We start from the raw sequence: 72,089 nt of genomic DNA, 5'->3' as shown, positions 1-72,089 counted from the left end.
TTTAGACAAGTGCATTCGTTTTTGTCCGAATTTCTGGGATTTTCACGCTTGTTTTAACAAATGATAACGAATGCGCAGAATCTGAAATCTGAAAGATCCGACATAAAAAATGCTTTATTATCGTTTTGTTGTGACAACAGTTCGATATAGATAGAAGATTCGACATGACGGTGACAATAGCGATCTGTGTCCATCAAACCTGCTGTTAAATGTGCCTAACCTAACTCTATTAGTCCAAGATTATTCGACATAGAGAGAAAAGATTCAACATTATAGAGACATGAAGATCTGACGAAGCAGCTATAAAACATATGATCGCGGCGAGCGGACATTTAAGGTCAAATGCTCCGCCCATAGGCTATAGAAGAATTCTAATGTTGGTTGACTAGTAATAATAAATAATAAATATAATTATTACTAGTCATACAACATTAGAATTCTACTATAGCTTGTGGGTGGAGCATTCGACCGTAAATGTGCGATTGTAGCTGCTTCGTCTAATATTCTTAGAACAGTCGACAGACACCATAAACAAAAAATATTTCAACCCTGAGTGATTGAAAACAAGAGGGACTATATAACCACACTGACTATTCTAGTTATCAAAAATATAAATATTTTATTATATAGAATGATCAAAAAACATGGTAGGTGAACAGATATTAATAGGAAGCTAAAAAAAAACAGTAAAGTGGAACCTGAACCAAGAGCAGGTTCCAGGTCTACACAATAACATACACATCAAGGACAAATAAAATGACAAAAAACACTTAGGCCTTGTACACACGGCCGAACATGTCCGATGAAAACGGTCCGCGGACCGTTTTCTGTATGGCACTTGAGTATGGGTGCTTCCATTGCTGATAGCTTTTAAAGCGGTGGTTCACCCTTATTGACAACTTTCCATCATTAAATTAGGCATACTAGCGCGAGCTACAGTAAGCCTGTATTTATTTTTTAAAGAGCCATACTTGGGGTATTCATCATTCCTTTTGATTCAACACATAATAGACGTTTTTTTTTTATTTTTTATAAAAAGTTGACCAGGCTAGTACATAAAGTGACTGTCTCAAGCTTTCGGGGGTTAAAGCGGGCATATTTACGTGTTCATCTTGTGATCTCTAAAGAGATGCATCCAGCGCCTAATTGATTTCACCTCAACACACTAGACTTAGTTCTGGTCGTTTCGTTATGATATTGAATTAATAATGTGGTTTAGAAATCATTAGGTTTATGCAGCGTCTCCAATGTACAGACGTCAGAAGGAAATAGGTCATTCCTCAGTATGTTCTGCCATTCGCGTGGAAGAAAAAAAAAGATAAAAAGTTACACCTGGATAAGGGCCATATCTGCTGGATGGTTATGGAGGAATAAAATGTGTTATAATTACTTACATTATCCAGCATCTGGATGGGATAACAAGCTTTCCAGGCTGCAGCTTTTCACACCATTGTGCACTGGTGAATGTAGGATATGAATAAAAGCCAACTGTTCCTCTATAGATCTCGGAAACCTTAATGGAATGTGACTAACCCAAATGTAAATATTCACAGTGTATTTTATGGAATGTGAGACATATAACATTTAAAAAAAAATATCTATTCTTATGGAAATATTAAGGCTAAACATTGCAATACACTACCCTCTCTATTCTCGTGTAAACATTCTGCAGAAGAAAAAAAGAAGCTCTCATCAGTGTTCTGTAGTTCACAAGTGTTTGACTGTATCCTCCCGATAACTGAACAAGCAAGAAAAGTTAAAATTATAGCAGGGGAAAACTATTGAAGAAACAGCTAAATAAGCTACTTACAATTGCATAGAACCAGACTTTAAAGGGAATAGAATAAATTAACAACTTATTTTAGCTTCACAACCAGTCTAGTAATGACAGTGACTTATGAAAGTATAGAAACCACTGCTGGACAAAGGAGTAGTTGAGCAGCATTCTGTAATTATTGGAATTTTGCATTATATAATGATATAAAATGCCACAATAATCAACTTAAGACACCAGCCCCCTTTGCCCCAAGTTAACATTTCTTCTCCATAAATATATACCTGCAGGTGCCAAGCATCAAACCGTACCTCCTCCCCCCCCCCCCCCCACAAGTAATACATAATTAATTATATAACTGAAAAAAAATCACTCATACAAAATGTTTTGTGTTTAGCGTGCTGCTGGCACTACAAGTTCCTCTATCATTGATCTAGAAGTCTAGATGGAAGCCGCAGGCATTGTAAGATAAAATTAACTGTCCTGAGTTTCTAACAGAGCTGACAATGGGATTTGAGTTGAGTTAATGCGCAAGTATTGTATCGGTGCTACCATGTTTTTCCTCAGTGTGGATTCTTATAACTTGTCTGAACAAAGCTATGTGCTGGTTGCTTTTTGCCCAAAAACACCATTACTGAATGTAACGGGTAAAACCGGAAAGGAATTTTTGGAAGTAGAAATCACCATTTATTTTCCCTGTCTGCGCTTTTCTTTTTATCAGCTACACTCCTAGAATTATAAAGTTTTGTCGTAAACATGAGATAACTGTTGTCCAACTGGTCATATTGAGCTAGAGTGGATAATGTCACGGCCATCTTAGTACACCCCACACTCAGCCACATTAAGCTTACAATCTGAAGTCGCTAAGCGAACATCTATTTACACCCACGAAATCTTGCATTTCACACTTATTTTTACCACTAAACTGAGCTTAGATCGTGAAATACAGCATTAAGAGGTCTGTGACACTGTTCTGATGTTAAATTGCGAAAGCAGCGGCAAGCCTGCTGATCTCACACGTTTGATAATCTGACAGAAGACCGTTGCTTTTAAAATTCAACATCAAAACAGTGTCACAAGATTTCGGTGGGTGTAAAAAGATGTCCGCTTGGTGACTTCAGACTGTAGGCTTAGTGCGACAGAGTCCGGGGTGTACCAAGATGGCCACAACGTAATGTGACTTCAGTTACAAGTTTTAAGGGGTCGCCTAATATGACGGAACATGGGCCCATACACACGATCTCATATTCCGACAACAATTCCGACGTGTTGTGTCAGATAATCCAACCATCTTTTTGCTCCAGATTCCACCCCCCCCCATGTGAAATAAGGGTCTGGTATGGATTTTTTTGGGGGAACCCCATGTCATTTTTTTTTTAAATTATGCGGGGTCTCCCTTAATATCCATACCAGACCTGAAGGGCCTGATATGGAATTTGGGGGGACCCCCCACACATTTTTTTTTTTCATTTTGGTTCCCTGCACAAAATGTCATTACTGAAAGAAAAAAAAAAGTCATTTAAAACTACTTGCCCTATTAAGGAATTTTCGTGTCCCGGCAATACAGATAAAAGTCATTGAAAAAAATGGCAGGGGTTCCCCTTAATATCCATACCAGACCCAAAGGGCCTGGTAATGGACTGGGGGGGGACCCCTGTCATTTTTTTCAATTATATTTCTCGGTATTGCCGGGACCGACAATTCATGAAAAGCCGCTAGTAGTTTTAAATGACACTTTGTGCAGGGACAATTCTAAGCACGAGAAACATGCGCTACTTTACATGCATACTATAGACACCCCCCCCAGGTACGAAATTTAAAGGAATATTTCACTTTTATTGTTTCACTTTAAGCATTATTAAAATCATTGCTCCTGAAAAAACGGCTGATTTAAAAAAAAAATTGCATTGATACATGTCCCCTGGGGTAGGACCCAGGTCCCCAAACACTTTTTAGGACAATAACTTGCATATTAACCTTTAAAATTAGCACTTTTGATTTTTCATGTTCGCGTCCCATAGACTTTAACGGTGTCCGCATGTTCGAACAAATGTTTTGCCCGTTTGCATGTTTTGGTGCGAACCGAACTGGGGGGTGCTCGGCTCATCCCTATTGGTAAGCTGCAATATATAACAGTTTTGGTTTTGAGTTTAATATCGCTTTAACCTACTACATAATACATTTATGGTTATCCAGATACCTGTTCACTCTTGCTTTCCAACAGATATTAGATCTACTAATCACAAGCACATTTTCTAGCTGGTGGTCTAAAATCTCTCACAAACAAGTATTTTATAGTTTTGGAACAGGTTATGAGATAAAGTTTGGTAGAATTTGTTGATACTATAATATACAAAGCGTAATATTAACCCATCTGACTGATAAATATTTAAGTTTTTCATTTAGACTATATGCATGGTATCTGTTAACACATGAAGGCATTCTGCCAATCACCGAGACCTGCAGTTATCTCTCTGTAGTAAGGAAAGCAGGCTTCTCTGTGGAATTACATTTTGTTTAAAGGAGTTATCTCATGTTTTCAGGTTGTGAAGATGCCGAATCTCTTCCTAAGGTTTCCAGGGAGATGAGCTATTCAAAACTCATTAGTCTATTAGCATTTTAATGAATAGAAACCAAAGACATTTTGCTACAATCGTTGCTGTGTATATATGATTTTTCAGCAACAAAGCCTCATTGAAGGTAATAAAAAGGTGTCTACACACAGATGATGATGATCCCTGACCGATCCGGACTGTACTTCCCCACCTCTTCATACATCCTGCAGTTGACCCCTCTTAGAGGGAGGAATTGATCAGATTTTCTTGGCCAATCATCACTTTTTTTTCTGAGATAATCCAGTGTACTGTCAGTAGTCAGAACATGCCTGCACATTCAACTGTCACTGGATGTCCATTGATAATTTAACCCTTTCACTGCCAGAGCCATTTTTTCGAGGGTTTTTTGCACCAAAATAAATTCTAAAAAAATAATTTTAGCCCTGAAGGTTACAGAACATTATATATATTGTCACATTATATATATATATATATATATATATACACACACAGTACAGACCAAAAGTTTGGACACACCTTCTCATTCGAAGAGTTTTCTTTATTTTCATGCCTATGAAAATTGTAGATTCACACTGAAGGCATCAAAACTATGAATGAACAAATGTGTAATTATACATAACAAAAAAGTGTGAAACAACTGAAAATATATTTAATATTCTAGGTTCTTCAAAGTAGCCACCTTTTGCTTTGATTACTGCTTGGCACACTCTTGGCATTCTCTTGATGAGCTTCAAGAGGAAGTCACCTGGAGCAGCACCCCATCACTCTCCTTCTTGGTCAAATAGCCCTTACACAGCCTGGAGGTGTGTTTGGGGTCATTGTCCTGTTGAAAAATAAATGATGGTCCAACTAAACGCAAACCGGGTTGGAATAGCATGCCGCTGCAAGATGCTGTGGTAGCCATGCTGGTTCAGTATGCCTTCAATTTTGATTAAATCCCCAACAGTGTCACCAGCAAAGCACCCCCACACCATCACACCTCCTCCTCCATGCTTCACGGTGGGAACCAGGCATGTAGAGTCCATCCGTTCACCTTTTCTGCGTCGCACAAAGACACGGGGGTTGGAACCAAAGATCTCAAGTTTGGACTCATCAGACCAAAGCACAGATTTCCACTGGTCTAATGTCCATTCCTTGTGTTCTTTAGCCCAAAAGAGTCTCTTCTGCTTGTTGCCTTTCTTTAGCAGTGGTTTCCTAGCAGATATTCTACCATGAAGGCCTGATTCACACAGTCTCCCTCTTAACAGTTCTAGAGATGTGTCTGCTGCAAAAGGTGGCTACTTTGAAGAACCTAGAATAGGAAATATATTTTCAGTTGTTTCACACTTTTTTGTTATGTATAATTCCACATGTGTTACTTCATAGTTTTGATGTCTTCAGTGTGAATCTACAATTTTCATAGTCAAATAAAAGAAAACTCTTTGAGAAGGTGTGTCCAAACGTTTGGTCTGTACTGTATGTATATATATATATATATATATATATATATATATATACACACACACATACACATACATATACACACACACACACACACACACACACATATATATATATATATATATATATATATATATACACATACATACACATATATACATACACATATATACATACACACACACACACACACACACACACACACACTCACATAAACACATATACATACACATGAACCGGCGCACAGCTGCCGCCCTACAGCAGTAAAACTGCTATAGGACGGTCAGCAAGTGGTTTATGAAAATGTCCCCGTCTGGGAGATTTCACCTCACTTTCTGATAAATTGAGTTGCAGACCGAAAGGAAAGTAAGGAGGAATCTCCACACTTTTTATCCATTTGATGGATGTCATTCAGAAAGGCATGTCCCCTAAAAGTGATAGCAATTAAAAAAAAAAAAAAAAAAACATTTTCTATTTGAGTAGCAGGATTTATTGTTGTCCATGCCCCCAGTATCTAGAAGTGAAGGGAGTCAGACAGAACAAGAAATGAGAGAAAATCTCTTTAACAGGGACACAGAAAGCATTTAAATGATATCCCTCATTTCTTTTCAAAACAGCCAAAAATACATTTTGGCTACGGTTGGTCTTCAAATGAAGAATACCCTTTAGTTTTCCAATGGATAACGGAAGTGATGACACAAACACCTTCTCCTTTAAGAAAGCAGCTCTGTGCTTCATTCTTCTCCAATGCCTCAATGAAACATCTGCTTTAAACTACAGTAGTTGATTTGATCCACCGAAAAAGGCTTATAGAAAATATGAGTCTCCTTGGCAAATCATATAGACTGGAACTAGTATATCCTGACAGCTCTTGCTTTGTACCTTTCTCGCTATCAAACCAGTTCATTGCAAGACAAAAAGCCAAAAGGCCACCAACAATATGATTCTCTAGAAGCATTTTCCTGTTGCTAGACTAAAAGCAGCCGCCTCCTCAATGCAATGGAAAAAATAGACTGGTGGGTGGTAAGGAATTGTAAGAAAGGATGACTAGTTAAAAATAGCTTTATACACCACATACGCAATCCACATATAAGAAAACCAAGAGTATCACAAAGATAAGTCTAATAAAGTCAGATAATATTGCAGGATAGCATACGATTTAGAACCCTAAAAACGTCAGCAAAGAATACTGTACATACGCTACTGAATTCATACGATTAGGATCTTCCCAACTTCTACTCCAAAGATGTATCACGATGACTCGAAGGAACCAAACAACAGCGGGCCTTATACCGCAAAGTAACCTTTCTAGATAGACGCAAGCAAAACACCCAGGCAGTGAAGGACCAGAAAAAGACCCCCCCCCCCCCGGAAGTAAACAGAGAGGAGAAGGACCTAGAACTGGATGATGCATAACTGTGGATTAAGGTAAGTAAAAAAGGGGTATTTAAAGAGGTTTATTTATTTTTTAACCCAAGGATTAAATAGAGGGGATAGGGAAGCAGTTACCTAATGTTGGGCTTTAAACTTCAGCACTGGTCCCTGGCTTGTGGGTCTACTTGAGAGAAATGTGGGAGAAATATGACTAATATCACCACTGGGAAACTCTTTAATCTAGTTAAATTTTTGAATGGATCTGATTAAAATGTAGGAGATCATTCTCTACGCACAATTTACGCTTAAAGGGGTTGAAAACCCTCCTATTTTTTCACCTTAATGCATCCTATGCATTAAAGCAGTGGCCATCAGCCCAGTCCTCAGGGCCCACCAAGGCTGGATTTAAACCTATGCAGTTTTAGTGCTTTTTTCAGATTTTCACTACAGTCCATTTAAGATGGTTTCCTATGGAACACGTTCTGTAGTGCAAAATGCGAAAAGCACTAAAACTGCATAGGTGTGAATACAGGCTAAGGGCTCTTTCACACGGAGCAGATCCGTAATCGATCCGCTCCGTTAGCCCGTTTGGCTCAGTGGGGATTCCTCCGTAATCCCCGCTGAGCTGTCGGCGGACAGGGCGGTCCCCGCACACAGTGCAGAGACCGCCCTGTCTCTCCTCCGCTCTCCCCTATGGGGAATCGGATGAATACGGACCGCGTGTCCGTATTCATCCGATCCGTTCCGCCGGACAAAAGAAAAATAGGGTTTTCTTCTGTCCGCAAAAGCGGATCTTTGCGGACGCGGATGGTTGCGGACGTTAGTGGATGCATCATCCGCTAACGTCTGCAATCCCATAGGGAACCATTACAAGTCCGTAAACGGACTTGTAATAAACGGACCGTTTGTCCGTACGTGTGAAAGGGCCCTAACAGGCCAGGTTTGCAAGATAACAAATACATCACAGGTGAAATCATTTGCCACTCTGTGCTTGCAGTATTCTCTTCTGGATCTCCCCAAGGTAATACATAAAACCTGGCCGGGTTACTGGTCACTGAGGACAGGGTGGATGACCACTGCATTAAGGTGAAAAACTTCTGGCAGTCACCGGCCCCACAGCCCCCCCGTTTTACTCACCTGAGCCCTGGAATGTCCCACGCCGAGGACGTGCCTGGGGTTCTCGGCTCTTCATTGGATAGACTGATATCGGCTCAGCGATTGGCTACCGATGCTGTAAATCAAATCCAATGATGCAGGCGCCGGGGGGGGCGGGGCTGAGTCCTGCATTCGGCGGCTATAGACACCAAATGCTGGACTCGGGAGCACGCCCGCAAGCTAACCCCCACGAATAGCGCTTCTCCTAGGGCGTTATCTAATGCAGGGAGGATCTGCGAGAGCCGGCAAGGAACCCCAGAAGAGGACGATCGGGGCCACACTGTGCAAAACGAACTGCACGGTGGAGGCAAGTTTGACATGTTTGTTATTTAAAAATAAACAAACAAATCGAACCTTTAGTATCACTTTAATAATTTTTGATCCATTATTTTTCACATGAGTACACACTGTAGGGGTATCAAAGGGAGGAGGTGATACAAACTACAGGCAACAAGTTTGCTCCTCTTTCAGATAAAATTTACATGTATGCTGTAAGGCAGAATATTTCCACTGGTCAAACTGAATGAGCAATAAACCTCTCTCAGGTAATAGAAGTATGAATAACATTTTCATTGAAGAAAGAAACATTGAACAAACAAGACGAGACATCTCATAAGAATGGGTAGTTGGGAGAGACTGTGAAGGCCTATAGCTCATCTTATATGTTTAACTAAAGCACAATATTGTATTATTGCCACTGCTATTTATGTGCATTTAATTTTTCATTCCGGATATTCACCTCATTGCCAAGATGAAAAGCAGACGGTCCCAGCTCATATTTTATTCATGTCTCCGAGGCAGAGGCGGCAGCGTATCAGTGCCGAGGGTTTATGTAATACCAGGCGCATTTGTAAAGCAAAATCATTTTACAATTCTACTGTTTCATTTGAATATTGAACACTTCACACAACTGCCAGCTTTCAAATATAGACAATAATTGTGGTCAGAGGCTGAGTTACATGAGAGCCGATATCAGACAAAACAAATGAAGAATCATATAATTAAAAATATATATTTATATATTATTATACAGTATATAAAAGCACAAAGGGTTGTGGCATCAACATCAAGGACTTTAACCACTTAAGGACCGCCTCCTGCACATATACGTCGGCAGAATGGCACGGCTGGGCACATGCACGTACAGGTACGTGCTGTGCCATTGTCCAGCCGTGGGTCCGAAGCTCCGTGACCGCTGACCCGATCGCCGCTGGAGTCCCGTGATCGGTCCCCGGAGCTGAAGAACAGGGACAGCTGTGTGTAAACACAGCTTCCCCGTTCTTCACTGTGGCTCCGTCATTGATTGTGTGATCCCCTTTATAAGGGGACACAATCGATGACGTCACACATACAGCCACACCCCCCTACAGTTGTAAACAGACATGAGGTCACACATAACCCCATCAGCGCCCCCTTTGTGGTTAACTCCCAAACTGCAATTGTAATTTTCACAATAAACAATGCATTTTAAATGCATTTTTTGCTGTGAAAATGACAATGGTCCCAAAAATGTGTCAAAATTGTCCGATGTGTCCGCCATAATGTCGCAGTCACGAAAAAAATCGCTGATCGCCGCCATTAGTAGTAAAAAAAAAAAATTATAAAAATGAAATAAAACTATACCTTATTTTGTAAACGCCATAAATTTTGCGCAAACCAACCGATAAACGCTTTTTGCGATTTTTTTACCAAAAATAGGTAGAAGAATACGTATCAGCCTTAACTGAGGAAAAAAATGTTTTTTAAATATTTTTTGGGGATACTTATAGCAAAAAATAAAAAATATTGCAATTGTCGCTCTATTTTTGTTTATAGCGCAACAAATAAAAACCGCAGAGGTGATCAAATACCACCAAAAGAAAGCTCTATTTGTGGGAAAAAAAGGACGCCAATTTTGTTTGGAAACCACGTCGCACGACCGTGTAATTGTCAGTTAAAGCAACGCAGTGCCGAATCGCAAAAAGGGGCAAGGTCCTTTAGCTGCATTTTGGCTCGGGTCTTAAGTGGTTAAATAACTCTCAGTGCTGCAACTCTATGGGGTTGATTTATTAAAACTGGAGCACTCAGAATCTGGTGCAGCTGTGCACGGTAGCCAATCAGCTTCCAACTTCAGCTTGTTCAATTAAGTTTGGAAGTGATGTAATGTGTTGAATTGTTTTGTAATGTATTCTTTTGTTTCTGAGCACGTGTGGCTCCGTCATCGATCGTGTCATCCCTTTTATAGGGGGACACAATCAATGACGTTACACCTACAGCCACACCCCCCTACAGTTGTTAACACACTTGAGGTCACACATAACCCCATCAGCGCCCCCTTGTGGTTAACCCCTTGTGGTTAACTCCCAAACTTACAATTTTTTTCAGATGAAAACTGTACTAATTAAAAAAAAAAAAAAAAACGGACGTTGCGTTCACGTATGATACATTTTTTATAGCCGGAACCTTCACATTTTGTTGTTCGGAATCGGCTGTCGAAAGCCCTATACCAACAATCAGATAATCGTCCGATCGCTTGTCGTACAAAGTTTTACTTCAGATTTTCTTATCGTGTGTACAAGCCTTTAGGCTTCATGAACAAAAACGTTTTTTAAAAGCTCCTAGAAGCCATTAGCATTTTTTTTCTGTCCCTTAAAAGAGAAATAGTGTTATCCTATGTGTCCATGTACACTACACGTTAGGCTTTTAACCTCTTTTGAGCTTTAGCGTCTAAGAGCAGAAACTTTTAGGTAGATTCAGGTACATGGGTGCAAACTTGCGGCGGCGTAGCTTAGCCTGTTTAGGCTACGCCGCCGTAAGTTAGCTAGGCAAGTACATGATTCTCAATGTACTTGCCTGCTAATAAACGGCGGCGTAGCCTAAAGCGGGCGGGCGTAAGGGCGCCAAATTCAAATGTCTTGGAGGGGGGCGTGTTTTATGGTAATGAGGCTTGACCTCACGTTTTTTACATATTTTTTTTTAATGCGCATGCGCCGGGCACCTACATTTCCCAGGGTGCATTGCGGCTAAGTACGCCGCATGGGCCTATTGATTTCGACGTGGTCGTAAACGACGTAAATCCCGATTCGCGGACAACTTACGCAAACGACGTAGAAAGTTTGAATCTCGCGGCGGGAACAGCGGCCATACTTTAACATTGTTATTCCACCCAATAGATGGAATAACTTTAGGCCTGCTAATGCCTTACGGAAACGGCGTAAAACTACTGCGGCGGCCGGGCGTACGTTCGTGAATCGGCATATCAACTCATTTACATATTCTACGTCGACCGCAATGGAAGCGCCACCTAGCGGCCATCCGAAAAATTGCAATCTAAGATATGTTTAAGCGTATCTCTGTTTGAGCATACGCTTAAACATAGGTCAGCGTCGATTCTGAGTTAGGTTGGCTTATCTACTGATAAGCCGGCCTAACTCTTTCTGAATCTACCTATTTGTTTTTTGTAGAGTTATTTTAGAGCATTTTTCCAGCAGAAAAAAAATGCAAAATGCTACTAAAACACTCCTAACCACTTTTTTTTTCTGTACTGTAAAAACGCTAATAAAATGCTAATGCTCCTAAAATGCTACAACAAGCCGGCAATTTTTTTTTTATTATTGGCATTTTTCATCCAGAATTTTTTGAGCTTATAAAAGAACTCTAGTGTGCATTAGTGTTGGGCCAGCACTTCAGTTTTTTCAATATGAAACCAAAATCAAGGATGCGGGGACATGACCTTAAAGAGGTTGTAAAGGTTAATGTTTTATTTTCTAAATAGGTTCCTTTAAGCTAGTGCATTGTTGAGATAAAGATATGTGATCCAAGTATAAAGTGAAAACAAACTCCGGCTCCTTAAGGGCAACCAAACAGTTGATCGCTATCTAGGGCAGCAAAACCAAAAACAAAATTTTTAATGACAACCACTTATCCAGTTGCTCAAATGACTGTGTACAGAGTATAGAGACATAATAGTTAACCGATTCTTTTTAAAAACAATTAAAAATAGATAAAAATCAATCATATAATGTACCTGTAGTTTCAGTTTCGTTTTTGCATGTTATCCTGACTCTGTGCTGTATAGAGCCATAGAGAAGTGATGGATTGGAAAATGAAACTAGAAGCTCCCTGCACTGTGGTCCTCAGGAAACAACCAGGAATTGTCCAGAACAGAGCAGATTTACAGCAACATCAGAGCAAAAACGAACAATGAGGACATGAAACCAGGACTGCAGTATGGTAAAGAAAGCTATTTAGCTAAAAAAATAAATTCCTTTAGTGACCCTTTAAAGCGGAGGGTCACCGCTAAATTGCTATTTTTACCCTTAGATGGATGCTCATTTAGTCTAGGGGAATCGGCTAGTTGTTTTAAAATCAAAGCTGTACTTACCTTTTTAGAGAGCGATCTTCTCCGCCACTTCCGGGTATGGGCTGCGGGACTGGGCGTTCCTTCTTGATTGACAGTCTTCTGACAGGCTTCCGAAAGGCTTCCAACGGTCGCATCCATCGCGTCTCGATTTTCCGAAAGTAGCCGAACGTCAGTGCGCAGGCGCAGTATAGAGCCGCACCGACGTTCGGCTTCTTTCGGCTACTCGTGACGCGATGGATGCGACCGTCGGAAGCCTGTCGGAAGCCTGTCAATCAGAAAGGAACGCCCAGTCCCGAAGACCCATACCCGGAAGTGGCGGAGAAGATCGCCCTCTACAACGGTAAGTACTGCTCGGATTTTAAAACAACTAGCCCATTCCCCTAGACTAAATGAGCATCCATCTAAGGGTATCTAAGGGTAAAAAAACATTTATGGGAGAACCCCCTCTTTAAGTGAGCTCCAACCTCTGAAATGCGACTTAGTTCGGAGATTGTGTAATAAAGTGCAAATATTAATGTGTGCATATAAGTGAATCCTATGTGGTAAAGCTCCTAACCACTATGTAAACTCCTATGTGGAGGAGACAGAGTGGGTGGGGTATTGTGTTGAAGCAAAGTGATGTAAAAAAAAAATAATAAAAAATAATAAAATGTATAAATTGCCGCTCCCTTGCGGACTAGGTAACATACAATGTGTTCATTCCCCCTCAATGCTAAAGGTTCAAAACTAATTTTAGAAAGTATTATTTTACCGAAAGGGTAGTTAATGTTTAAAAAAAAAAAAACTTCCAGCAGAAGTTGTGAGGCAGTCAACAGTAAATGGCTTCAAACATGCTTGGGACAAAAATGGATCTATACTTTTTCTCTTTTTTTTTCTGCCATCACGTATCTGTTTCTTTTTTTAAATTCTGTACTATAATGAAGATTGGCATATAATGCCTTTTAGGATAATTTTGCCTTAAAAGTCCCATGAGGATAAAAAAAATTGTATGAGATACAGAAATAGTGATAGATTTTTTTTTTTTAAATAATTGGATATGTGTATATAAAACAAACAAAAACAAAAAATGTGTGCAGTGATTGGGGTACAAACTTTATTTGCATGAGAAGTACAGACATCAAGATGCTATATGATAATAGCTAGCCAGGGTGAGAGGAGATTTCTCAGTTTATGTTTAGGGGTAGGCATGTCTGTTCTGTAGAACAGAATATAAAGTTACCGTATGGAGTCGTTGGATACCACTTATGTAATAATTTCCTCACGGGCACTGGCCAGTCAAATGATGTCCCACATTATCAGATGATCCTGCTCAATGTCCCTTTATGTAAGGTAGTAAATTGTATTATGTTCTGAAGAGAGGCTATTTGCATCTCATAAAAAAAGACATTTATGAGAATATCCACACTTAAAGGTCAGTGGGAAAAGAATCAAGATTGGAGAACATGTTCAGTGTATTGGAACAATTCATATTGGAGTGGAACTATTAAAAAAAAAAAAGTACCTTTTTAAGTTTATTTTATTGAGATTTTGTTATTTTTAACAAAGGGGAATAAAGATCATATGCTATTACATTTGTTATTATAGTCTTCTGTTATGTCATAAATGGTACAGAGAGGTTGGTAAATTTGTAGAAATTGTATGTTTTGTCAAAAGGTGAACTTATCTTTAAGGCATAAACAGAACTAGAGAATTTGCTGACCTGTGATCAACCTTGTATCGTGGTTATCCTGTGCTTTTAACAACTTTTTTTTACTGACTATCTTTTCTGATCTCCTGTGGACCCTAGTTTTCGTTTTTCCTGCTGTTTTGTAGTTCTTCTGCCCTTTTGATTTTGACCCCAGCCTGGCTTCTGACTCTGCTTCTGCCATCTGATTGGTAGGTTGTTGCCAACTCTGGCTCGCTTTGATTACGACTGACTCCTGCACCTGCAAGCTCATGTGCTCCGAGTGACAGTGGTCAGCACAAGTTCCAGTTCTGCATCCACAGCATTTCAGCAGCATCCAGGCGGTTATCTGGCCACCAACAGTGTCAGGAGACCTACCACCCGTGCCACTTGCCATCCTGCTACATCTTGTCACCAACTCCAGGGGGTACGTGACACTTTCTTAGACAAGACAGTACATCTTGCAAACCTCTATCTAGAGACTGCCTTCTCTACTGCATTTCACTCTTTCTAGGGTGAAACATGTTAGGTGTGGTCTCTAGGTGGAGATGTTTTATTGCCGGACCTTTTGTGTATAGAATGTAGACAGAGAAGGAATGGGCTCTAGTGACCGGCACCCAGCGTACCTCTGAGATTTGGAAGCATGAGACATGGGAAGATCAGGTTATTCAAATATCGAATCTAAAAACATAGGGCCAGATCCACGTAGCCTGGCGCATTGTTGCGTCCGGCGTAGCGTATCTCTGATACACTACGCCGCCGTAACTTTCAGCGTATTTTCCTTATCCTCAAAGAATATGCGCCGTAAGTTACGGCGGCGTAGTGTAACTTTGGCGGCGTAAGGGCGCGCAATTCAAATGGATGTGATGGGGGCGTGTTTTATGTAAATACGTCTTGACCCGATGTAAATTACGTTTTTTTTTACGGCGCATGCGCCGTCCGTGGGGGTATCCCAGTGCGCATGCTCGAAATTAACCCGCAACAAGCCAATGTTTACGACGTGAACGTCATTCTACGCAAAGCCCTATTCGCGAACGATTTACGCAAACAACGTAAAAAATTCAAATTTCGACGCGGGAACGACGGCCATACTTAACATAGGATACGCCTCATATAGCAGGGGTAACTATATGCCGAAAAAAGCCTTACGGAAACGACGTAAAAAAATGCGCCGGACGTACGTTTGTGGATTCGCGTATCTAGCTAATTTGCATACTCGACGGGGAAATCAACGGAAACGCCACCTAGCGGCCAGCGTAAAAATGCACCTTAGATCCGACGGCATACTAAGATGTACGCCAGTCGGACCTAGCACAGCTTCAGGCGTATTTTGTTTTGTGGATACAAAACAAAGATACGCCGGAGCAAAATAGAAGTTACGCGGCGTATCAATAGATACGCCAGCGCAACTTCTTTGAGGATCTGGCCCATAATGGTCAGATGATAAGCCAAAGTAATGCAAATCAACCAACATGTTCGCAGGTAATAAATCAGTATATAAACGACATTTTTATAAGCTGTGGGATTTTGATGAACCCCCTACATAGAGAACATGTAAATATGGAATGTGGTAAAGAGAATGGGCAGTGGGAAATAAAAGCAACAATTGTTGGGTAATAGGTATAGTTAGGTTGGAGGGGTGGGATGCATTAAAAGGGGAAACTACTGGCACAACAAATTACAAGTTGGCAGTATATGCAGATCACGTACTCTTTTAAAACCTCATAATTAAACTTTTTCTTTCCTGTGTTCCCCTAGGAACTAGGATAGGTGGTTTGAATTTCTATCTAATTTAACAAATTAATTGCTAGGGCAAGTCTGAGATATAAATTAAACTATTTAAGATAAAATCAAGACTACTTGATCTAGATAAACTGCAGAGCTTAAAAAAAAAACAAGAACACCAAAGAAAATAACAGATGTGTTTGTTAACTTTTTAGAAACTCCTCCATCTTGCCAAGAAAAGCACTCTATCCATGGCTCCTAGGCTAGTCTGATGTCCACCTAAATTTTATATCATCCTCAATAAAATTTTAGGACCAACGGGTCTCATTACAAAAGGCAGATGCTACTTTTTGCTGCTTAAGGGTCCTTTCACACGTGCGGACCGTTCGTCCGTTTTTTTCATACGTCCGTTTACGGACTGCAATGCTTTCCAATGGGATAGCGTACGTTAGCGGATGAGCATCCGCTAACGTCCGTTAACATCCGTCTCCGTTAAGCTCCGTTTTTTTGAACGGAAGAAAACCCTATTTTTCTTCCGTCAAAAAAACGGAACGGACGAAAAAAACGCTAACATACGTTTTTCATCAAAATATGTAATAAAAATAAAGTTCTAACAAAAAAAAAAAACGGATGACAAAGCGGATTAAAAAACGGATGAAAAACGGATGAAAAACGGATGACAACTGATGAAAAACGGATGACAACTGATGAAAAACGGATTACAACTGATGAAAAACGGATTACAACTGATGAAAAACGGATTACAACTGATGAAAAACGGATTACAACTGATGAAAAACGGATGTAAAACAGATGAAAAAACGGATCAACTGATGATAAAAAACTGATCTAAAAAACGGTCCGCACGTGTAAAAGGACTAGAAACGAGCTAGTTAAAAAAGTGGACAGCCCTTTGAACCCACTGTAGGGTCTCAGAACACACCCAGTCAAAAATGTCCTATATTTTTACAAACACTTGATACAATTTCCAGACAAACAGCATGCTTTTGGCAGTTATAAACTGATATTATCATACAAACCATTTGATGTCGGATTTAGATGGAGCATTCTACAGCTCTGCAATGCATGGAGAAATCCCCACAACGCCATGCAACACAAGCTACAGTCAGACTTTGCTAACAACATAATTGGTCAATTTGCCTCAGTGAAGAGCGGTGGCCCCAGAGACCCCAATAAAGATTTTCCTATGCGGCGCCTTTGGACAAATGGAGAAAATCCATGCTAAAGCCTCTTTTGACTCTCGGTGGCTTAATCAGGAAACGTTCCTCCCATCAGCACCCAGGGCTGTGTTGCTAGGCAACAGCTTCTTTACAGCGCAGATAGGAAGGCGCTGAGCAGAGGATACATTTCTAGGCTGTCAGGTGGATAATTGGACGGCTGTGCAAGGGTACACGAGAGAGGAAAAAAATGACACCCTCTACAATCCTTCTGGTAACAAACCATATTAGCCTTAGAATAAATCTGGGATTTATTATAAATGCAGGCAGCTGATGCTACCATGAATATTTGTATTATTACTGTCACACAGCTTGCCACAGGCTTAAACACCTCTCACCTCTTGTTCCAGTGCTCTTTTATTATTCATTTGCCACTGGAAGGTATATGTTTGTCCTTATTTAGCTGGAAAGTGCATTGTCTACGGTGCCGCAGAGAGGACGTATAAAAGTAGAAAATGCTTCACGACTAACTAAAACTCCTTTAACCACTTAACCCCCGGACCATATTGCTGGTCAAAGACCGGGCCACTTTTTGCGACGTGGCTACCAAACAAAATTGGCGTCCTTTTTTTCCCACAAATAGATTTCTTTTGGTGGTATTTGATCACCTCTGGGGTTTTTAGTTTTTGCGCTATAAACAAAAATAGAGCGTCAATTTTGAAAAAAAAAATGAATATTTTTTACTTTTTCCCATAATAAATATCCCCCAAAAATATATAAAAAAAACATTTCTTCCTCAGTTTCGGCCGATACGTATTCTTCTACATATTTTTCGTAAAAAAAAAAATCGCAATAAGCGTTTATTGATTGGTTTGCGCAAAAGTTATAGTGTTTACAAAATAGGGGGTAGTTTTATGTCATTTTTATTAATATTTTTTTTTTACTAGTAATGGCGGCGATCAGCGATTTTTTTTTCGGTACTGCGATATTATGGCGGACACTTCGGACACTTTTGACACATTTTTGGGACCATTGGCATTTTTGTAGCAATCAGTGCTATAAAAATGCCACTGGCAGGGAAGGGGTTAACACTAGGGGGCAGGGAAGGGGTTAAGTATGTTCCCTGGGTGTGTTCTAACTGTAGGGGGGGTGCACTCACTAGGGGAAATGACTGATCGCTGTTCATACATTGTATGAACAGACGGTCAGACATTTCTCCCCTGACAGGACCGGGAGCTGTGTGTTTACATACACAGCTCCCGGTTCTCGCTCTGTAACGAGCAAAATATTGGCGTTTCCAATATTGGGTGAAATTGTGACCAATGCAATGAAAAAATTAGACAAAAGTTAGAAGTAAAAACATATCAGAAAGATGAGGGGATTCTTTAGTCAATTTGAGCATGATCCAGCTTGAGCAGGTATGACAGAAAAGGTCCATCTTATTTGTATCCCCTGTTATCAGGCTCTCTGTATGTGTCAGATTGTTTATGATTGTGGTCCAGGAGGATAGTAGCCTTTTTCCAGGGGCACGGGCATTGTGGTAGGAGCCACTACCAGATACTACCAGGGATTGTCTTAAGATATCCATTGTTATGGATTGCAGAGAGCCAGAGAAAACTGAGAATAGGGCTACTTCTGGTGTGTCTTCTAGATGTATGGATTGCATTTTATTGTATACCTAAAAGACTGAATGCCAGACAGGTTGGATTTCTGCACAGTTCCCCCAGATGTGGTGATGGCAACACGATCGAGGGGTCTATCTTCAGCCGGTATCAGAAGGAGATCGAGGGATATCTGCAGCCGGTATCAGAAGGAGATGGCAACATCTTTTTTAACATGGTTGGACATCTGTACCACCTATGTTTCCCTGAAAATAAGACCTACTGTGATTTCCAGGAATGGGTGCAATATAAGCCCTACCCTGAAAATAAGCCCTAGCTTAACCACTTCAATACCGGCCCATTGTAAAATGACGTCCACAAAGTGTCTCTACCGTTCAGAGTGGACGTCATATGACGTCCTGGGCTTTGTGGGGGGATATCTGAATGATGCCTGCAGCTAGAGGCATCATTCAGATATCCTTCTCTTCTGCCGGCGATTCTGCACAACGTAAGAACAATCATAGCGGCGGTTCCGCCGCTAGATCGTTCTTACAGGTGGCGGGAAGGGACATCCCCCCCTCCCGCCGCCATCCGGTGCTTCTCCAGGCTCTCCCGTACCATCGGGGGCCCGGAGAACGAATCGTCCGGAGCTGGCAGGAAGCATAGAGATGACTGGTGACCAGATGGTCACCAGTCATCTCTATGACCGTCGGAGGACCCGGGCGCGATGTGATGACGTCACGCCCGGGTCCCCGTAAGTAAACAAAGCCGAGATTGCGGCTGCTAAGCAACTGTAATCATGAGATCGGTGAATTTTTTTTCACCGATTTCATGCTTTCAGGCCTGGAGGAGAGATGCAGGGTCTTATTGACCCCGCATCTCTCCATAAAGATTTCCCTTTCACACACATTCCTATTACAAGGGATGTTTACATTCCTTGTAATAGGAATAAAAGTGATGATAAAAAAAAAAAGGGTAAAAAAATAAATAAATATGTAAAAAAAAAAAAAAAAATTTAACGCCCCGGTCCCCAGTAGCTTGCGCGCAGAAGCGAACGCACGCGCAAGTCCCGCCGACATATGTAAACGCCGTTTAAACCACATATGTGAGGTATCGCCGTGTGCGTTAGAGTGCCAGCAACAATTCTAGCACTAGATCTCCTCTGTAAATCTAAACTGGTAACCTGTAAAAAATTTCAAAGCGTTGCCTATGGAGATTTTTAAGTACCGAAGCTTGGCGCCATTCCATGAGTGTGTGCAATTTTAAAGCGTGACATGTTAGGTATCTATTTACTCGGTGTAACATCATCTTTCATATTTTACAAAAAAAATTGGGCTAACTTTACTGTTTTGTTATTTTTTTAATTCATGAAACAATTTTTTTCCAAAAAAAAGGCGTTTGAAAAATTATTGCGCAAATACCGTGCAAGATAAAACGTTTCAATGACCGTCGTTTTATTCCCTAGGGTGTCTGCTAAAAAAAACATATATAATGTTTTGGGGTTCTGCGTAATTTTCTAGCAAAAAAATTATGATTTGTACATGTAGGAGAGAAGTGCCAGAATAGGCCCGGTATGGAGGTGTGTATAAAAGCCCTGTATGGAAGTGGTTAAAGTAGTTGTATAATTAACTCTATTACAGGGTTTTATCATTTACAATATGTGTGTTTCTGTAATATTATTGTGCCAAATACCTTCATTACAGCACAGCTCAGTGTTCAGCTGACCATCTGCTGCTCTCCTCCATTTCTTCCGGGTGTAAGCGGGGGATCTGCCCCTCCTCTGCAGTGCTTTGAGCGGGAAGGAGAGCTCCAGGGGGTCCTGTAGGTGCCCAGCGACGCTGTAACAAAGGTATTTGGCACAATAATATTACAGAAACACAGATTGTACAGTATATAATACTGTAATAGAGTGGATTATAGGCTTATACAACCACTTTAAATCCTAATGCTAATGACTCCAACAGGCAGGTAGAGGGGGAAAGAAGATACGGGACACAGAAACTGGCAAATACACATTAAATGATAAGACCTACCCTGACAATAAGGCCTACTCTTTTTTTTATGCCAAAACTGAATATAAAATGTATTCTGTAGAAGGGCTTTTTTTGGGAAACATGGTAGTGTTTTTTCTGATGATGCTTCAATAAGGTCTATAAGAATGTATGCCTTAGCCCAGTCTTTCTCTGATAAATTACTTCTCAAAGCCCATTTTCAGGCTTAAACAAAAGGTCTCTTTCTCTCTCTCTCTCTCTCTCTCTCTCTCTTCCCCTTTATAGTGCTGTTGAACGTTTTGTACGTCACCGCGCTTTGCTCGAGCATTTTTTTTTCCGCGATCGTGTGTAGGCAAGGCAGGCTTGACAAGAATCACGTCAATTTTTTTCGTTTTTCTACAACATTAAAAATGGTCGTGTGTACGCGGCATAAGATCCTGACTAAAAGTGACACTTTATGGTAGAGTGCAAAATCTGGAAGCCCTAAGCCGCTTTGGATTTTTAGTTTGGTGAGGGATCAAAGCCGTACCACCCAAAAAATTTTTTTTAGGGGTGCTTACAATCGACAATTTTTATTCATTTATGTAAAATTCTTTTTTTTAAAAATGGACAAAAATGTTGTTCTTCTAAAATGTTAGTTGGATTTCAGCTTTCATTTTTTAATCATAACTGCTCATCTGGGGGGAATAGGATTGGTATGAAGCTCATTTAGCTATGTGAGACTGAATAGCTATTTTTATCTGAAGTGTTACTAAACCCACAACAGTAAAATCAGTGTGTATCTGCAGTAAAGCATGCTTGTTATACTCACTGATGGAACCCAAGGGGCTAATCCTCTGCATTGTGTAAAAAGGCTGTTTGACACGGTCTTCTCTGATCCTCCCCTCCTTCCATAGTCCCGAATCTATCTGCTGACAGTACAGAGCCTTGGGGGCACTCTGCACATGCTCAGTTTAGTGTGTATTGCTAGAGATGTTTTTTTTTTTTTGGGAGGGTGAATATGATCAGCACAGGGCCAATCAGCACTGTCCAGACAGATGGTCAGGGGTCATGCAGCCTCATAGGAGAGTCAGAGCACAAAAAAAATTCCTCCTACAAGCTTTAACCAGCGCTTGGCCAGACACTAAAAGAAGTAACAAGACTCACCAATGCTGATGAGAAAAGTTATTTAGCAGTTTATATTTACTAAAATAATTGCATTTCCATGTTCTGTGCACTGTGGGCGTAACACTTTAAATACAACCCATAAACCATTCTGTCAGCAGTGTACACTTTAGGCTCTCTTTTATACAGATTTCCTAGGCAAAGGCTCCCATAAAACAGAGCTGCCAATACAATACCTGCCTGCAAACAGCAGAAAATAAGAAAAATAATCTGCGCCATTCTTCTAATTTTTTATTTTTTTTATTGCGTACAATACTTTGATACACACAATCACAATCTCAGGAGGGGTTCGGTCTCACGCATGATGTTTGCTCTAGTTCTAGGTGAAACATTCAGCAGAGGAGAGAAAAGCACTCTGCCCTGCTTGCTCTGTCTCCATCAACAGCAACCTGCAGTTCTATTATCCACAAAGCCTCCAGCCCCACCAAAAACATGTCAACACCTGCGTCCAAAGCCATAATGAGCACCATCGACCAGCAAATTTATTTTTTGCACTGGTCTCCTCCTAAGTGAGTTACCCAAAATAGAAGAAGCCAGGAAAAAAAGTGCAAACGGGCCATTGCTACAATGTTTAACCACTTCCTTACTGGGCACATATACCCCTTCCTGACCAGGTGAAATTTCAGCTTCCGGCACTGCGTCGCTTTAACGGACAATTGCTCGGTCATGCGACGTGGCTCCCAAACAAAATTGACGTCCTTTTTTCCCCACAAATAGAGCTTTATTTTGGTGGTATTTGATCACCTCTGCGGTTTTTATTTTTTGCGCTATAAACAAAAATATAGAGACAATTTTGAAAAAAAAACAATATTTTTTACTTGTTACTATAATAAATTGCCCAATTTTTAAAAAAAAAAAAAAATTTTCTCAGTCTAGGCGATACGTATTATTCTACATATTTTTGTTAAAAAAAAAAAAAAATCGCAAGAAGCGTCTGGTTTGCGCAAAAGTTATTGCGCTTACCAAATAGGGGACAGAATCATTATTTTTTTTTTTTTTTCTACTAATGGCGGCGATCAGCATTTTTATTCGTGACTGAGACATTATGGCGGAGACATCGGACACTTTTGACACATTTTTGGCGCCATTCACATTTATACAGCGATCAGTGCAATAAATATGCACTAATTACTGTATAAATGTGACTGGCATTGAAGGGGTTAACACTAGGGGGTGAGGAAGGGGTTAATGTGTACCCTGAATTGTGTTACTAACTGTGGGGGAAGGGGGGTGACTGGGGGAGGTGACCGATCTATGTCCCTATGTACAAGGGACACAGATCGGTCTCCTCTCTCCCCTGACAGGACGTGGAGCTCTATGTTTACACACAGAGCTCCACGTCTTGTCCCTGTAGCCGCCGATCGCGAGTCCCTGGCGGACATCGCGGCCGCCAGGCACTCGCATCGGCATCTCAGCGATGCAGCGAGCGCGCGCCTCCGCCGGACGCGCGCGCCAGCGCCGCTGGCTGCGCGCGCAGGCCGTAAAAACACGGCCTCCCAGAGATGTAGAGCCACCCTGCGGCCGTACAAAGTCGTACGGCCGTCGGGAAGTGGTTAAAGGAGTTGTAAAGTAAAAAAAAAATGTCACCTTAATGCAATCTATGCATTAAGGTGAAAAAAAACATCTCATAATGCCAGCCCCCCCGCAAAGCCCCCGTTATACTTACCTGACCCCTCGAAAGTTCAGCGCGGTCCCGAGATCCTCTTCGCCGCTCAGCCTGGCCGCTGATTGGCTAGAACGGATGGATTGTGAGCAGCGCAGCCATTGGCTGGCGCTGCTGTCAATCACATTCTGGGACGCGGAGCGGCGGGGCCGAACGATACAGTGAGCGGCTATGGCCGCTCGCTGTATCACGGGAGCGCGCCCGCAATTATTGACCACCATGCGAGCTCTTGCATGATTGTGGTAAGTAATTGCGGGGAGGACCAGAGAGAGCCGCAGAGGGACCCCAGAAGATGTGGATCGGGGCCACTCTGTGCAAAACGAACTGCACAGTGGAGGTAAGTATGACATGTTTGTTATTGTAAATGACAAAAAAAAAAATTCCTTTACTAACGCTTTAAGAAACACATTTCATCACTTCTAAGTAGTGAAAAGAGACCTTTCCTCGATTTTCCTAAAAATTCACATCAACACGCATCTCTGCATACTGATGTGAAATCATTCAAAAATATAAAAAATATATTTTTAATGTTTTTATTTACTGACATATTTTGTGTTAACTTTCTGGTTTTCCTGAAGGCACGGATGGTGTAGCACTGGCCACGCTGATGCCCCCTGGGAAGACAATGTTATTGGTGCCTCCAGGGAGATCTGGTACCTTATCTGCAAGATTTTTCAGTACTGGTGTACCGAGCATGCTAGAGAAGGAGCTCATGACTTCATGGGGCTTATTTCAGATATGCCCTTACAATGTTACATTCATCTTTAACCACTTCAGCCCCAGAAGATTTGGCTGCTGAATGACCAGGCCATTTTTTGCAATTTGGCACCGCATTGCTTAACTGACGGTCGTGCGACGTTGCACCCAAACAAAACTGACGTCCCTTTTTCCCCACAAATATAGTTTTTTTGTGGTATTTGATCACCTCTGTGGTTTTAATTTTTTGCGCTATAAACAAAAAAAGAGCGACAATCTTGAAAAAAAAAATAATAATATTTTGTACTTTTTGCTATAATAAATATCCCCCTTTTAAAAAAAAAAAATAAGCAAATTTGTTTTCAGTTTAGGTCGATATGTATTCTTCTACATATTTTTGGTAAAAAAAAAAAATCGCAATAAGCGTTTTATTGGTTTGTGCAAAAGTTATAGCATCTACAAAATAGGAGATAGATTTATAGCATGGTTATTGTTTTTGTTTTACTAGTAATGGCTGCGATCTGCGAGTTCTATCAGGATCACGACATTATGGCGGACACGTAGGGCACTTGACACATTTTTGGGACCATGGGCATTTATACAGTGATTAGTGCTATAAAAATGCACAGTTTACTATAAAAATGCACAGTTTACTATATAAATGTCACTGGTAGGGAAGGGGTTAACACTAGGGCGCGATCAAGAGGTTATTTGTGTTCCCTAGTGCGTTTCTAAATGTAGGGGGAGGGAACTGAGCTAGAGGAAATGACAGATCCTGGTTCCTAGCTATTAGAAACTCACGATCTGTCATTTCGTGATCGCACTTGAACTCGGGATCGGGATGGCTAGTGTGGCCAGGTAGAATATTTGTTTGCTAATCTCCTCTACCCAGCAGGAACAAGGAAACAACATGTATGATAGTTTTTCAGGCGGTGAGAGGACAGCAAAAACTGACAGGCATACCCGATTGGACAGCCTGTGTGAAAGGGTCCTAAGATAGGGTGACCAGACATCCCCAGTTTCAGGGGACAGTCTCCTGATTGAGGACACTGTCCCTGGACCAAGTCTGTCCCTGGTTTTGTTAAGAGTATTGGATCAGAGGTAGCCTGATGTAAATGGACACAAGCCTGTTTACAACCGGAGGTCCAACGAGACCAACGCAGGTCTGCCACAGTCTGCTTTCAGAATGCTTAGGACAGGAGTCAAACTGGCGGCCCTTCAGCTGTTGCAAAACTAGAAGTCCCATCATGCCTCTGCCTGTGAAAGTCATGCTTGTAACTGTCAGCCTTGCAATGCCTCATGGGACTTGTAGTTTTGAAACAGCTGGAGGGCCGCCAGTTTGAGACCCCTGGCTGACAATCTACGGTCCCTATCTAACATGCATACATACGAACATACTAGGGCCAATAAGTATAGGAGCCAATGAACGTACCAGCATATCTTTGGAGTGTGGGAGAATACCAGGTGTAACGAGACCCTTGCTCGCTCACTTCCGCTCTCCCGACACTCCTCTGCTACTATTGAGTCAGCTTGCAGATTGCAACGTCTGATGGTTCGGTCATCCAAGGCTCTGGGATCCGAACTACAGCTATGTGCCATTCGGGATCCATTAGAACAAAACACCAGGCAGGCTGTATGCAAGTTCAAACAGGAAGACCTTTATTGGAAGTACACAACACACTTTTAAACAGAATTTGGAACATCCCGCCCCCAACAATCGCTTTCCTATTGGTCAATTGTAAAGTACATGGAGTTCTCCTTCAGGTCCTCATAACCATGCAAATGAGGACTTGAACATGAGTCAGCAGGGATTGGTCTGATAGCTTGAATGGAGGGACTGTTATGTGTATTGAGACAGAAGCCACAGGGGGCAATCAATGTACACAATAGCCAGACACAGAACAAGGGAGCCGTCTGGCCTTAAGACAGAGCAGAAGACCCCCCACTGTGTAACAGATTTCAAAGAGATACCCTTCAGCATTCCAAGGTCCATGACACCAGGGCACCTGGAGGAAACCCAGAAAAGCACATGGAGAACATACAAACTCCATCCAGATAGTTTCCTCACCACTGTGCTGCTCATACCTCTTGAAATAAAATAAGGAAAAAATATAAGATCAATATAAGAATAAAAGTTACTAGGGGATATCAACACCAAAATGCTGACCCGCTCTGCAGTATTTTTTACAACTGCCAGCAATTCATCAACTAGGTTGTATACAGGGAGCTAAATATTGCCAAAGCACTATCTGACCCATAAAAGTTTTATCTCCTTCATATCTGTTTCTTACAGACAATGATTTTGCAAGGAGGCAAGCCTTTGGGAAATAAATTCTTCTTGTTTTCTTTCTTTTTGCTGCACAAAGTACATTTGGGCTACTTTGAGATGTGCTGACAGTTTTTTTTCCTGCATACTTTCACATTGATATAAAAAAGTGTTTTTACATAATATCCTGCTTTACTTTTTTTGCATAAATTTGATGCAAATTAGTAAATCAAGCAGGAACATCTTACCAATTACCATGTATACATTATAGGACTCTACAGCATGTACAGTATGTGCATTCCATCTGAAAACTACAAGCTGATAGAGCACAAAATTAAAGCGGAGTTCCGGCCACAATTTCACTTTTTAAATATAAATACCCCTGTAATACACAAGCTTAATGTATTCTAGTGAAGTTGGCCTGTAAACTAAGGTCCGTTTTGTTAGGTTGTTACAGCATTTAGACACTTTATAAAATAGAAATTGACCGGGGCCATCTTAAGTGTGGGCATCATGAAGCCAGACTGTATGACTTCATGGATTTCAGCCTTGCAGATCTCGCATGTGCTCAGTGCTGCACAAGCAGTGTCAGATCAGGTTTCAGCACCTGTGCTGTCCAAGTCACATGATTCTTTGAGACTGGGGAGTGCACAGACTCCTGGAAAGTTACACCCACTACATTCCCAGGAGTCTGTGCGGTGTAGGTTAGGAAGCATTAAGCACCTAGGTGCAGGAAGTGGGAAGATTAACTATTCTGCCTAGCAACAACACTTTGAAGGCATCTAAAAAAAAAAAAAATATTTCTTAAAGGACTAATGACATTTTTTTAAAACTACTGATGTAATGTTATATTTATGGGTGGAACTCCACTTTAATATTCATGACGAGAGCCACCATCTCTATCCTGGATTTTTCTATCAGTTACAAATCCAACTACAGTAAAACCTTGATTTGAGAGTAACTTGGTTTGAGAGCGTTTTGTAAGACAAGCTACATTTTTTAATAATTTTTTACTTGATATACAAGCACCGTCTTGATATACAAGTAGCGTCATGTCACAACTGAGTATAAAAGACAAGAGAGGCCCCTCCAAGTGTAGCAATATGGTTACATTTAACCGGTTAAGGAACGCCGCACGACTATTTACGTTGGCAGAATGGCACGGCTGGGCACATGGATGTACAGGTACGTCCCCTTTAAGATGCCCAGCCGTGGGTCGCGAGCGCGCCGTCGGTCCTGTCCTCCGTGACCGCGCCTCACATTTTTGTAAATATTTAATTATATCTTTTCATGTGACAACACTGAAGAAATTAAATTTTGTTACAATGTAAAGTAGTGAGTGGACAGCTTGTAAAACCGTGTAAATTTGCTGTCTCCATAAAATAACACACAGTCATTAATGTCTAAACTGCTGACAACAAAAGTGAGTACACCCCTAAGTGAAAAAAATTGGGCCCAAAGTGTCAATATTTTGTGTGGCCATTATTTTCCAGCACTGTCTTAACCCTCTTGGGCATGGAGGTCACCAGCGCTTTCAGTTTGGCACCGCAGTGTCAACTGTGCCACTTGGTCCTGCCACTACATTACAGCTTAGGTGTGCATGGTACAGAAGTTGGCAGTTCTGTTAGAAGAACCAAGGATTTTGTTTCTTGATCTAATTTTCTGGGGTTTTTCTCTGGTTATTTTCTGTGTTTCTTTATCATCATGGAATCGATTAAATGTATGAAGTACTGTTACAGCAGCACTCTCAGACTGAACAATGAGGCGAGACTCTTTTAGATATAGATTGCTATTTTGAAAGTGCCTATCAGAGCTTGTAGAGTCTTTGGAGTGTTTTTCTTCCCTATAGTCTTTTTTAAAACCCCCTAAGGATTAATTTCAGTTTATATATAATATAGCAATTGTACGCCCTCAGAATGAAGCAATCTTGTCTTTTAAGAACAAAAAGAAGCTTCAGTTAGCAAAAAACTGTTCATTGATCAATAACAGCAATGACCTTCTCTTGGGACACCATGTAGCAGTTATCTCTGCATTTTAAGGACAGACCCGATATTCATTTAAAAAGAAAAAAAAAAATCTTTATAGCGGCTTGTTGAACATAAAAACTTTTGGAGCCTCACAGGGTCAGGAAAAAAGTCAAAGAAAAAAAATGTATAGCAGTCACTTAAAGTGGAACTTCACCCAAAAGGGAATGTTCTGCGTAACCCTCCCTCCCACTCCACCTTTACACTTGGTTTGCTTTTTTGGGTAGGGAGCAGGTACCTCATATTTACAGGTACCCGCTCCCCCACTTCGTTAGATCACTGAGGCAATCTGAAAGGAAGTTTACCAGCCCCCCCCCCCCCAGCCACCTGGGACACATCACAGGTCCCAGAAGACTGAGACCAATCACAAAGTGGGGCTCGAGCATACACAGTTGAAAGCGGACTGTGAAGCCCCAAGGTTTCACTGCTGGTTTCCCTTAGTGAAGATGCCGATGCCTGCCCCCGAAAGCTGATTGAAGAATTGGCTTGAGTGAGGACAGAGCTGGATCCAGGGGCAGGTAAGTGTCCTTATATTAAAAGTTCTCGAATGAGTGGAGGGCTCAGGTGGATTTCTCCTAGCAGGATGTGTGCAGGGGTAGGACTGTGAAACTGGGGGCAGTGTGTGGAGATGGGGTCTGAAATGGGGACCGAGCAATTGGATTCTCTGCGTCAGATAGGAATGAGGAGAAAGCGACAGGAAAGTGTGCTGTGAGGGAGGAAAAATGGCACAGGATGTGGACTTCACTCCTCTGCACACTCCGGGTAAGATGATAGTGGGACACCGCCGTTTTTGTGATGGTATTGCCATGCTGTGTGGACTTGGCAAGGGGCCAGGAGAGGAGTGCTAAAGGAGGGAATGTATAAAAGTCTCTGGGGTAATAAAAAGGAAGGGGGCAGGCGTTGTCCACAGCAACCCTGTATCTCTATCAATGATGCTATGCCAATCTGATTGATCAATGATCACAGAGAGAGAGAGGGGGGGGGGACAGAGACGGGGGGGGGGGGGAACGCACCTTTGTCTGTGTAGTCAAAAATTCTTGCACCGGCCCTTGTGGCAATTTTCAAAGCTGTGTGGTGTCCTTCATGCTGCACCCCATCACATTATGGGCACAACGTGAATGAGGTACCAGCATGGCAGTAGACAATGAGTGGAGGGGGTGCCTGGAGGACAGTGGCAAGGAGGCACCAACATGCACCTTCGCCTGAATAGACAAAAGTCCTTGAACCGGTTCTGGATGCAACCTGGAACAGGGGTCCATAATCTCAATTTCGTGGTATATCTATATAGTGTGGTCTTTTGGAGAGGGATTCTGCATTGTTCTTAATTCATTTTTATACCTAATAAAACAATAGGTCAATACACATCTGCCGATACACTTCTTATGAGCTGCTATATCACTAACCACCCTTCTCTATAGCAGAATGGTTCTGAAGCATTATAGGAAACCTGTACTAAGAAAAATTAATTTGGCTACCATTGCAGACCTCTCATTCTGCAAAAGCTGATTGCCTCGGTGTCAAGCCGATATGAGAGTTTCAGAAGTTGAAATCATTGACCTGGAAAACCTATGTAAGTCGGCCTTTTTAAGGTGTTTAATCTGAAGACGGTGATCAAAGAATTGAAGGAAGAGATTGCAAGGCAACCAACGTTTTTTCAGAAAGTTGGCAACAGCAGCCCCATATTTCTTTAGGAGCGTACTTCTTTTAGTTTCGATGGTATTTATTAAGATTTTTCCATACAGTTAAACAGGGATGGACTGGCCATTGGGACTACAGGGAGTTTCCCGGTGGGCCGATGGCTCAGTGGGCCGCCTTCAGTGACAGTGGACTGCCGCCCCCCTCCGCTCCTCTGTCTCTTCCTCCCCGCAGCACTCACCTGGGGGGAACAAAGGAGCAGGGGGAGGAGCAGGGGGGACGACAGAGGAGCATGGGGGGGAGGGGACAGGCAGCTGACTCAACAGTTATGGCCCGGGAGTTTCTCACTTCTGCCTAATCTTGTCCCATAAGGGGGGCACCGAACTGATTCTTTGCCCCAGGTGAAATATGAAATAATGTCTAGCTTCCCCACTGGTACTGCCAATAAGAGTACCAGTACCAGCCGTTCTACTCTAATAAAGTAGAACGGCTAGTGGCTAGTGAAGGGGGAAAGGGGGCTTGGGTGGCCGGGGGGGGTGCGGGAGTTGTCCGGCCATGATGGGAGAGACCTGTCAAAGTGGGCCAGTCTGGATGAAGTCCAGGGCCAAATTTCTGTCCCAGTCCAGCCCTGCAGTTAAATATTCTCAACTTTTTGTTGTACAAAAAATAATTCAACGCAGTGGGAACATAACATTACAGTCCAGTCAAGTGCAGCATACAAGTAATCCTACAACATCAGACCAGGGCCCGTCAGTGCGCACGTATGGCATAATCCGACCTATTGCTTCCAGGACCATACTCACACCAGGCAGCCCCAATTCCCGCTGGAGGCCCGCCCGCCCCAAGGGGCCATCCCCCTACCCAACCGAATAAAGTAAGGGAGGGGGGCACAACCCCCAGGCCCCAACCCAGCCAGCAAAAGCTGACAACAAGCGTACTGAAACATTTCATAAACATATAAACGATCCTTTTGGGATCGTTTGTAAGATATGCAATCCATGGGTCCCACACACTATGGAACAATTTCATTTTGTCCTGAATTAACGCTGTTAACCTTTCATTCAACATCGACCACGTGAGTTTTCCTTTAAACTGTTCGAATGGGAGAGCTGCAGATCTCCAATTTCTAGCGATCGTTATCTTTGCAGAAATAAATATAAATGTTAGGAGCCTCCTATTGGATTTTGAGGCCTCAGTAATCCTGCCCCCTAGTAATGCTTGTTTAACTGATTTCTGCAGATTAATCTGAGTATGCGTGTAGAGAAAATTATAAACTCTAATCCAAAACCTTCTAACCTTGGGGCACGTCCACCATATAAAATAAGCGGTGCCCATCTGACCGCATCCCCTAAAGCACAGGGGGGGATGCTGAGCATACTTCTTTTAATGCCGCACTCATACACAGACCCCCAGATTCATAGCAGGCACAAGAATTTGAGATACCATATCTGAACACCCTAACATTTAATCACACAATTCAGTATACATTTACATATGATTGCATAATTATACAATGCATTACCAACTGTATAGGGTAATTAAAGCCACATATTTGCACCGTATTTATATGACTATTTAGCATAGCACACCTTTAAATATAATTATGAAGTTTAGTACATGCTTGCGCATAATTGTATAATTGAGTTTGAATGTAAACAAATTGTTGATGATCATTCCAACTTCAACTCCTGATACTGCTGGTGTAGTACAACATAAGGATGGGGAAATCTGGATTATAAACCTACCACATCCAGATTGTTCAAGCTTTACTAAACCCATGATAACCCAGGCAAGGCAGACATCGACTTTTCCTATGACGTAGTTCTCATAAGATAATTGAGTTGCTCTTGTTCCCCATAAGTAACCTGTTTTTACTTCTGTTCCTGGAAAATATTACACAACGGGCCACTCTGGAAACATTCTATGTTGTGAATGCAGGGCTTTTTTTCTCGGAGAATAGGTGCAGGACAGGGCTCAAGTCCTGCGGGAACGCGTGGAAACAAAGTTCCTGCACTTTTTTCACAGCAGGAACGCAGTTCCCTTTGCAGGACGAGAGCAGCCGAGCCGCCCAAGCCAATCCTTCACTACGCGGCGATGCCCAGCTCGAGTCACTGTCAGGGGCAGGCGAACCTTAGTAATCCTTTATGTTACTGGCCGCTTCCTGTATATGGATTCATCAGGTATTCCGTCACTTCCTCGATGCCGCAATGTCTCCTGGGAGCTTTTGTCATTGTTCCCAGGAGACATTGCGGAGGTCTGCCGCGAGTTATCGCGGGATTTAAAAAGAACTTGCGGTTTAGTAATTATGCATATGAGCGTATAATTTTTTTTTTTGGTGGGGGAGTGGATCTTGGGTGGGAGGAGTTCCCACACTTTTTTCCCCAGGACTTGACCCCTGGTGCAGGAACTCCCCCCTTCTGAGTCTTCCCTTGTCTCCTGGCCTTCCCACCTCCAAGCACCGTCCCTTTGTTCCACCCCCCAATGCACCTTCCTGTACTGCCCCAAATATATTATGGCGCTAAATAATTTGTTCTTGTCAAAGAACAAGAAAAGCTTGACAATTAAGAAGAAAAGCAGTTAAAAAGATCCCCCAGGGTCGCAACAACAGACCCAATCCCAGCAACCACAGATTCCTCACACAATTGACTCCCCCAGCAACAATGGACACCACCCCAACAATAGGTCCCCCCAAGCAACAATAGATTCCCCTTCTAACAATAGATTTCACCCCAGCAACAATAAATCCCTCATACAACAATAGACTCCCCCAGCAACAATGGGCCCAACCCCCAGCAACAATAGGTCCCACAAGCAACAATGAACCCCCACCCAAGCAACAATAGATCCCCCCACACAGAAACAATGGACCACCTACAACAAAATATCACCCTGAGCAACAAAAGATCCACTCAATCAACATTAGACCTCCAGCAGCAACAACAACAGATCTCCCAGCAGCCAGCATCAATAGACCCTCCAGCAGGCAGCAGCAATAGACCTCCCCCACAATGGTAGATCTCTCCCAGCAACATAATACCCCCCAGCAACAATAAATCCCCCACAAGCAACAATAGACTCTCACACAAAAACAGATTCCCACCAGTGACAATAAATCCCATAGCAGACAACACCAATAGACCCTCCAGAACACCCCTTGCTTTTACATAAATCCAGTTCTGGAGGTTGCGTAACTGTGTTCCCCAGTGTTACCGCTGGAAAAAAAGCCCTGTGTGCAAGTACCACTATTACGTTCACCTCCTCCCCAGTGCATCCCCCCTTATGCCCTTCCTTTTTGTCTTTTCTACTTTTTACCCATCACTCAGTATCCCTGCTCATCATCGAGTACTGATATCCCTCCTCCACTCATTTTTTTCGAATTAGAAAATAATATTAGATGGCACAAATTCAAGCTGTCTTATGTGGCTCATGACATTTCTCCAGCTGGAGCTTGCACAGTACTGCCGGGGGTAAAATAGTATAACTGGGGCAAAAGGTCTGTACTATATTTGTTGCTTGTTGCAAAGTTGTTGCTTTTTTTATTCTGTGCGATTATCTTTGAACTTCCCATAGAGATTATTTTTATAAAGGATTTAAATTGAATACCAACAGTTTGCGTTGCGTCGCGCTTTAGAGATTTTCATGTATGTCGGTGTTTGTATCTGGATTGACATCTTAAATAAAATAATAACACAATTAGACAAATTAGACAATGGGCAAAACATATTTATAAGCACTAAGCTTGCTATTGATTTAAATGGGAAGGAGCGGTAAACACCCCGCTCCTATACCGCTCCAAAGGTGCGGCTAGCAGGACTTTTGGAGCGGTCCTGCTAGCGCACCGCTTCAGTGTGAAAGCCTTCGGGCTTTCACACTGAAGACTACAGGGCACATTTTCAGGCGGTACAGCAGCGCCATTTTTAGCGCTAAACTGCCTGTAAAATATGTCAGTGTGAAAGGGGCCTAAATGTACATATTTTTTTCACAATCTACCTGACTTGTACAGGAGACATTCAGCGTGGGTAATGAGAAATATATGAGCATCCCCTCATGAAAAATATAACATAATAAACAGATAATGGCGCTCTCATCATCATGACTTCATCTATTCCCTTCTAATCTGATAGCAGAAGAAAAATAATGTCTTCTATGCTTGGGCCTGGAACGCTCCCCTCTAACAGGAGAGCCATGACAAAACCATTCCAGGGTTACTCAAGAAAACCTTTATCCCAGTAAGAAAACCACGCACTTTGTTTCCTTTCAGCTCCAATTTTATTTTATGAAATGACTAGTTTGCACAAACATGACATCAGTATTCAAAGCCGCGGCCCGCAATCCCAATCAGCTTGCAGACTGAGGAGTGCTTACTCTGTGACAATCTGCAAAAAATGGATGAATGTGATCTCCAGGGCTTACAACCCATGCTTGATTTATCTCCATTCACAAACCTCCAGCAGCCGAGGAGTCTCTCCTAATGAACTTTGTTAACCAGTGCTGCAAATTGTGACATCAAACCAGGGAGAAAATATTCCCCAGCCCCCGGGGCAAGGGAATGAATGTCACAGAAGACTATTTGTGTGAACAAATATAGAGCTTTTTATTCTGAAGCTTTCACTAAAGAGATTCATTTACATTTTCACAAGGACTGTCATTTTCTTGCTAATGCTTTGTCATCTACAGAGAGTGGTATGCTTTTATCATTGGAGATCGCTGAACGTAAAGTAGACGCAAATTTTACCTGAACGATATTGGTTTGTTAAAGTTCTGTGCAACATACACAAATGTCAATATTTTTTTTTTTAAATATGTAACACAACCCTCAGAGCCGGTTCACACTGGGGCGACTTGGGATCCGACTTGAAGTCGCCTCAAGTCGTCCCAAGTCGCGCCGTCGAGAAAAACAATGCAAGTGAATGGGAGCGGTTTTAATACACACGACTCGAGTCGCTCCGACTTCAAAAGAAGTTCCTGTACTACTTCAATCAGACTTGATTTCAATGGAAGTCACCTCCAAGTCGGATCACGGTCTTAACTGAAGTGACTTTCCAGGAAGATAACATACATTTCTCAGGCAAACCCCTCCCTCCCCTAGAGCTGATTGTTGTTTGATTGGCCACTGGAAAGTCTCCTGTCCTGGAGACGACTTCAAGTCGTGTTGTAAATCGCCCCAGATCGCCCTGTGGTTCACGCTCAAGTCGTGTCGGAGTCGCCTCTGAGCCCCCGTTCACACCTAGGCGTATATATGCCTGTAGTGCGACGCCGCTGCAGCCCTGAGATGCCAGGGGGATGATTTAACATGCACCTCTATGGAGATGGTTCACATGTCCACGCCGAACGCCGTACGCCTGCCGCCTGAAAAAAAGTCCCGGACCTTTTTTTCAGGCGGCTTTCGGCGTTCGGCATAGGAGATGTGAACCATCTCCATAGAGGGGGTGAAGGCTGCATTCACAATCGCGGCGTTTTGTCGCCGCAAATCGCGGTGTGAACCGACTCAGAGCACAGCAGTGGGGCAGATGTCTCCGTGCTGGGGCTTCAAACATGGGTCGGGAGAGGTCGAGCATCGGTGGATAGCATCCGCTGTCATGTACCCAACCTGGCCGGAGATGGAAAACACCGCCAGAATCCTGCACTTTGACCTCCAGCTGACGTCACCATAGAAGTCTGTACAACACGACACATTTCAAGAAAAACTGCTGAATGTTCCACAGGATCTCTGAGGGCTTCACAGAACAGCTGTTTTTATACTGAGATTAAATTACACACAGGTGGACTCTACTTACTAATTTGATGACTTCTGAAGGCAATTGGTTCCACTAGATTTTAGATAGAGATATCAGAGTAAGGCCCCTTTCACACGGGGCGGATCAGTAATGATCCGCCTCCGTATGCTCTGTATGCTCAGCGGGGATCGCTCCGTTGATCCCCACTGAGCTGGCGGATGACAGGGCGGTCCCCACACACTGTGCAGGGACCGCCCTGTCTTTTCTACGCTCTCCCTATGGGGGATCGGATGAACACGAACCGTCTGTCTGTATTCATCCGATCCGCAGACGGAAGGAAAAATAGGGTTTTCTTCCGTCTACAGAATCGGATCATTGCGGAGGCGGACGAGATCGGGTGTCAGCAGATGTTCATCCGCTGACACCCGCAATCTCATAGGGACCAATGTATGTCCCTTTTATATCCGCAAATGGATGGATAAAAAAGTGGACATACGGTCCGCACGTGTGAAAGGGGCCTAAAGGGGGCTGAATACAAATGCACACCACACTTTTCAGATACTTGTAAAAAAAAAAAAAAAAATTGAAAACCATTTATCATTTTCCTTCCACTTGACAATTATGTGCCACTTTGTGTTGGTCTAGCACATGAAATCCTGATAAAATACATTTACGCTTTTGGTTGTAACATGACAAAATGTGGAAAATGTCAAGGGGTATCAATACTTTTTCAAGGCACTTTAGGTATTACAGTATCTCACAAAAGTGAGTACACCCCCTCACATTTTTGTAAATATTTTATTATGTATTTTCATATGACAACTTTAAAAAAATTACACTTTGTACAATGCAAAGTAGTGAGTGTACAGCTTGAACAGCGTAAATTTTCTGTCCCCTCAAAATAACTAGGATGGAGGAGGGTTTTCAGAGATTCCCTAAAAGTGGACAGAGTAGGAGATAGTTGGACAGAGTGGGGTAGGGAGTTCCAGAGGATGAAGGAGGCTCAGGAGAAGTCCTGGAGGTGAGCATGGGAGGAGGAGACAAAAGAGCTAGAGAGTAGGAGGTCTTGGGAGGAATGAAAGGGAATTTGGTTGGTATTTTGAGACTAGGTTAGTGATATAGCTGGGGGATGAGTTGTGGATGGCTTTGTAAGTTATTGTTAGTATTTTGAATTTAATTCATTTGGTGAGCAGAAGCCAGTTAATAGAATGTCAGAGAGGGGTGGAGGACCCTGAACGGTTGGTAAGGTTGATAAGTCTGGCAGCAGCATTCATGATGGACTGAAGGGGGGTTTAGTATGTAAAGGTAATCCAATGAGGAGGGAGTCACAGTAGTTAACGTGGTTGTAAACCCATTACAACCACTTTAGCCTACAGGTAAGCCTATAATAAGGCTTACCTGTAGCTATCCAAGGTTATCTCCTAAACCTTCACGGTTTAGGAGACATCCCCTGCATGTGCCGATGTCCTTGGCACATGCGCTCTAGAGCAAACTGAAGCAATGGCACATATGTTCCATTGCTTCAGTCAGTGTGCCATTACCAGCGGCTCCTGCGTGTGAGTGGCGTTATTGTGGCTCTGGCCATTTACAGCGCTGGAGCCGCGATACCCAGAAGTAACCCCAGGGAGAGATGTCGCCGGATGGAGGGGGGTATGAGGACCGCTGCGGGGGCTTTGATGTAAGGTAAGCAATTCATAATGAGCTAGTATGCTATGCATACTAGGTCATTACGCCCTTGTCTTGTAGGTTTTTTTTTTATTTTTTTTATAGGGTTAATAACCACTTTAAGGTGACAGATCCAGGGAGTGAATTCGTTTGCAGTGTCGTTGGTTAAAAAGGGGTGTATTTTAAAGATGTTGTGTAGGTTGAGGCGGCAAGATTTGGATGTGGGGACAAAAGGAGAGTTCAGGATGGCAAATGAGACTTCCATCTCATTACAAATATGGAAATGTGGGGTATACCATCTACAATGTGATGTGATGGGGAAAATGCATGGCAGCCCATTCAAAATTCCTTGGGTACCTTACTACAAGGCATGTTACTATAGGTGTGCCCAGCCTATTGCATTAGGGTGTGCACCCTAAAGCTCAAACACATATGCGGTGTCAGTAGAGCAGTGAATGGTGTCATACGGTCAGAGATTGGTGTCAGTTGGGCAGTGTCAATAGTTTTTATTTTGATTATTAAATTTTTTACTTATTTATTATTATTTATTTTGTTTTTTGTTTTTTTAGAAGCTTTGGTGAAATATCAGGGGTCTAAACAGGGAAATATGAACCACGGGGGGTGATTAGGGTGTGCATAAGCACACCTGGCACACCCTGTGCGCACGCCTATGCATGTTACTCTGCATGTGCATCACAATAGTCTGAATCCAGCCTTAGGTTTCCTATAAATACCCAACTGCTAACAATAAGGGCAGGCAGACAATCATACCGAGACCCCTAAAATCTTAACTCTTGGCCTATTGTTTACATAAACATGTATGCTTGGCTTTGTTTATGTCTAAAGTACAAACTATAAAGAAAAATTCTGTACTAGGCATGATCGTTTGATTTTTGCATAGTGTGAACACAACTTTCAAAATCAGATTCAGACTTTTCAAATTAACATTTCTAAAAGGGACAAAAACACCAAAATTGTTCTTGTATGTGAATAGAACAATTTTCATTTAATACGTACCGTTTTTCTGCGCTTTTTTGTACTAAATCAGATACGAAAGACTGTGGATGATCAGAAAATTTGCAAGAAAAAAATAAAATAAAAAAGTTGTACAAGAACTTACGAGTGCATTATCATCCTCGGTTTCTACCAGCTGTGAAACATCAAGGAAAACCAGATGATCCTTCGACCGATTTTCTTATAGTGTGTACCCACCTTAAAGTAGAAGTAAACCCATCCCTTTACCAGTTTCAAAAAAGTTTCATTTCCGGCACGTGCCAGAAATCTAACACTCCCATTGGTTGTGCTCTCAACCAAACTGTCAAACCAGCCAATGGCTGATGTCATAACTGATCACATGTGCAGCATCATGGCAGTTGTAGATTAAAGAGAGGAACGGGTGACAGCTTCCTTGGCTGAAAACAATAGGGGGGTTTACTTACACTTTAAAGTGGAGGTTCACCCGGAAATGTTAATTTTTAACATTAGATTGATGCTCATTTTGTCAAGGGTAATCTGGTAGTTTTTTTTAAATCGAAGCCGTACTTACCGTTTTAGAGATGCATCTTCTCCGCCGCTTCCGGGTATGGGCTGCGGGACTGGGCGTTCCTACTTGATTGACAGGCTTCCGATGGTCGCATCTATCGCGTCACGATTTTCCGAAAGTAGCCGAACGTCGGTGCACAGGCGCCGTATAGAGCCGCACCAACGTTCGGCTTCTTTCGGCTACTCGTGACGCGATAGATGCGACCGTCGGAAGCCTGTCAATCAAGTAGGAACGCCCAGTCCCGAAGACCATACCCGGAAGCGGCGGAGAAGATGCATCTCTAAAACGGTAAGTACGGCTTCGATTTTAAAAAAACTAGCCGATTCCCCTAGACAAAATGAGCATCAATCTAAGGTTAAAAAAAAATTTCAGGTGAACTCCCACTTTAAGTAGTATTGGTGAGAAAAAAGCAAACAGACACTCCAAGCTTATCTTGGGGGAAAAGAACGGCTAGCAAATAGGTAGTAAACCTATTTCACATTTTAGATGGGTTGGCTAAGGGTGCCTGATGGTCCATCCAATGATGTCCAAATAGGGTGACTGTCATTTCACGTATATGGTACCTAATGTATTTTGTTTCCTGAAATCAAATCTTGTTGAAATGGAGTGATAACTAAACTACATCCAAAATAAACTTCACTTAAATCCTTTATAGACGACGGTGAAAAAGAATAATAGAGGACTTCATTGCAAAACTTTAAGCGAAGGTTGTGATTTGTCTATTCACTGCCCCTAGCCTTTAATTTAATGAATGTGGATAACAGCTTATGGATAATGCGTATTTTATCATAGCATTTTAATAGGAGATAATCAATTTTTGTGACATGTTTGGTAATGTAATAAACAGATGCAATTTTTTTTTCTTTAAGATTTACTGCTATGGAAATTAAAATAATCATACAATAATAAAACAATTCTGCTCCACTTCAGCCAAAAGGAAAGAAGGGGGAAAAAAAAAAAAGAAAATTCTAGTTCAGTCATCACGAGCGGATTTCATGCTAGAGGCTTTAAACCGTTCAGGGGCTGCAGCAAATTATTCACAGAGACAGCTTTATAAGGATACTAAATCTATAGAGCTGAGGCCACTATGCAGCTGGGCTTCACTTACTTTGCTGCAAGTTACAGTACATGAACAGTTGGGTTAATCAAGTGAAATTCATTAATAGCCAAAAGGCAATCTGATGTACATGTCCTTTCCATAGCAGGCATTATATACCTAATGTATAGTTAATGGTCTTCACCCTATGGTCTTTATGCTCACTGCATGTATGCCAGTCTAAATGACGCAAGGGATGCCTACAATAAAAGTCAGCGCGGTATGGGAGGTTGTAAATAGAAAAAGTCAAGTTTTATTACCAAAACCGGTCTATTTCTTAGCAAACTACAGTATGTAGTGTTAAGTAAGCAGCTTTGAACATCACATTCCCGAAAGACAGCTAGACCTTTGTTTTTTGACAGGCTCAGAAAAATCTTCTTTTTTTTTTTTTGGAAAGCAGCACACCAGTTATCTTCCTTGTATGCCACGTATACACAATATCGAATATTCGATGTGAGCTTTTGGTCGGAAATTCCGACCATGTGTAGGCCCCATCGGACATTTTCTGTCAGAATTTCCAAAAAAAAGCATAGGATGCATTAAGGTGAAAAAACATTTACCTTTACAACCCCTTTAACAATCATACCAGATCAGGCACAGATAGTCCCTATATGAGAAATGGTTTGTAGGAAACTTGATAAAAGTAGCTAAAAAATACCTTGTGCATTCTCCCTCCTAATAAAATGCCAGTTTACAAAAGAAATGTTTGCTTTTGGCCCTACAACTAGATAGAAATTTCAGTGGATCCTGTGTCGACAACCAGTCCGCCTCAGGGATGTCAATATATTTCTGCTCCATTTGGTGTGCCTGCTGGGATATCGATTCCTCCCAACTCTGGTAGATGACTTGGTTCTAATAATGTCTCTAGTGAGAAGACCACACAGGAATGCCTTAATGGCATCCTATAGTAGCAGCAGGTCTTCATGGCCAGAATTAGACTAAAAAAAAAGCCTTTTATTTGGTTGTCCATTTGGTCACGGGAAGTATATTTAGCCAATAGGGGTTTAGCTTCCACGAGGCCTTTGTAAATAAATTAGGCTCAACAACTTTCACTGAAATCACCAGAAGGGAGTAATGGGACAATTCCCTGGCTGCATACTGAGCCTGGATGAAATATGGAAACATCAGAGGATTTTCCAGATGGATGTCAACTCGCATAAGAATATGTTGTGTCCTCGAGTGGTAAGAGAACTGTTTTTCCAAAGGGTAGAGACGTCGCCATAGGTCAAACCAATGCATTTCCTGGATAGATTCACTCAACAAGGTAGCTGTATTTACAATATATACTGTGTCTACTGTCGCATATCGTTCCAGTGTGAGGGAAATCCCCTCTTAGACAGTTGACACAGAAACAATTGGCTCCATTTGTAGATTTCCTTACTATTCCTGTTCTGGTGGCAACTGAAAAATTTGGAAGTAGCCTTACTTTCATTCCCAGTAAATGTTGGTGGTCAGGCCAATTAGAGAGACAAAGAACCTCCCTAAAAGACTGCAATAAAAAGTTAACAGTGGTTCAAATCTTTCATCGCTATCCACATCTAAAATGTAGCACTACCTATATAGGAGCTGTTGAATAGGATGGGTCCTCTGTACTTTGCCTCAACCTTATCAAGAACCTCAGCCCCTCTAACACACCAAGTTGAGTGTACAAACGTACAACGTCACAGGAAATCACTGAAAGTAATACTCAGTACCATATCAAAGAAAACAGGCACCAAACTAGGTAGTAAAGGCAAACATAATGCTATATATTGTCACCCAGCATAGTTGGTAACTAGGCAAATATAAAAACAATGACAGTAACACAATTGGTGATTACCAGTAAGGATTAGGCATAAGAGGACATTTGGCATCCAGATCAGCATAAACTGTAGCAAGGCCAACTTAAGTGCAGCAATGAGCAGTAATAAAGTTTAATCTACCGAGTACTAGAACTATACTGCCAGAGTGCATTTATGGCGGTGGTGCTAGACCGAGTTGGTATGCACTTGCCAAAAAGAAAGAGGATGGTTGCGGAAGGGGCAAGAGGGCAAAGGCAGCTTGCAGAATAATTATTACAGGAGGGGCAGTCCTTTGAGATGTTCTCCTGCCAGCTATCGTCACAGCGACTGTGCACTTAACAGCAGTCCCAGTTAACCTGCATGCAGTATAGATACAGCTTGCAGGTTCAGATGCAGTAAAGATTCGGTATAATGCAGTATAGGGTTGGTATAAATGTGATATAAAGAGCAGTATGGGTGTGGTATGGATTGGGTACACTTGGTGACCACTCAGTATTATTATTTTTAAAAGGAAAAATTACCCCTAGGGGCTTTGAGTTGCAGCAATAAATGAAGAAAATGTTGAGAATGAGGTTTGTAAAAAGGTATACATTTTATTGATCTCAACAATCATATGCAGTAGAAAAAAACATCTGATGGGAATCGGGACATGAGCTTGAAAAACATCAATGGAGGCTAAAACATGTGTATAAAAACAGCCAATGAACACTTATACAGTATTGTAGATAATTCCAAATGATGCAAAACCCCAACACGTTTCGACCTTTATAGTACGGTTTTCTTCAGGGGAAAAAACAAGATTTGCGAACATATGTTCTATAATAGAATATATACTAAAGTATTATTTTTTGGCAATAACGTGGTGTGGGCGGATTTCTGCCGGTCACAGGCTGTGCCACAACCCCTCCAGCCTCTAACAATCAAGATGTAATATTCCACCCCCATTGTGTGTAGCTGATTAGTGGGCATGGAAGAAGAGGGAGGAAGTGGGCTGTCATTTACCACTATGTATACGCCCACATCTGTGACTCTATAGTCACATGGGCTGCTCAGATGTCAACGAGGAAATGCTCAGGGTAGAAATACACAGAAAACTTTGCATTTGGACTAGCTGCCAACACTGCTCTGCAAACTCCCCAACTGTAGTGGGGGCATGGACAGGAGGGGGAGACAGAACAGCAGGATTTTTTATTTTTTTTTGCACAAAAACAGAGAAACTGAGCGAGTATGAACAGCATCTACTAACAGTTTTTAATTATGTGGGTTTAATAACACTTTAGGACCCTACAAATCACAGTATTCTAAGATAATCGGTATCAAAAAAATATGCAAAAAAAATTATAAATAAGGCTATGGAAAAGTGTGTGGTGGGTGTGTATGGGGGGAGAATTAAAGTCTAATGCCGCGTACAGACGATCGGACATTCCGACAACAAAACCGTGGATACATTTCCAACGGATGTTGGCTCAAACTCGTCTTGTATACACACAGTTACACAAATGTTGTCGGAAATTCGGAACATCAAGAATGCGGTGACGTACAAAACAGCACGGTACGACAGCAGTAGAAAAGAGAAGTTCAATACCAGTCGTGTTAGTAGAAGTATGGTGAGAGGCGATCCGCGCTTTTCAGTCCGTTACAGCGTGACGAATGTGCCATTTCCATTACGAACGCTAGTTTTACCAGACAGAGCGCTTCTGTATCGTACTTGATTTTAGAGCATGCATGGAATTTTGTGTGTCGTAATTGTCCACACACTTTTGGAATTTACGAGAACAGATTTTGTTGTCGGAAAATTTGAGAACCAGCTCTCAAATTTTTGTCGTTGTAAATTCCGACAGAAAATGTCCAATGTGGCCTACACATGGTCGGAATTTCCGACCAAAAGCTCCCATCGTACATTTGTTGTCGGAAATTCCGAGCATGTGTATGCGGCATTAGTGTAACCTTACCTTGTAAAACAACTCATTCATTTTAAATAAAAATTCAAGGCATAACGTGTCGGTTTAATTATATATATATATGTAAATATGTATGTATATATGTAAATTTGCTATCCCCTCAAAATAACGCAACACACAGCCATTAATGTCTAAACCGCTGGCAACAAAAGTGAATACACCCCTAAGTGAAAATGTCCAAATTGGGCCCAAAGTGTCAATATTTTGTGTGGCCACCATTACTTTCCAGCACTGCCTTAACCCTCTTGGGCATGGAGGTCACCAGAGCTTCACAGTTTTTATTTTTAGTTATTTATTTAAAAAAACGGAAGAACCTCTTTAATGGGCAAATAGGAACAAATAAAAGATGTAATGAACGAATATGGCAGATAGAATGATCTGTACTTTAAAAAAACAAATATGCAATATGACTGGTTGCTGTGGGCAACAGAAATGATTCTTTCAGACACTTTCAGACCATATATAAAGAAATTGTCCTTGTGACATTTTCCTACACACACACACACACACACACACACACACACACACACACACATTTGTGACAGTAATGTCAGTAAAGTTCACAGCAGTCAACCTGTCCACATTATGAGACCTGCATGCTATCGAGCCCTTCCTCTGTCTGCTGTGTTTAATTATAAGTGACTGCCTTGAAGGTAACAGAAATAATCACTACAGAAACTGCAAGTATAAGGAGCAAAAATAAAATTTGTGATTTGAACTGTTTGACTCACCTCAACAGCTGTTTAGCCACTGCCTGCAGGCTGTGTAATAATGAGGGTAGAAATAACAGGATTTTTGACTTGCCATAAAATTATTTTCTTAGAGCACATGGTCAGAAGTAATTCTGAAATAACTGGGTTATACCTCTGACTACAGGAGAACTGGACACTGGCACACAAAAAAAAACTAGTCAGCAAGGTATAACCCCTCCCACTAAGCTTCAGTTTAATGCAAAGACAGTACAGTAGTGAGCGAACAGAGGGGTGTGTCCCAGGGGTCAAGTCCTGGGGAAAAAAGTGTGGGAACTCCCACCCAAGATCCACTCCCCCACCAAAAAAAAATGATACGCTCATATGCATAATTACTAAACCGCATGTTTTTTTTCTTTTTTTTTCCGATCCACTGTACCTTAGTAATCCTTTATGTTACTGGCCGCTTTAAGCAAGTTCTTTCTAAATCCCGCGATAACTCGCGGCAGACCTACGCAATGTCTCCTGGGAGCTTTTGTCAAGCTTCTTTCTAAATCCCGCGATAACTCGCGGCAGACCTACGCAATGTCTCCTGGGAACAATGACAAAAGCTCCCAGGAGACATTGCAGCATCGAGGAAGTGACGGAATACCCGCAGTGACGGAACACTACCTGATGAGTCCATATACAGGAAGCGGCCAGTAACATAAAGGATTACTAAGGTTCGCCTGCCCCTGACAGTGACTCAAGCTGGGCATCGCCGCTTAGTGAAGGATTGGCTCTGGCAGCTCGGCTGCTCTAGTCCTGCAAAGGGAACTGCATTCCTGCTGTGAAAAAAGTGCAGGAACTCCGTTCCCACGCGTTCCTGCAGGACTTGAGCCCTGGTGTGTCCTTTAACCACATGCCGACCGCCGCGCACAGATACAGTATACGTCGGCAAAATGGCAAGGGCAGGCAAAAAGGACGTATATATACGTCCCCTTTAAGAAGCGACATTGTGGACGCGCGCGCCCGCTGTAAGCTTCGTGACTCCGACCGCGGGTCCCGCGAACTCGATGTCCACGGGCATACCCGCAATCGTGTCACGGTCAGGAAGAAGGGGGAAATGCTTATGTAAACAAGTATTTCCCCAGTCTTCCTAGTGACAGGACAGTGTACACACAGCTCCCTGTAATCGGAAGCTGTGATCACTGTGATGTCACACATAGCCCATCCCCCCTTCAGTTAGAATACATCCTTAGGCACACTTATCTCCTTCAGCGCCACCTAGTGGTTAACCCCTTCACTGCCAGTGACATTTTTAACAGTAATCAGTGCATTTTTATAGCACTGATCGCTGTAAAAATGACAATGGTCCCAAAAATGTGTCAAAAGTGTCTGATGTGTCCGCCATAATGTCACAGTCATGATAAAAATCACTGATTGCCGCCATTACTAGTAAAAAAAAAAAAATATTACTAAAAATGCCATAAAACTATCCCCTACTATTTCCAAAGAAATTTGATTTTTTGGGATAAGTGTAAAACCATTGACACATTTTATTTGCTTTTCCCTTTTTTGTTTCTCATCTCCTGCACACCACTCCTGGAGGCCCCTTCACCTGCCACTGTGATACTACAGTCATCTCCAACATCCCTCGTCTTTGGAAACTAGCAATAGACTGAAGCATGAGAATAGGAGGCGTTATACTGGACTAACTTTGTTTGCCATTGTCCAATTCTCCTGTAGGCAGCAGCATAACCCAGTTGTCAACTATTTCTGACCCCGTGTCCTTCATTAACCACTTAAGATCCAGACCAAAACGCAGGTAAAGGGCCTGGCCAGTTTTTGCGATTCGGCACTGCATCGCTTTAACTGACAATTGCGCGGTCGTGCGACGTGGCTCCCAAACAAAATTGGCGACCTTTTTTTTCCCCACAAATGGAGCTTTCTTTTGGTGGTATTTGATCACCTCTGCGTTTTTTATTTTTTTTATGCTATAAACAAAAATAGAGCGACAATTTAAAAAAAAAAATTGTCCTTTTTGCTATAATAAATACCCCCAAAAAAAGATAAAAAAAACTTTTTTTTCTCTCAGTTTAGGCGATACATATTCTTGTACATCTTTTTGGTAAAAAAAAAAAAATCGCAATAAGCGTTTATCGATTGGTTTGCGCAAAATTTATAGCGTTTCCAAAATAGGGGATAGTTTTATTGCATTTTTATTATTTTTTTTTTTTTACTACTAATGGCGTCGATCAGCGATTTTTTTTCGTGACTGCGGCATTATGGCGGACACATCGGTCAATTTTGACACAGCTATAAAAATGCATTGTTTACTGTGAAAATGACAATTGCAGTTTGGGAGTTAACCAATAGGGGGCGCTGAAGGGGTTAAGTGTGACCTCATATGTGTTTCTAACTGTAGGGGGGCGGGGCTGGACGTGTGACATCATTGATCGTCTTTCCCTATATCAGGGAACAGACGATCAATGACAGCGCCACAGTGAAGAACGGGGAAGCTCCGGGGACCGATCGCGGGACTCCGGCGGCGATCGGGTCCGCGGGTCCCGCGGTCACGGAGCTTCGGACCGGGTCGCGACCCACGGCTGGGCACTTAAAGAGGACGTACAGGTACGTGCCTGTGCCCATCCGTGCCATTTTGCCGACGTATATGTGCAGGAGGCGGTCCTTAAGTGGTTAAAACAATTTATAAATGTAACAAGAAATGACTATATACCTTTGTTTAAATCAGTGCCACAGAAAGGTTAAGATAGAACTGTATATACAAGTCATTTTTTATCAACATTTACAATTTATTTTAGCAGAAGATTTAGCACCAGATACTGTATATCAGGGGTGCCCAACCTTTTGAAGGTCGAGGGCCACTTAAGCGACTTAGTAACCAGTCGCGGGCCACAATGAGCAGAGTGGACAGATGACAAGTCTGTGTCCAGTCTGCATATGCAAAGCAGACACAGCCCAATCTACTCTATGGGCCCTCCGATCCAATCAGATAGTCTTTTTTTTTTTTATTGGCAGATCGGATTGGAGGTAAGGCAGGTGTAAAACGGACAGAAGTCTGTTTACATCTGCCACTCCATAGAGGTGATTAGAGGGTCCAATTGGGTCGGACCAATCATGTGAAAGGGGCCTAAGGCTGCTTTTACACTGATGGTCTGCAGTCAATTGCGGCGCAGTGTACCTGTGGTTTTCCCGCCGGTTAGCTGCACTTTGGTATAGACGTCTATTATATTCTCCATGTGTGGTGCACACTCTGAAAAGTCGCTTGCTTCCTCTACCGCCAGCTTAATTTACAACACTGGTGCTCTTGGATGGCAGGTCGGCAACCGGCAATCTGGGCTTGCCAACCAGCCATCCCAGAGCAGGAGGTCGCGGGCCACATCAGAGGGCTCCGCGGGCCACATGTGGCCCCCGGGCCACCGGTTGGGCACCCCTGCTGTATATAGTTACCGCTTCCCAAGAATAGGAATGTCATAGGAAAAAAATCAATTTACCACTTTTGTTCAAAAAATTACCAACGCTCTTTAAACTCCTCAACCTATAATTTACAAAAAACGTTATATTCCCCAGAACCTCGCTTTTTATTTTAACAGAAATTCAATAATGTTCCAAAACTCATTTCTTTTAATCTGTTTTAATTTGTTTTTAAGTACACAATATTTCTGAAAATACATATTTTTTCCTCTTCAAACTCCTCACTACTCCTTTTTTGGTATAGTATAGTGAGCACCTGCAACTGTCACATTTAATGATATAAGCAGGCAAGATACTCCATCATTAAATAAATCTGTTCATTAAAATCTGATATATTAAATATAAAGGTTTTAATTGCCATAGATGTCCCCCTCAGGTGTGTAAGAATAAATTACTGTGATTCATACAAAACTAATTGCAATGACCTCTGTCTCACATGGCCTCTGGCTATTCAAGCTTCATCTTAAAGCTGCACTCTTGGCAAATTAAAGAAAAAAAAAAAAAAGTATTGCAGCGCTGTGTGAATGTGTCCTTAATACCATAATGATATGACCATTGTGAAAATAATAGTACAGTGCTACTGTGCTAAAGTGTCAAAGTAATAAAACAATTTCAGACAAATATATCAGCAATTGGTAAGCGATAAACCATAAGACACATTGCTTCAAACAAATATACAAAGTGATGAAAAGTTCCTGTATTGAACAAGTCCACAAAAAAATCCTGTATTAACCACTTCAGCCTCGGAAGAATTGGCTGCTCAATGACCAGGCCGTTTTTTTGCGATTCTGCACTGCGCCGCTTTAACTGACAATTGCGTGGTCGTGCGACGTTGTACTTAAACAAAATTGACATCCTTTTTTCCCCACAAATAGAGCTTTTTTGCTGGTATTTGATCATCTATAAACAAATAATGAGCGAAAAGTTGGAAAAAAAAAACCCCCACAATATTTTGTACTTTTGGCTATAATAAATATCACCAATTTTTATATTCTTTTTTAAAAAAAGCAAAATTTCTCAGTTAAATTTTTCTACATACTTTTAGTAATAAAAATAATAAGCATATATTGATTGGTTTGCGCAAATGTTTTAGCGTCTACAAAAATGTTATTACTATTTTTTCTTTTATAGTAATGGTGGCGATCAGCGATTTTTAGCGGGACTGCCACATTATGGTGGACACTTTAGATGTGCCAACCTCCTTTTCTTGTCAGTAACATATTTAAATACTCTCTTTATGCTAGGTGAAACATTAGACAGAAAACAGTCACACTGTAATATATGTAGAATAACATTTGCAGCATTATAATCCTCCACTGCCGGTGTCTACAAAAGACTTCTAATAGGGTTGTCCCGATACCACTTTTTTAGGACCGAGTACAAGTACCGATACTTTTTTTCATGTAGTCGCCGATACCGAATACCGATACTTTTTTTAAATGTCATGTGACAGTTTTCAAACCACAATACAGACTAAGGATATTTTCTTTAGAATTATGAAGAACTCTAACTCAAGACATTATAAAAGAATAAAAATGAGTAAAAATGAATAAAAATGTTTTATTTGCTTGTCACGCAGTAGTAAAAAACTCAAAGAATTTTCATAGAACATGTTGATAAATACAAAAAAAGTATTCTATTTAGGTATCGGGAGCATTTGCGCGAGTACGAGTACTCCCGCAAATACTCGGTATCGGTCCCGATACCGATACTAGTATCGGTATCTGGACAACCCTAACTTCTAATGAGGCCCAGTCATAAGTGGCCCTGTCATAAATTGATTGATTTGCAGATAAGGAATACACATTTGTGAACCTGGAGATATTGACCTTAAACTGAACCCACAGAGCAAAACTTTGTAAATATACCACTATTTATGCTGTAAGGCCGTTACCATCACAAATAGATGGTACACTAATGTATAAGAAGATACCAAAACGGTCTATAAGGGCTAGTAGACTCAACAAGCCCCCTAAGAGAAATCTCTCTAAAATACACATTATATTTTGTATCTAACAAATCATAATTTCTTTCGGTTGTTAGATTGTAAAAACGTATATGTGAATATAGATGTTTCCAGGCTTAGCAGCATTAAAGTGTTACTAAACCCAGGGCCCTGCATTCACCATATCTGGTCTATAACATTACACAGAACATGGAAATGCAATTATTTTAGTAAATATAAACTGCTAAATACCTTTTCTCATCAGCAGTATATAGCAATCTTATAACTTCTATCAGTGTCTGGGTAAAGCTTGTAGGAGTTTTCATTCTCCTCTGACTGTCCTATAAGGCTGCAGGACCCCTGACCCTCTGTCTGGACAGTGCTGATTGGCCCTGTGCCTATTACATGCTCCCTCCCAAGAATTTTTTTTAAAAACGCTCTAGTGATACACACTAAACTGAGCATGTGCAAAATGCCCTCAAGGCTCTGTACTGTCAGGAGATGGATTGGGGACTGTGGAAGAAGGAGAGGATCAGAGAAGACAGGATCAAACAGCCTTTTTACACAATGCGGAGGCCGGACCCCTTAAATTAGGGTGACCAGACATCCCCAGTTTCAGGGGACAGTCCCCTGATTGAGGACACTGTCCCCGGACCAAGTCTGTCCCTGGTTTTGTTCCCAGATTGGATTTAATAGGGCACAGGGGCAATTTCAAAGACAGTCAGTGCAGAATTAAAATTAAAAAAATTGAATTACACACCCCCCGCTCCGCCGTGCCTACTAGCATAGGGGGGTTGTATTTTTCCCATTATCTGTGCCCCTTTCTGATTATCATTTGCTGGTCGGAGCGGAGGGAATATTTCTTCAGTTTCGGGCGCATGCCCATTCAGCTTCACTCGCATGTTCTTCTGCCTTGGCTCAAATCCTGCCCATCTCCTTGCCTTCCCTGGCAGAGTGATCTTCCTCCGCTCCCCATCCAGTAGTAGCCGGGGCCCGAAGAGTAAGACTTGAGAGGCTGTGAGGCGGGCGGTGATGGGCAGAGAGACGCTGATTGTTGCCATTACTAGTAAAGGAAAATATGTCCCCGGATTTCATTTTAAAAATCTGGTCGCCTTACCTTAGATGCCACAGTGAGTTTAACAAGCATGCTTTACTGAATTTACAGACTGGATTTTACGGTTGTGGGTTTGGTAACACTTTAAGGGTATGTCTGCTGAGCATTATAAAATACTCTCAAGCACAACCATTGGATCCTTTAAAATAGTGTTAGCTCTGAAACCTCTGTCCCAGTGGCAAGAAAAACTGCTGCATTTGGCAGCTGAAGTGCTCATTTACCATTGAAACTACCAAGGGTTGGTTAAGGATTAGATGAAACTTTGGCTTCATGCACATGGGCGCAGTCGCCCATGCAGCTTAAAGAGGCTGTGTATTTCTGGTGCCCAGGATGTCCCGGGACTGCGTACAGCCACCCACAGAATCAAGGTGTGTAGAAGGCTATATACGGCTATGTGGCACTATTGGGCCTCATGCACACTGGACGTTATAATAATGCCAGTAGCTTTGTAGTGTTTTTCAGCATTTTTGCAATAGCGTTTTTCAGCATTTTTTACATGGGATCAAAAATGTTAAACGCTGGTGAGCCACATTTGACCGTTTATCTGCGTTTTTACAGCTGAACAACTCTACCCAGAACCCACTAGTTTTGGGTTTATGTTACAGCCAAAAACACCCCAGCTGATAACAGCCTATGTGTGCATGGACACATAGGATAACATGCTGAAGAGTTTATGGACTATAGAAAAAAACATCTGAAGGCAGCTGTAAAAACGTCCAAAAAAGGTCCAGTGTGCATGAGGACTTAGTGCAAAGTAGCGAATGCACATTGATATATCTTAAAAAAAGAAATTACTCTGCCTCAGATTTTATACATTTATTCCTTGAAGCCTCCTACACACTGTCTGATTTTATTATCAGATTACTCTGTTTCGTTACAGATAGGCACACATCTTGCTTGAAAAAACAAAATGTCCATTTCTTTGTCTTTATGGTTATTTTTGTTCCAACCAATTCTTCATTTCAGCGGTGACCTTTAATAAGAATAAAAAAAATAAGAGGTCTGGAACAGCTTTATAAATTAAGGCTAATTCCAGCGTGGCCCAGATATTACTAGAGCCGCAGATGTTGCACCAGGCTTCTTGCAATGTGACTGGCTTCTATAAGCAAGTGTCAGTGCAGTGTGAAGACTGATAGATTAAAAATTAATGGTCCTTACCACAAAGATATCTACAGATGAGAATTTGGCAGAGAGCTGTCAGGCAAGCTCTGTTTTCCCATATTTTACTGCGCTTTTTGCGCTAGAGGCTGTTTTTGTAAATGTGTTTATCAAACATACTAGATAGCAGCATTAGGCAGGCCAGGCCAGCTCATTTACTAATGAAGCACACAACCCCTGTGCACACGTGTCATTAGACACTGATATATAGTCAGAGCAGATCTTCCAAATGATCCATCTTAATGTGGAAATCACTTTATGAAATGAATACCATGTTGCATATCCAATTTACTGTGAAAACAAAACACAAATTATTTCTGGCTCATCATGAGATCATTAGGAGTGGGGTCAGCATCTAGGTGATCCATGTGTTTATTCTGGCTCCTGTTCATTGAGAAGACGTGAAATCTCAGCTCTGACAGCTAAAAGTTGTAAAGCCTAATTACACCACATTTCAAATCAATGTATTATGTAAAGAGCACCAAGATGAACCCCTCAGTGAGGTCTAGGCTAGACTCTATAGATTTTTCTAAAAGAGTCAATCCACACAAAAATATGACAGATACTGATGGATGCTTGATAGTTAAATCACCAAATGGGTTCCAAGTCTCGGAGACGAGAGACGTGCACAACGGAAACATTTGTTTTGGTTTCCTTTGTTAAAGCGGGTTGTAACCCGCTGAAAAAAAAAAAAAATCCTGCAAGACAATGGCATAAATGTGCTAGTATGCTTCGCATATTGGCACATTATGAAATACTTAGCTCACGCAGCCCGACCCGGTCAGCACTGACATGTTGCCTCGCCGTTTCTTCCGAGGTTGCTTGCTCCGGCGCTGTGGGTGGCCGGAGCCGCGATGACGTCACTCCCGTGCATGCGGCACGATACGCAGACCTTCACTCTGCATGCGCCACTGCACGCAGGGTAAATATCTCCTATACCGTGTAGGTTTAGGAGGTATTCATTTTACCTACAGGTAATCTTCATTATAGGCTTACCTGTAGGTAAAAATGTCAAAAGCAGAGTATACAGCCGCTTTAAAGGGGTTGTAAAGGTTCATGTTTTTTTACCTTAAGGTGCATTAAGGTGGAAAAACATTTGACAGATACTGCCACTCAGCCCTTCACTTCACCTTTTGCGCTGGCCCCCGGCATCCTCTTCTCCGCTCAGTCTGACCGTTGATTGGCTAGAGTGGATGGATTGATAGCAGCGCAGCCATTGGCTCGCGCTGCTGTCAATCACATCAAATGACGCAGCGCGCCAGGGCCAAGTGATACCGTGAGTGGCTATAGCCGCCGCCTGTATTACAGGAGAGCGCCCGCAATTATCCTTTACAACCCCTTTAAGTTAATCATTTAATTTCATCATATTCGTTATGTTGGAATTATTCGCTTTCGGAATTCCTTTTGTATATTCTGATTAGTTTTGTATATCCTTGTTCCGAAGCTTACAGTGCATCCGAAAAGTATTCACAGTGCTACACTTTGTCCACATTTTGTTATGTTACAGCCAAATTCCAAAATGGATTAAATTCATAATTTTCCTTAAAATTCTACAAACAATACCCCATAATGACAACATGAAAGAAGTTTGTTTAAAAAATGTTGCAAATTCATTGAAATAAAAAAAAGTTAAAAAAATGCCATGTATATAAGTATTCACAGACTTTTCCATGCCACTCAAAATTGAGCTTGGGTGCATCCTGCTTCCACTGATCATCCATGAGATGTTTCTACAACTTGATTGGAGTCCACCTGTGGTAAATTCAGTTGATTGGACATGATTGGGAAAGGCACAAGCCTATCTATAGTTGCCACTGCATGTCAGAGCAGAAACCAAGCCATTAAGTTCAAGGAATTGTCTGTAGATCTCCAAGACAGAATTGTATGGAGGCACAGATCTGGGGAAGGGTAAAGAAAACTTTCTGCAGCATTGAAGGTCCCAATGAGCACAGTGGTCTCCATCATCCGTAAATGGAAGGTTTGGAACCACCAGGACTCTTCCTAGAGTGGGCCACACAACCAGAGATCGGACAAGAAGGGCCTTAAGTCAGGGAGGTAACCAAGAACCTGATGGTCACTGACAGAGCTCCAGCATTTCTCTGTGGAGAGAGGCGAACCTTCCAGAATGTCGGAACATTTGGGGTTAAAAGAATACATATAAAGTCGCATATTGTATATTTTGTATATTTTGCAATTGTTCCTAATTCATGTATATTATGAACAAATGAGAGACCATTTTAATTCATAAAGTTCATGAGCTCATGAATAGACAAGGATGTTATGTCTTTACAAGAGACTATAGATGTCTGGTTAAACCAATCTCCCAGGTTGTAACTCAAAGGTTTTGGACACCTAGTAAGATAAACAAGATAAAAACTTGTACAGAATGACCCAAAACAACTGGTATTGTCTTTATATAATGAGGCCATGGGGCTGATTCATAATTACTGTGGTACTGTCTATTTAAAATAATGTTCCTTTTAAATATATCTGCACGGTATATCTATGTATTAATTATATATCCATATATAAACCTGTTTAATACATAGACATCATTGTAACAAGGGTCCCAAGGATAAAATCCTATAAAAGCTTAAAAGTATTAGAAACTGCTTAACTTAAAATCTGGTATTAGTTCAAAGGAACTTCCCAAACCATTAGTGTTGATCATAAACCTTATCACAATCATAAATTGAGAAATAGCCGGGTTGTCTGTTGAAACTTGACAGACGTTGACAATTAATTGTGTTTCTTTAAGTCAAAAGGGGTCTTAAATTATTACTAGCCCTGGATGACCCCAAAATTAGAAATGATTCCTTATACACCACCAACTACAGGTTAAAAGTGGCATTACTCAAAATAGCCACGTCCTTGGTTGCTATGGCAGCCTACCTAACATAGCATCATTTGACATAGTCAGTGACGTAGTAATGTGAGATACACACCCACTTCTTGGGTATGTTAAAAAGGAGTTGTAGAGGACACGAGAGGAAAAGGATCTTGAAGGGTTGCTGATGGAAGAGCTCTCACTCCATCTCTGAAGGCTATCTCTCGATCTCTGGAAGGAAGCCGACTCTGAAAAGATGTCTGGGGGAACTCTCTCTCTGAAAGGATCTCTAAAGGAAGCTGGAACGCAAAGATGTAGGGGGTTGAAAGAAGTCCTTCTTGGGGCTTTTCAAACTGACAGACTCTTAAAATACTGGTAAAGTATAAATCTTTTATTATTACCATTTAGGTAATTGAATGTTTTTCGCATACACGTAACTAAAACCATTTAAGTATATTTGGCAAAACCATTTGGGCGTTATATTATTTTTAACTGCAGTATGAAATAATTACTGTATTTATCGGCGTATAACACACACAGGCGTATAACACGCACCCTAACTTTAAGAGGGAAGTTTCAGGAAAAAACTTTCCACAGCCCCCTGCGTATAACACGCAGGCACAGTTTACCCAATATTTTCAGGGTAAAAAAGTGAGTGTTATACACCAATAAATACAGTATATTCCAAATATTAAGAGACATACACAATTTTTGTTTGTCATTAAAAAGCTAAATGCCAACAGTTTTACGGTGATGTCTGGGAAAATAAATTCTCTCTAAATTTAAAATAAGCTTGTTTGTATTGCCAAGCGTGTGTACAATATGTCCTTTGATCTGTACACATATAAGAAGTAAAGGAGATCTGTTTGTGTTGAGAAGAGATGACATAATGTAAACAAAAGCTCTTTACATGAAGCCATGAAGTCACGGAAAGTTATTTTACGAGTTACCAAGTTTTAAATATACCATGATTTAAGTAAGAACTGTGAATATACCTTGTCATATAATGTAAATATTATCTGAACATTTAACCATCATGTATCTTTGATTGTAGAAGTACATCAATTATTTGTTTTATCACAAATTATACCTGATTTAAATTTTGCACTATATCTTTAGTTAATAAATATATATTTTTTAAAATATTCATTTGTGTTACTTGACTTCAAAATAGCACGGATAAAAGAATTTTGGAATTCATGTTTTGATATTGTAGGAAATTGTAATTCTCCCATGCACAGATTTACATATTTCCATAAATACAATAATATTTTATATTTCAGTATAAACATTCTGACAGTATATGAAGGCACTATGCCGTGATACATCAATGGTTCTGACAAGAAGAACAACCATCTCTGAAGCACTCCACCAATCAGGCCTGTATGGGAGAGTGGCCAGACAGAAGCCACTCCTCAGTAAAAGGCACTTTCATGTTGTCATTATGTAGAATTCTGAGGAAAATTATGAATTTAATTCATTTTGGAATAAGGCTGTAACATAACAAAATGTAGAAAAAGTGAAGCACTGTGAATACTTTTCGGATGAACTGTATTTCCGATGATTGGCTATATTCATTTGAATGTGTTACTTCATTATTTTGAGAGATTACTTATGTACTCTGTTTGGGTTGGATGGAGGTGGATCCATCAAAATATCTGAATCATAATATAATGAATGGAACAAAATTAAAGAGGAACTGCAGTCTGCTCACATTTGTAAAAACAACATCTTTGCCATTCTGAAGCTTCCCTCCAACCACTTTGCATATTTTATATATACTTAGATTCTGTACTTGCCAAATAGGCTGCATAAATCTCCCTCCACTGAGTCTGGCTGCATTCATTTTAACTGTGGGCAGCTAAAGCTGCCGCCTGTTCACTTCCTGGATTTACACAGACACACACACGCCTCCAGCTATGCAGCTCTCATTGGCCCTCTTATGACATCCCCCCTCCCTTCCTGGCAAATTATGTCATAAGCCTAGGCTTTTTACCAGACAAGTAACAGGAAGTGGGCTGTAAAATGTATTTACTGGCAGAATTTTTTTTTTTACTATTTAAAGTTAAAACAAGAAGGGCAAAAGATGAAAAAATTACTGAATTTCTGCTTTAATTTTGAATTAATTTGTTATGCTACGATTCAGAGATTCTGATGGATTCACCTCCATCCAACCCAAACACAATAAGTAGGTATCATCATCTTATTTTACTTTTATACCTTACTGTATTTATTGCAATATGTTTCCATTTTATATGTAGTGCATTTTTTATAATCATGAAAAAACATTAATGAAACAAAAATAAAAATGAATTTGAACCAATTCGGATGATTCTTTATGTGATCCTATTGAAACAAATGAATGCTTTGTTTTGTTTTAATTTATTTCAGATTTCTTGAAATGTGTTACTATTTTGATTCAGAGATTTGGATACCTCAGAATCATAAAAAATGTCATCCGAATTTTGATTAATAATGAAACTAATTGCACATGTCAGAGTTCTACACATGGTCTCCTGGGTCCACATACTCATTGCAGCAGATATGAGGGGTCCACATACCTTTTACAGTGCTGTAGAAACACAAGTGAGAATTCGAGGTGGGCTATGAACTTTGCCAAGAACAATATGGGGGGGGGGTTCTCACTTTGGGCTCTCCCAAAAGATAAGAAGCTGATAAGTAATCAAAGATATCCTCCCCTGGAACATTTAGAAAAACATCTATATTCAGCTTTGTATTAAGGCTGTTGATGGTTCTCTTCAAATTCTGCAATTGGTAACTTTTTTTTTCTTTAAATGTATCCACACGTAATTAAGAACCAAAAGTTATATTGCAACACATGCAACAACATTTATTGCACCCTACAGATTTGATAAAATAGTTCTTATTGGAAGAGGATCATCATCCCCATACATGGCAAGAGCACCCCAGGGGAAAATAATATTCCAGATTCTGATAGATGCTTGATAGTTAAAATCACCAAATAGGTTCCAAGTCTCGGAGACTCCAGTCGGAGTTCTGCACAAGGTCACCTGAGTCCACATACTCGTTGCAGCAGATTTGAGAAGTCCAAATACCTTCTACAGTGCTGCAGACACACAAGTATTTAAGGTTGTCAAAAACTCAGCCAGGAACAATATGGGGGGGATCTCACTATGGGTTGTCCCAAAAGATAAGTCAATTGGTAACACCAACAAATATTTGGCTAACACTAAACCCCTAAGGTATGCAACTTGTTATCAGTTCACAGTTTGGTGATGTGTTCAAAATTATGGCAATCTTTAAACACGCCAAATTTAATTGGTTTGAACGACTTCGAACACCCCCCCCCCCCCCCCTACGAGTCCTAATAGTGTCAAGAAAAACCTCCCCTGGAACACTTAAGAGAATATCAATACTGTATTCAGTTCTGTATAAAGGCTGGTGATGGTTCTCTTCAAATTCTGAAATCAGTAACACGAACAAAAAATACCAAGCTCTATGAAGGGGGGGGGGGGGAGCAGAGTGATAAAATATTTATACATTTAAAACAATGCATCCACACGTAATTAAGAACCAAAGATAGATGGTAACTTGTGCTGGAACATTTATTGCACCCTACAGATTAGAGAAAATGGTTCTTATTGGAAGCTCATCATCACCCCCATACATAAGAGGACTCCAAGGAAAACAACTAATGGACCTTTTCCATACCAGGATGATCATTACCAATGGTGTAAATAGAACATTTACCAAGGGCACATGGATCCAGTTGCAATTTCCATGGCAAGAACAATTTCCTTGAGAGGAAAAAATATACATCATGTTGAAACCTTCATTTAGGTTTCTTATGAGCAAATATTCTCTCATTGCTGCACAGAAAGTTAATTATCTCGCTTGACCTTGAAATGAATACACCCCCATCCCCCATAGGGAGCTTCTCTAAATGCATTAAAAAAATTAAAAATTCTAAAACGTTGAATAGAAAAGTACTTTCCTAAGACATGCGACTTCGGTAAGACCAAATCATTTTGATCTCTACAGTATTACCAGTAACAGTGGCGCTAGGAGAACTGTGGATGACACAGGAAATAAGTCAGTTATCTATAGACCTGGAAACTGCATAATATTAATCTGGAATCAATGGCATTGTAAACTTACCTTGTATCACAAGTCTCTAATAAATGTCACATATGATACTATGTCATAATTGCTGTCAGCAACCTGTGCTGAAAACAACACAACTTCATTCCAATGAGTAACATGACCACATTCATGGACAAGTAGTAAAATAAAACCACAAAAAGCTGGAGAACATAAACAAAACCTCATAAATAAAAAGCATAGGCATGTCTATAATATACAGTGCAAATCTTATTTATACATGACCATTCTAGTCATATACATTCTCTCACTGGTTTACAATAAAACTGCTTATTGGAACAAAAAAAAAAACTTTACATCACTGACATCTTCAACCAGGGTTCCTCCAGAGGTTGCTGGGGGTTCCTCAGATAAGTTCCCATTGATCTTTTTAGCCATTTGTAAGGGGGTAATTCTTCCCAACGACCACACGAATAAGGTGCATTCCTCCCACTGACCATCACACTAATGTATCATGAGTTGTAGCTATAAAAATTTTTAGGAGAGGTTCCCTGAGACCAGAAAGTTATTTTAAGGCTTTGTTGAAGAGGTTAAGAAAACCTGTTCTAGGCACTCATACGTAAAATAGGTTACAATAGGTTATTGTGCATTGGTCTATAGCTATTATAGAACAAGCAGTGTTAATACCCAAGCATATGCCTAGGTCAAACTTTTTTTTTTTTTTCTTAAGTTTTGGATGTGTGGGGAAGGGTTAGACTCCATCAAGCTTTTTTAGTTTGTAGTGGTAGATGGAGGTCACTAAAACCATAGGTAAATAACAATTTAAAGGGGTTGTAAAGGTACAATTTTTTTCCCTAAATAGCTTCCTTTACACCTTAGTGCAGTCCTCCTTCACTTACCTCATCCTTCCATTTTGCTTTTAAAATGTCCTTATTTCTTCTGAGAAATCCTCACTTCCTGTTCTTCTGTCTGTAACTCCACACAGTAATGCAAGGCTTTCTCCCTGGTGTGGAGTGGCGTGCTCGCCCACTCCCTTGGACTACAGGAGAGTCAAGGGACGCCCACTAACACAAAGCTCCGTTCTCTATCTGCAACGTAGAGAGCGTCCTGAGGAATTTCCAGCACTACAGTAAAACCTTTAGATTGCTCTGCAGTACACCCTTGTGGGAATAAATCAGTTTATACATTTATAATAAATTTCACCTCCCAAAAATTCAAGCTCACTCAGTGACTTTGGCTATCACGTTAGATAGCTTAGAGCATTGATCTATCAATTATAAAGACAATTAAATATTGCACAGAATTTTACTGCACAGATGGATGGTGATTAAAATAGGCTTTACAGTAAATTATAGGGATTTCAAGACATATGAAAAATAGCAAAAAAGGCCACAGATCTCAAGTATTGTTCACCGAGGAAATCAATCTTTGTAAAGGCTGGCATATGTAGTAATGAGTTCAGGCCTTGAAGGTTAGTTCAGGTAACAATGGCAGAAACTATTCTATGAGCAGGGCAGTAAATACAAGTGATCAGCTACCGACTACCTTTAAAAGATGATTTTTCAGATTAATGCTGCACAACTAAAAACTACTCATTTATGTTTAGGGGATTCAAAAAAGCACTTTTTACTTACCCAAGCCACTGTTCCTGCTGGCCCCTTGATGCTACCAGACCAGTCTCTGCAGCCTCTTCTCCCCTGCACTCTGGCAGGTCCTCTGATGTCATTAAGACCAATGCTGGTGACCCTAGTCCTACATTGGACGTAAGGGCACCAAGGGAAGTCCACTGATGGAGTGTAAGGGTGCACATCTGCTGGGGGAGTGCAGGATCAGGTAAGTAAAAAGTTTTTTCTGTCCCTTAGGCAGAAACAAGCAGTTAATCCTTGAAGCATGGCTGCAGCCCAACTGCAAAGGAAGAGTTTTAGGTTTCCTGGAGTTGGGCATTTGTCCATTGGTCAACTGTGCCAATATTACAGAAGTCCAATCTTTAAGTGTTCGCGAAGAGACCTCTACCCTAAGCTAAAACTATGTGGCTGGGTTCCTACAGATTCTATCATGTCATCTGGCATGCAAACACGTTTTGGGGGATAAGAACAATTGGCCTTCATCAGGGCTACAATAAAACAAGAAATGTGAAATAATACACAAAATCACCAAACACTGAGGCTACCTAACCAGAACCATTAGGCTCCACTAACCAAAAACGCAGTTAAAATGATTCTAAAGGCTGAAGCTTTTTTTGCCTTCATGCATTCTATGCTCCCGAGCTTCATTGTGATCCAGTGATGTGCATGAGTGCCTTGGCTCTACAGGGACTCTCCCTTCTCATCTCCAATGAAGAGAGAGGTGCGATGAGGAGAGAGAATGGACACAGAGCAACTCGGGAGCACGGCAGGTATAAGTCTGACATGTTTGTTTGGGTTTTTTTTGTGTGCCTTCAATATCACTTTAATAGATATTGGCTTGCAAAAATTCAGAGCTTTGCATTCAGACCTTTTGATTTGGCAATGACTGGCCACCACAAGAACAGAAAATCTCATCTCTTCAAATACTTCTCTTCTGTAATAACATGCTTCTTTTCCAGATAGTCTTTGAAAGTTAGTTCATACATCAAGAAATATCTGAAAGTCTGTAAAAGCTAGCCCATTCTATAGGAAAGACCTTAAAGCGGAATTCCACCCAAAAATGGAACTTCCACTTTTTGGAACCCTCCCCCCCTCCGGTGTCACATTTGACACGTTTCAGGGGGGAGTGGGGAGCAGATACCTGTGTAATACAGGTATTTTTCTCCCACTTCCGGGCATAGATACCCGAGCCACCTGCGGGTATCTATGCCACTTCTTGCCCCCCCGCTGTCTTCTGGGAGACACTCGGGTCCCAGAAGACAGCGGGGACCAGTGGTGTCATGCATGCGCAGTAGGGAACCAGGAAGTGAGGCCGCAAGGCTTCACCTCCCGATTCCCTTACCGAAGATGATGGCGGCGGCAGCATCCGAGAGCCGAGGGAGAGATGGGCTTTGGGTGCAGACATCGCAGACAACCAGGACAGGCAAGTGACCATATTTTAAAAGTCAGCAGCTGCAGTATTTGTAGCTGTTGACTTTTAAAAAAAAAAAAAAAAAAAAATTTGGCGGACCTACGCTTTAAAGTCATTGACAGCTAGCCCATACCCCAAAAAACGAATCGTCTATGAAAGCTAGCTCTTTCTTTAGATAGGCATACAATCTCTACTTTTACGTTTCATGCTTGGTGTGGTGTCCAAATTTACCATGCTAAAGTTTTGTCGGGCTTCTTAAAGACCTTAGCTTATTTATGATCTTAAACCTCTTTGGGCCAGATCCACAAAAACGGGCATATATTTAGGCAGGCATAGCGCATCTCATATGCGCTATGCCGCCGTAAATCAGAGTGGCTCCTATGGTATGCACAAAGAACTTGCTCCCATATGCGGGCCGGCGTAACGTAAATCTGCCGGCATAAGCCCGCGTAATTCAAAGTAGGCTTGGAGTGGGCGTGTTGTATGACAATCTAGTATGACCCCACGTAATTGACACTTTTTACGAACGGCGCATGCGCCGTCTGTGGACGTATCCCAGTGCGCATGCGCAAAATCACATTGCAAATAGTCAATGCTTTCGACGTGAACGTAACTTACGCAAAGCCCTATTTACGCAAACAACGTAAACGACGGAAAATTCTACGCTGTGCCGACGTCCATACTTAACATTGCGTACGTCTCATAGAGCCAGGGGTAACCTTACGCCGAAAAAGCGTATCTAGCTAATTTGCATACTCTATGCGGAAATCAACGGAAGCGCCACCTAGCGGCCAGCGTAAATATGCACCTAAGATCGGATGGCGTACTAAGACGTACGTCGGTAGGATCTAGACCACATTCAGGCGTATCTTGTTTTGTGGATACAAAACAAAGATACAACGGCGCGGCGTATCAATAGATACGCCAATGCAACTCTTTGTGGATCTGGCCCCTTATGTTTGCATCCCTGATTTGCTAGCAATGTTTGATAGATGTCCTTACAATGCAAACGTAAAATGCAAACCCACTATTCCCTGGGCAGTGATGGCTCTACTATTTATTATTTTTGCCAAGTCTGGCAAATGTTTTTGTTGCTGGCACAAAGTATATTTAGTTCTTTCTTCAATATTCTATATAACACATATCCCCCACTTTGTCACTTTTCCAGCACAAACCAGCTCAGTGCAACCATCTGCTGTGCACAGGCCCACTATCACAGCATTTTATATCTGTCCTGAGGGTATCAATTCATTTCAGTATGCCGTATTTAGCAACAAATCCAATGATTGGCCTAGTTATTGAGAATTATAGCAGAGTGACTTGTATACAATACAGAGCAAGTCTATAAAACCTGTAGCATTTTCAAGAAATAAACAATGCTCTTTAAACTATTGAAAGACAATATTAACCCTCTTGCTGTTCTTTGGCACAGGGGAACTGGAGAACGGCATCTTATCAGTATAAACTTGTGATTAGATATCATTTTCAGGAACAACAACAAAGAGCGACCTCTTGTAGCAGGCTAAAGTGACCTTTTGTAAGATGATGAAACTCTCTAAGGAGTGTCAACAAATTAAAACAGCGCTATCAAATAACTGTGCATATTTGACTATATAAAATACATTACTACAAAACTGCCACAGAAAAAAGATATCAATCCTGAGTATATCAGGGAAGGTATCAAGCTACTGGAAGACAAAAAGAACATCATTATCCGCCCTGCTGATAAGGGGGGCGGAGTAGTAGTGATGGACAAAGACTATTATCATCAGCAATTGTCCACACTGTTGGAAGATCGAACCACCTATAAGAGGTTGAATTCTGACCCTACAGAAGCATACAAAACACAACTGGATTCCTTAATACAATGGGGTTTCCAGATCAATGCCCTGAATATTAAAGAGAAAGCATATTTGGCTCCTTCTGTGTGTAGAGTTCCGGTTATCTACACCTTACCGAAGATACACAAACATGCAACCATGCCACCGGCCCGTCCAATAGTGAACGGCATTGGGTCCGTCACGGCAAGGTTAGGTGAATACTTGGACAAATTCCTCCAGCCAAGTGTGCGGGAAACTAAAGCATACTTAAAGGATACAGCTGATCTGCTCATATCCCTGGAGGATATAAGAATAAATCCAGGTACTGAAACCTTCCTTGTGACGGCGGATGTCGCCTCACTATATACTATAATACAGCATGAGGACGCTGCTCTGGCACTCAATTGGGCATTGAGTAAGAGGGAGGAGATCCCGTTTACACAAAAAAGATTTTTGGGTCAAGCCCTCGATTTCTGTATGTCGCATAATTATTTTTGGTTCGATGGTTTCTTTTTTTCACAACAGGTTGGCGTGGCTATGGGAGCTAAATATGCCCCTAGCCTCGCCAACCTGTTTATGGCGGAGTGGGAGGACAAAAGTATCTTCAGAGATCAAAGATCTCAACTTATCTTCTATCGGAGATACATTGACGACATCTTTTTGATCTGGCAGGGATCGGAAACAGATCTCAAAGTTTTCCTTGAAGTATTGAACAACAATGTGAACAACATTAAACTGGAATATGTGATCAGTGCGTGTTCAGTTAACTTCTTGGATGTAACTATAGAAAGATGTAATGACAGGTTGAAAACAAAGGTGTACTTTAAAAGCACTGATCGAAACAGTTATCTATCGATCAGAAGTGGACACCACCCTGCTTGGATAAAGAATATCCCTAAAGGGCAATTTCTCCGAGTGCGCCGAAACTGCACTGATGACTCAGATTATTTTGAGCAGGCGAATGTACTGAAGAAGAGATTTGCCCAAAAGGGATATGATGAGATCAACCTGGTGTCAATGATTCAAGAGATCGCAGAGAAGCCGAGAGAAGACTGTTTTAAGAAGAAAATAGAAGAACCATCCACAAATGAACACCAGTGGAGCTTCCTGACGGGCTTCCACATCCAATATAAGGAAATTGAAACCATATATAAGAAACACTGGCACATCCTCAGCAGAGATAGACATCTGGGTGGAGTGATTCCTCAGCAGCCACGTTTTATATATAGACGTGCGCCCAATTTTGGCGATAGAGTGGTCCGCAAAATATTGGATCCACCTGATCGCCAATTGAAAATAGATCTGAAAGGATTCTTTCCTTGCAGAAGGTGTATTTGCTGCCGCACGGTGAAAGAACACAACAAAGGAATTAACAAAGTTACCAGCTCCGATGGCACAATGTTTGACATTAAAGAATTCAGTACATGCAACTCGTCATATGTTGTATATTTGCTATGGTGCCCATGCGGGTTATTATATGTTGGGAGGACTAAAAGACTTCTAAGAATCCGCATATCAGAACACCTAGCAAATATTAAAAAAGGCTTTGAGGAACATAGCGTTTCCATGCATTTTAAAAAGGTACATAACCAGGACCCCACGCTTGCTCAATTTTGTGGCATAGATGTGGTTTACCCATCTTGGAGGGGGTCACACAGAGTCCGTGACCTTTCACAGCGCGAAACTCACTGGATATTCTTGCTAAAATGCCTTTTTCCGCGGGGGTTGAATATAGAGGTAGATTTGAATTGCTTCATCAATAATTCTTAGACATTTATCATACCCACACCTTTCCCTCCGTGGGTTTAGTATTACCCTTTCTGGCATCTTTTCAGTATATGTACTCTTTTATTCATTTATCTGATATTTTGCTATTAATTAATCCCTTCTCCAGTGGTGGTGTTATCGGTGACCATTTGCGATCAGCTCAGCGATCACTAATTCACCACTTGTATTTAGTTCCAGTTTTAGATTGATTTTATCGAGTTTCATTTTTAATGCATTTCTTACATATTTTAGATATATTTTAATTATATATATTTAATCATTTATATGAATTTGCAATTAGCGTTTGATACTAATATGTACTAATGCAAAATGTTATTAATTTATTTTAACTGACTATTGCCTTCATCCAGTGACAAATGTTTTTATATGTATTTGTTGATATACTCCAGCGCATGATTGATATATATCAGCTGATGAGTTAATTAGGAACTGTTGTATGGCTATTCAATATAAACACAGTGTAATGATTGTGCTGTAGATGTGATTCGTGGTCACGGGGACACCCGGAAATCGGCTTTTTTTTTTTTTTTTTTTTTTTTTTTTTTTTTTTCTTTTTTTTTTCCTCTCATTTCCGCCGCCCACGTCTGCCTATACAACAGCTGATTTGCCCCTGTTGTGTTGTTAGAAGCCATTCCCCGCGGCGAGCCTATCATGAGCAGCGTCTGCTCGACCTATCAGGTCGGCTTACCGCTGTGGCTGCTGGGTAAGACAGCCAGCCAATGGAGGAGGCGCTGACTTCCTCCTAGCTTTGGCTGCATAAGCGTTCTAGGCCCGCCCATCGTTGTAGGCGGAGCGGGATGCGCTGTGCAGCACGTGATTGGCTCAGACTGCTGCTGTTGGGGGATGTGATTAACATACTCTCTCACCTATTGGAATCTAGGGACTGGCGCCACGCCTATCGCACTGGCTGATTGATTCATACACCAGCCAGTGGTGGTGGATGATGCTGTCAGCCCACAGCAGTTTGGGATTATCGTTTACTTCCACCCACAGTTTTGGAGGAAGTGGGAAAACGCCCAGGACTGATAGGCTGATTGATCTGACTACATCAGATATAAGGTAACCATTTATGACTGTGTGGTTAGTCCCATGAATAAGTTTTTATAACGAAACATGTCGGGGTATTGCCATACAGTCTAATTTTACTAGTGAGTGCTGCGTTTTTGGATGCAGAGTGCGTTTGAAGTTTTTTATTTAAGTGGATGTGCAGCTGCATCTGACAGAAGTCCATGGCACCGTGAGTAGGAGAATTGGTTTCACTTTTTCTCGCTGATCGGGGGTCCGCCGTGACTGCTTCTCACCATTTTGACGTTTGAAGGAGTTTCTTGATGTGATATTCTGCTGTTTTACAAGATTTTGTTTGTGAGTGCACTGTTTGAAGTTTTATTTTGGTGTGCTATTAAACCTTTGATGGTATCACACTATTTGCACTTCTTTTGTCTCTCTCTGACATATATGTGGAACTGATTGGATGTCATATTTGGATTACATCTTTATTGACGGGAACAACTACATCTGATAAGGTTTTTTGTGCCAAAACACGAGAGTGTGAGGCATACCTATCCGGTGAGTGTCCATTTGATGGGGGAGGAGTCACTGAGCACTGTCGGGTGTGGTGGAAGTTTTTGAAAAAATTTGAAGATCGCAGGATCCTTATACACATGAACTTTGCTTTGTTTGGCCACGTTCTAAATTATTTTTAAAGACTGTCTCTTGCACTTTCAGTGCGTTCACTTCACGTTTAAGTCAATCACGGGTGTTTATTATTACAGTCACAGTTTAGTGTTTATTTCTTAAACTGGATATATTTTGTTTATTATCACTGTATATCATTACATATGGGTTGTAGTAATGTATTTTATATAGTCAAATATGCACAGTTATTTGATAGCGCTGTTTTAATTTGTTGACACTCCTTAGAGAGTTTCATCATCTTACATTCGTTTTGTTCACTTATTATCTTCTAAACAGCAGCTAGGCATCATCCACTCCTCCATAGGCGCAACGGTGGGCGACTTTTTAGGGCGCATTCTATAGATCACCCATTGTTACTATAAAGTGACCTTTTATAAAAAAAATTCTGTCCACTATGGTCAGTCAGGTATTTCACCTGAATTACACCAAATTCAATCAATGCTACAATGGTAACGAAGATAGAGATTGGTGTAGGAACAGCAGATGCTGCATACAAGTAAGGCCGGCCATACATGGTTCGAATCCAGGCCTAAAACAGCAGGAACCAACCTAGATTCCACAGTTAATGGGCAGGCTGAATGTACCAATTAACTTGGCTACAACAAGCCTGCCAGATCCTCTTACAATTATAACCAGCGGCTGCTTTCGCCGGTAGCAATAATCACCGACTCCTCTTGGCAAGGACGGTTTCCCCTGCCCACCTCCATCTTCCTGCTGAGAGCAGACAAAAGTGCACAGTAGGGTTTTCCATCAGCACTGTCTGCGTTAAAGGGAGAATCGTGTAAATTTCTTTCTTGGTTGCAGGGAAGAAATTCACATTGTGAATCCTTTTTAACCACTTTGTTACCGGGCCTATTTTGGCACTTTTCTCCTTTATGTAAAAATCACAATTTTTTTGCTAGAAAATAATCAGAACCCCCAAACATTATATATATTTTTTTTAGCAAAATGGCGGTCATTGCAACTTTTTTTCCCGCACGGTATTTGCGCAATCATTTTTCAAACGCCTTTTTTTAGGGAAAAGTTTCATGAATTAAATAACAAAACAGTAAAGTTAGCCCAATTTTTTTTGTATAATGTGAAAGACGATGTTACGCCGAGTAAATAGATACCCAACATGTCATGCTTTAAAATTGCGCACACTCATGGAATGGCGCCAAACTTCGGTACTTAAAAATCTCCATAGGCGACGCTTTAAATTTTTTTACAGGTTACAATTTTTGAGTTACAGAGGAGGTCTAGTGCTAGAATTGTTGCATACGCTCTAAGGCACGCGATGATACCTCACATGTGGGGTTTGAACGGTGTTTACATATATGGGCGGGACTTGCATGCGCTTTCGCTTCTGCATGCGAGCGACCGGGACAGGGGCGTTTTAAAAAAAATAAAAATTTTTTTTTTTTTTTTTTTTACACTTTTTTTACATTTTATTTTTTTTGATCACTTTTATTCCTATTACAAGGAATGTAAACATCCCTTGTAATAGGAATCACTGTGACAGGTCATCTTTATGGAGAGATGTGGGGTCAATAAGACCCCACATCTCTCCTACAGGCTTACAAGCATGAAAATCGGTGAAAAAAAAATCACCGATTACATGCCGACAGCCGCGATAGCGGCTTTGTTTACTTCTGGGTACCGGGCGTGACGTCATAACGTCGCGCCCGGTCTTCCGACGGTCATAGAGATGACTGTGACCGTCTGGTAACCAGTCATCTCTATGCTTCACCAACGAGCGCCGGCTGATTCGCTCTCCGGGCCCCCGATGGCACGGGAGAGCCCGGAGAAGCACCGGATGGCGGCGGGAGAGGGGGGACGTCCCCTCCCGCTGCCTAGAAGAACGATCGAGCGGCGGAACGTTCTTCTGGTGCACAGAATCGCCGGCTGAAGACGTCGATATCTGAATAATGCCTGCAGCTGCAGGCATCATTCAGATATCACCGCACAAAGCCGAGGACGTCCCAGGACGTCCTCCCGGTCTGAAGTGGTTAATAGAAGGTGCTAGATATACAGTAGGTAACTTACAATATTGATTATGCTATTATGATCAAATTCAGTGGGATAATATACTTTAATTATGGATGGAGATCAGGTTTTTATTGCTACCAAAATGGAAACCGAAGTGTCACACCACTGCCAAGAGGTCTAGATACAACATTATTCCAGCAAAGGTCAGGGGGACAATCCAAAGAGTAATCATCACATTTTTGTGGTTTAAAAATGCTCCCTTTATCAAGGCCTGATTGAACACAATTTAAATGAAATAGAAGTGAACTGAACCATAAATGTTATTTCTTCCAGTATGATTACAAGTACAGGCCTGCTTATTTTATTTTGGTTGTCTTGTCTCTGCTGGGGTGATTCGCCCTATTTGTCTTGGTGCCCTGGCCATGGTCACCGGGACCGAAAGTGGGGGGAAAAAAATGTTTTTTGAGCTGTCACCAGAACAGGAATAAGGGAAATTGTCAAATGGGGACATTCGTTCTAGTGACAACTAAGAGGAGATTCACTCTGGATAGATTTACTTTTTGTTCTATTAGAAAGTGGAAGGTAAAGAGAAATCTTATGAACATGACTGCAATTTAACCAATCCCTACGCCAGGGGTGTCAAACTCAATTTCATCGAGGGCCGCATTAGCATTATGATTGCCCTCAAAAGGGCCAGTTGTATCTGTAAGATTAGATGTCCAGCGCACCCCCTCCCCTCTATATTCAATTTTAAGAGCCACCCCACCATCAGAAGTTCAGTCCCCTGACCCCCCTTTCCTTATGCTGCTGCTGGGAAGGAGCTTGATGCATTGCTTGAAAGCATAAAGTAGGGGTCTGGAGGAGGACCAGAGGAGGGCTGGAGCTCTGTGGCAGCTGCAGAAGAGGTGGGAGGGCCACATGAAATGGGCCGCGGGCCTTGTGTTTGACACCTGTGCTCTACACTGTCCAATTAAAAAAAAAAAAATAGGAGGGTTTCTTTCCACTTTAGCTAACAGGACTGAAGGCCAGCAGATACAGTAGGAAGCATATGCATATGTATTGCTCTGTTGCCTTGATAGCTCACGGCTTGCCCCTTCCTTCAAAAATGTGGAAGATAGGTTTTACAGCACTAAGGAACATCCCCCAAGTGACAATGTCCTGGTAAATGGCACTAAACGCTGTGTTGTATGGAGGCAGTGGAGAGAGCCACATGTTCTTCCGTATGTAGAAGTACTATAGGTTTTACAGTTCATGTGCAATTGACAGTGTGGGAGAACAACGCACACAAGTACAGGCCATTAGCAGGCCTGCTATTCTATGAACCTGAATGAGCAAAATACAGGATTGTTTTTAGGGTAATTTCGATCCTCAAATGACAGCAAGCATTATTAGTTATTGAAATTAGGGTACATTTACAGTGAGGGGTGGTTTGGATTATTCTAAAAAGCGGTCATCGAGGACCGTCTCATTAAGTGAATTGGAAACCGCTACTGCCTCCAGGTTTAGTCTGCCAACAGAATGCCCTGATGAGTTAAATGGCAGTCAGAGCCACTGAACAATTCATTAGCGTGTATGACTGAAGGGTCTATCGGAAGTGATTAAAACAAGGGAGAAAAAAGGAGAGGAAATATAATTTTGTTCGAAACAATACTTAAAAGTCACTTTTCAAGCCAATAACCAGCCTCTAATTAGGATGAATGACTAAAAGATCGCAATGAGGCAACAACGTACAATATGGTGGTTGCTAATCACTTAAGGAAACAGAACATGTGCTCAGAATGAAGATATATTAAAGTGTTTTCTTCACAAAGTATTCCTAACCAACTGAATAATGCATCATAATGACCACTCCGAGACTACCCAACAAGTTTTTAAAGAATTTATAAAGCACTTTATCCTCCACAATTCAGTTGATTTATTTCATTTGCAGCTCGGGGGAAGAGAGGCAGAAATGCTTTTTGCTTTCAATTCTAAAAAAGAACAGAGAAGATGTAGGCGAATGTTCTATTTACACCGTGTCCAGAACAATGACTGGATGGAGAAAGAAAAAAGAAAGAATGCTTATTCTTTGTCTGGGAAGGTCGTCAATAGACTCTGCCCCCTTCATGCGCCAGAAATCATGGGTGCAGTCAGCAGCCGGAGGGTTAACTTGTTTTTAAAACCAAAAGGTTGGTTTGAGGTAAAACACAAAAAAAAAAAAAATATTCTGTTCTGAGACAAAGATTAGTGCATATTGCTGACACAGTACTATACACAGCAGAGAGTAATAAAAAGAACACTAATCAACTCAGTCCTGAGGGAACGTTCCATGTAGGAGGCAGGCATTTAAAGGAAACTATGCCCAAAAAAAAAAAAAAAATACATCTCGACATGCATTTAAAAAAATCACTTTTGTTTTAACACACAAGTTGCATTTGTTTTGATGTTTAAACAAAATGTCGATATGTTGCACAGTGCAG

The sequence above is a fragment of the Rana temporaria genome, chromosome 10, assembly GCF_905171775.1.
Source record: "Rana temporaria chromosome 10, aRanTem1.1, whole genome shotgun sequence".
In the NCBI taxonomy this organism is placed as follows: domain Eukaryota; kingdom Metazoa; phylum Chordata; class Amphibia; order Anura; family Ranidae; genus Rana; species Rana temporaria.
The sequence above is the reverse complement of the archived record's forward strand: the minus strand, read 5'-3'. Positions refer to the sequence as shown.